The sequence below is a fragment of the Glycine max genome, chromosome 3 (genome assembly GCF_000004515.6).
Source record: "Glycine max cultivar Williams 82 chromosome 3, Glycine_max_v4.0, whole genome shotgun sequence".
In the NCBI taxonomy this organism is placed as follows: Eukaryota; Viridiplantae; Streptophyta; class Magnoliopsida; order Fabales; family Fabaceae; genus Glycine; species Glycine max.
The window spans coordinates 26,453,006-26,525,094 of NC_016090.4; the positions used below are offsets into that span (position 1 = coordinate 26,453,006).

The 72,089-nt window shown below is 31.6% G+C and overlaps 3 protein-coding genes and 1 pseudogene across 10 annotated transcripts; all 4 read right to left on the reverse strand.

Annotated features, from left to right (window-relative positions):
• Nucleotides 1–24,119: 24,119 nt before the first annotated feature.
• Nucleotides 24,120–34,674, reverse strand: LOC100792842 (serine/threonine-protein kinase MHK). 7 transcript variants are annotated; one of them, XM_006576570.4, is made up of 19 exons: nucleotides 34,443–34,661; nucleotides 32,945–33,059; nucleotides 32,723–32,802; nucleotides 32,548–32,626; nucleotides 30,994–31,062; nucleotides 30,774–30,863; nucleotides 30,134–30,272; nucleotides 29,906–30,008; nucleotides 29,760–29,812; nucleotides 28,959–29,025; nucleotides 28,039–28,150; nucleotides 27,869–27,934; nucleotides 27,684–27,752; nucleotides 27,454–27,514; nucleotides 27,253–27,357; nucleotides 26,805–26,839; nucleotides 26,648–26,693; nucleotides 25,936–26,011; nucleotides 24,120–24,489 (listed from the first exon to the last, which is right to left on the reverse strand). In XM_006576570.4, exons 3-19 carry the CDS (start codon nucleotides 32,728–32,730, stop codon nucleotides 24,360–24,362), a joined length of 1,308 nt encoding a protein of 435 aa, XP_006576633.1. In that variant the 5' UTR covers nucleotides 32,731–32,802; nucleotides 32,945–33,059; nucleotides 34,443–34,661; the 3' UTR covers nucleotides 24,120–24,359. The 7 variants fall into 7 exon arrangements, with proteins under 7 accessions (XP_006576633.1, XP_040869906.1, XP_040869904.1 ...); XM_041013972.1 differs by having other exon boundaries at nucleotides 30,819–30,863; nucleotides 34,443–34,659; XM_041013970.1 differs by lacking the exon at nucleotides 34,443–34,661 and adding an exon at nucleotides 33,455–33,721.
• Nucleotides 34,675–45,883: 11,209 nt separating this feature from the next.
• LOC100793365 (UV-B-induced protein At3g17800, chloroplastic) lies at nucleotides 45,884–50,666 on the reverse strand. Its single transcript, XM_003520940.4, has 2 exons — nucleotides 50,012–50,666; nucleotides 45,884–46,868 (listed from the first exon to the last, which is right to left on the reverse strand). The coding sequence occupies exons 1-2, from the start codon at nucleotides 50,407–50,409 to the stop codon at nucleotides 46,085–46,087; spliced, it is 1,182 nt and encodes a 393-aa protein (XP_003520988.1). The 5' UTR covers nucleotides 50,410–50,666; the 3' UTR covers nucleotides 45,884–46,084.
• A 1,272-nt stretch (nucleotides 50,667–51,938) lies between these two features.
• Nucleotides 51,939–72,089, reverse strand: part of LOC100819433 (probable glucan endo-1,3-beta-glucosidase A6) — a 23,575-nt pseudogene continuing 3,424 nt past the window's right edge.
• Nucleotides 66,592–71,225, reverse strand: LOC102666687 (uncharacterized). 2 transcript variants are annotated; one of them, XM_041013973.1, is made up of 5 exons: nucleotides 70,979–71,225; nucleotides 68,977–69,318; nucleotides 68,231–68,890; nucleotides 67,785–68,120; nucleotides 66,592–67,048 (listed from the first exon to the last, which is right to left on the reverse strand). In XM_041013973.1, the coding sequence occupies exons 1-3, from the start codon at nucleotides 71,081–71,083 to the stop codon at nucleotides 68,498–68,500; spliced, it is 840 nt and encodes a 279-aa protein (XP_040869907.1). In that variant the 5' UTR covers nucleotides 71,084–71,225; the 3' UTR covers nucleotides 66,592–67,048; nucleotides 67,785–68,120; nucleotides 68,231–68,497. The 2 variants fall into 2 exon arrangements, with proteins under 2 accessions (XP_040869907.1, XP_006576635.1); XM_006576572.4 differs by having other exon boundaries at nucleotides 66,592–68,120.

Below are 72,089 nucleotides of genomic sequence, written 5' to 3' on the forward strand. Positions count from 1 at the left end.
TATAAACGCGGGTTGTTTTGGTTTTATTAGGTAAAGTAGCTGATGAAATTGATGAGGGCTATTTCTGGAAACTCCTTTTTTCTTATCTGAAACCAAATTAGGTAATGTCCATCTCATTTTGTTATTGACAATTTTGTGTTGATTGCTTAGTTGCCTAAGATTTATAGGCTTGGCTTAAGTTTTGGATTTTATACTTAAACCACGTTAGAAGCCATTATTAGGGGTTGTGTTGTAAAACCAGGTCCTTGGCCAGTCTAGTTAAACATGCTAACTCATTTTCAGTCAAACTCTTAACCCAGTAGATGGATTACACTAGATATTTCAAAATCCCATTAAAAGCAAATGCCAAATTTTATATTTATTGGTTCTGATTCATTCATGTCAAAACTATAAGTCATGATCTCATTTTTCTTCTAGGAGATTTGAATATCAGTATTGCTATCCAATTAAAATATGTTGAAAATAGAAACAAGCATGGGAAAGACAAGGGTATGTGATTTATATCAGTTTCTTAAGATGATTACCTAGATGCAGTATTTAAAAGCTGGTTTATTTGTCTTTTTGTCCCATTCTTCAGCTAGCCTTCATAGCCAAATGAAATAAGTAAACCATATAGAATGATGCATAGTGGAAAATGATTTACTCAATCAGAAAACATGTACAAATTTAAGCATTGGAATTCCACAATTTTGAGTTATGTAGGTGGCAATTGGAGTATTGGTATTTGGCAGTGACTGGTGGAAATGGCAATTGGTTAGATGGCAGAGTTACCTAGAGCTAACTGATTCCCTTTGCTTCAGTCTCAGTAGTGGAAGAACTAGTTGATCAGTGACCACTCCCAGCAGCAACAGCAGGTATAAATTGATTGATCCAGCCAGCCAAAAGCATAATTGTCTTCTTTTTTTTGTTTTCTTTAACCAAACAAGACTGAGAAAAAGACATGATACAAATCCATTCTTGTTTCAGCAAAGTGGAATGTAGATAATCTATAATTAGCGAAATATTATAGAGAGAGCATGACCGAAAGATTGATTATGCAAAAGCTTCCAAGATTTTGTTATACAAAGAAAGACACAATTCCTTATAAAATAACAATTGGGGGTACAAAGTACAATTTAGGCTTTGTTTTTTCTAGTACATAAGCTCAAGTAAGATAAGGCCTGGAAATTGAAACATTAAAAGAAATGTGTAGGGGAAAGGACAATGCCAAGTGTAGCGAAGGAGTACCCAAAATTGGTAAACATCAATACTCAAGGCAGTATGGTAATTGTAATGTTTGTAATTGTTTAATGTCTTTCTTAGCATTTGACTTTGTACTTTGTCAAAATAGGTCACGAAGGAAATGTTGTTGGAGGCATCCCACATTCAGTTCTTCCAAAATAATTATTCTCACATGGCAGCATTGGATTACTTTGGAGTTAGATAGAGATATTTCTCTTCCCACATACGATGGAAAAATGGCCTAAGTGGTTGAGGGCCACCGCAGGTATAGTTCTGCACGTAATTACATTAATTTGTAAACTTTTAACTACTTTTGCACCTCCTTCTTGGATAATCTGGTATACTTTTGTTTGTATGAGTAACCACATCAAACTGGTTTTTTATATTTGTTTGGGAGTGTTGCCATGTGTGTTTTGTTAAAATAGCAATTGCCCTTCATGTTGAAACAATTTTTGTATTTGCATCTTCCGAGAAATCAGCTTGTTGTTATTGTTGATTAGACATGCTATTAATACTAACGGCAATTTCAACCTGAGTTTATTAAGCCACTATATGTCTATTTACATGTGCAACTTCCACAAAAGCAATTTACTTAGATAAAGAGAAGTTGGCTAGTTGTGTGATATGATGCAATGCCATTATTCCGTCTCACTGAAAGGTGCATAATGCAATGTTCCACTTTGCTATGAGATGGTTATCTAAGGACATAGTGTTCAATTTTAATTTCTTCATTATAATTATAAAAAAAAAAATAGGTAGAATAAGGGGTCTTGACCCTCCTGTTGTGTTTACACCTTAGTTTTCTATTTTTTTTTACTCATTCTCCTAATTGGGAGAGGTCTCTTCTTGACAAACGTACCTGAAAATCCAAATCTTCTTCTCATGTCAAATTGTAAACTTCACCATGGTACTCAATAGGAATAACATCAGGGGCACAACCATTAGGAAATCTGAATCTCCTAAACCCTATAATAAAAACATTTGGAAATCTAAATATCCTTTTTTTGGTTGATCTAGGGGTCTCATTATCCTTCTTTCTTGTACATCTGTAATGTGTACATCTCTTGATTTTCTTAATTACTTTTTTCCCCTTATTGTTAGGATTTTTCTTATTTAGTTCTCTCAAAAAATTTAACAGTTATTTGTGTTTCATTACCCAAAACCTCATCATCATGACTAGAGTAGGCATGAAAACCTGGATTTTTTTTATGTTTATATTTTATCTAAATGGACTGGCAAAGGGTTTAGTTGAAGATAGAAACCAATGGTGTCTTTTGATTTATGCAGCTAGCCTCACCTAGTGAAAAATACTTCATGGCTGCTTCATCATAAAAGATACAAGCTTTAGATACACAACTCAACTCTTAAAACAAAAAGAATAGAACTTCCCTTCTATCAATGTTAATGTAGTTCATGTCATCTCTAGACCTATATTATCCTCAGAATGTCCTCATTCTTGATCACTTAGATTTGTTATTTGTGTTTATATCTATCATAGGGAAAATGAGGCATCACTTGCGGTCCTACCTGATTTGTTGATGGAGCTTGATAGTATGGATGAGGTATGTCTTACTATTACTATAATCCTCTAAATTTAACATGGTGGGAGGAGTCAATATTTGTTCCTTTTAGTGTAGTACATGAGATGCTATATGCAACTAATACATTATTCCTTTTTCAAGTCAATATATGTAAAGTGAGTAGAAGTGACAATTAATGTACCAGTGAGTTTCATTTTGATGCCATGCAGAGTTTAAATTCAATATGTCAGTAGTCCTTTTTGCATTTTGGTTCATAGCGCCCCTATGCCACTCTAGCTTCTCATAAATCATGTTGGCTATTAATCTGAAAGCCCCATTTCTTTTAGGAAACAACACTACTTACTCTCATTGAAGGTGTTCTTGCTGTAAACATTTTTTATTGGGGATCTCGTGCATATGTGGATCTCTATCATAAAGGAACTATTATTGAAATTTACTGAATGAGTCGCAACAAAATGCAAAGACCTTGGCGAGTAGGTGTAGTTCAACATATTCATGATGAGGGTATTGATCTCGTGCATGGTTGATAGTTGAATACTAAGCTAATTTTTTGCCATTCAGGTGGATGATTTTGATGCCTTTAAACAAAGAATGTTAGGAATTGGGGACAAGAAACCACCCCCATATAGAAGAGATTTACTTTTTGTGGACAATGCAGGTGCTGACACAATTTGGATTTTGTTTAAAAAAAATATATATTTAAGGATAGAAATTATTATGACCAATTAACTTAACCTTTCTTTAGGTTGTGTGACAAAAGTTACCAGTTAAATATAATTATGTTAATTGTTAATATAATTAAGTTACCTGTTAAATCTAATTATGTTTATTGTTAATTGTTAATACAATTAAGTTACAATATTTTAACAACTGTTAAATGACTATTTGTATTCATAATCATTATTTATTATTTTGTTGCTTAAGATTAATATAAATTTAAATTAAGTCAAATGATAATGTATACTACACAAATTTATATACTTTCAGCTTATTAGTAGATTTTACTTTATTTATTATTATATTATATTATGTTTAATTATCATTATGTATTAGTCTCATCAGGTTACATTTCAAATACTGGTTCATAATGATTTATCATTATCTTGCTTATTATATAATATTAAATTAAGTAAAACCATAATTTATAACTCAAAAATTATATTTACTTATCATAATAATTAGTTGACAATAATAATTTATAAATTCTGACCTTATATTAATTACGTTTATTTTTAATTTGTAATACAATAATCAACATTTTTAATAGTAAAAAAAAATTATCTACGTCGTTGCTTACGACAACAACGACGTAGTTGGACATGCATTCAACGGCGGTGGTTGCGGGTGCAATGACATAGTAAAGGGTACGTTTCAACGTCGTTGCTAAGGTCGACAACATCTTTGAACGTTATATATTTCTACGTCGTGTCATCAAAGCCCGACCTTAATAGCATACGTTTCAACATCACTGTTGACGTCGACAACGTCTTCAAAGGCGAAGCTTCAACTACGGCCATGACGGCAGCCCCATCGCAAGAATCATGTCCTTCTAAAACGGTGATTAGTGACCGTCATAGATTGGTCGGAGGTCTACAATGACATCGCATTTAAAGACGATCGTGCATTATCGTTGAACGCCGACAAAGACCGACGTAGAACGGCTTTTTTCTAACAGTGATCGTTAATGATATTTTATAAATTATTACATCCATTTTAAAGAAATTATTTTTAATATAATTTAACACTTCTAATGAAATATGAAATTTATTTTAATTAGTATTTATTTCAGGATCTTTAATTCTAGAATAATAAAATCGAAACTATCAATATCAATTTTAACCTCAAAATTGTGTCATATTAATAGAACACTTATTAAATGCTCTACAAAATATATATTTTTAAATTACATAATTTTACTAATGAATTAATTAAAAAATATTAAATTTAATCCTCTAATAATTTAACTTAAAAGAAAAAAGAATATATATATATATATATATATATATATATATATATATATATATATATATATATAATATGTTGTTTGAAAATAGTTTTCCCTGTTTTTATTACGTTGAATATATTTTTTGAAAGATAATTACTTTGTTCCTTGACAGCTTTGATATGAACAAGGTGCTTGAATTTGGAGCCTTATTAGCGTTAGAAGGATAGATAAAATTATTTCTTGTTACTATCTAAACTTTATATTTTTCTGGTCAATGTACTCTCTATACATACAAACACAGACACAGAGTATTATCTGATATGTCGAGATTGTAACATAGCATTCACTTTATGTCCAATAAGTGGAAATGAAATGATGACTTCTAACTAAGTTGATGATTACTAAACATGTATGTCATATTCTCATTATGTGCTCTAGTTGATGTAAATGGACACTTGTTATTTGGAACTCCAAATTTTGTTGTTGTAGTTAGACATTTAATATTTTTTATAATGTGATGTAAATGTGATATTGTAATGAAAATAATATTTTTAAATATTTTAATTTAAATTAATATATTTTTTATAAATTAGTTTGATTGGTTCATTGTAAAAACAGTCAAAATATTAAAAAAAATTAAAAAAAGTAATATCAGTTGATCTAAAATCGATGTAAAAAGTGTCCTTAGAACATCATTTTTATCAAAATTGATGTTGCAAAGGCACTTTCTAAATCGGTTTTGGCAAAAACCGATGTCGTAAGGACATTCAACATCGGTTTTACCAAAAAATGATGTTGTAAATGCACTTTATGCATCAGTTTTTTTTAACCGATGTAGAAACTGCTTCAAAATATACAATCCAACTTCGGTTTTTCCAGAATCAATGGTTTTGATCAAAATCAATGTTGTTTTTACAATTTTGACTTCTTGTATATTTCTTACTATACAACATCAATTTTCATAAAAATCAATATTATGTAATGTATGTTAACATCGGTTTTCAATAAGCCGATGTTAACATTGATGATATTAATATTGGTAGTTTCAACATCGATTAAAAATTAATGTTAAAAGTAAAAAAAAAAACAACCAATGCTAAAAAACCCTATTTTTTAGTAGTATTGCTTCTATTTGAGAATGAGAAAAGCAATATATATATATATATATATATATATATATATATATATATATATATATATATATATATATATATCATTAATTAGATCTTACATGAATGGCTAAGGCTTTCTCCTATATATAATTTTCAAATAAAAATAAATCACTTTACGTGTGTGTATCTTCCTTTTAGAATAAGATGAGATATTTATATATGTGCATTTCCTTGTATCATTGGGTCGATCTTATATGTTAGGACAGGTTAAAAAAGAAAATAAAAAATACATCTTAAAAGGTGAAGATAAGTGAATGATTGCCTTGTATTTGTAATGATGAAAACTTTTTTATTTTTAATTCGTACGGAGAAAAAATGTGTATGCTTATGTCTAAATTAAAGGCGAGGTTCATTTGAGTATGTCTTTGAACACCGGAATAAAAATGTTTACAGGAAACTTCATCGCAAATTATATGAGAAAATTAAGTATAAATTGAAAAAAGGTAACTGATCTTTCAGGGATTAAGTTTAGTTAGCCACATTATTGATGGTTTATATTTTGTAACTCAAAAATTATGAATTATAATAAATAAATAAAAACATGTATTTTTTATTCTTTTTGAGTTACTTTTTTGAAGAGGGTGTTAATTTATTGTATAGGGTCTAATGAAACAAATAAGTATATAGAAGACATGGTAGAGGAGACGCTTGGTGATCTTTTTAAGAAGTATATACTTCAAGAGATTAGCAATCAGAATCCAACTGCAAAATCCAATAAAAAAGTTCCTACGGGGACAAAGTTCAAGCAAATTCAGTGAATAAGTTGACTTGATCATAGGTCAATACAAATAAATCTATTGATGTACCATAACTTAATACAACCAACATGAAAATGGCATTAAATCAAATGAATCAATTTCTAAGGAGACACAAATTAAAGAAACATTTATTGTGTTTTGATGAAGAATTTTAAAATTTTAGGAAATTTCAAATTTTTCAAATTTGAATATTTTGATTTAAGTTTCATTTATATTTAAAATATTTTGTTTGAATAAATTAATTGAAATTCTTAATTTAATTAGGGTAATTTTATTTTTATGGTATGAAAAAAAAATTAAAATTAATTTTGATAGAGAATATATATATATATATATATATATATATAGAGAGAGAGAGAGAGAGAGAGAGAAAAGAAGAAAAGAAGAGAAGTAGACAAAGGAGAAATTGTGAAGGGAGGAAAAGAGTTGATAGGGAAAAAAAAGTTAACTAAATTTTTACTTCCTAAAGTTTTTTAAATTTCAGGTTTTAATCCATAAACAAAAGTTTTATTGGTGTTAATTCTTGAACTTTCACTTCATAAATATTTTAGTCTCTACCCTTAGATACTGTTGTTAAATGACAAGTGATGGCAACAACTGAGTATGGCACGTATTATTTTTTATTATTTGTCAGCATAAATTTAATTTTTATTTATGATTAAATGTTAAACAAATGAAAAAACATAAATTTGATGATAAAAAAATACAACTCATTAATACCAAAGAAAAATTAAATTTCGTTATTGTTATGACGGTAACGTTCTCCTTCCTCACTCTCCTCATATTTTTCTTCTTTCTTCCTTTCACGTTCTCCTTTGCTCTCTCTACTCACATTCTCCTTCGTTCTTCTTTCTTCTTGGCATCGTTCCTCTCTCTCCTCCTCACATTTTTTCTTCTTCTTCCTTCTTCTTTCTTCTTTCTTCTCGGCATCGTTCCTCTCTCTCCTTCTCCTCCTCACATTTTTTTTCTTCTTCTTTATTCTTTCTTCTTTCTTCTCTCTCCTCATCGCCCCTTGGCGCAACCCACCCCTTTTGCCTTCGCTATGACCCCCCCTTCCGGACCTCTACGCGACCCTCTCCCTTCCATCGATATGTCAAAATTTTTGGTTTGTTTTTTTTTTGTTGGTTTGTTTTTTTTTCTTCTTCATCATCTCCTTTTGTTGAGCTGTTCTTCCTACCGTGTTTTGCAAATTGTTACTGTTGATAAAAAAATTGAAAATATTGCAAATCTTCACAGTTTTTTCCCAAGAACTAAATCTACACAGTGGAGATCTTGAGGGGTGCTTTTTTGCTTGATTTGGGGAAGATAAGATCTTTAGGTTAAGATCTATCCCCAAGATCCAACATTAAAGATGCTCTTAGGGGCATGTTTTGTGCCTGTTAAAAATCGATAGAAATTGCTACACTCCTTAACATAATGAAATTCCTTCAAACCAATACATTGCTCCAAAGGGATTTATTTGCTTGAACCCAAATATTAACAACCAAAAATAATTCTCAAAAAGCCAAATCTGAGATGGAAACTGTTTGGTTGGCTAAGGAAAATGGTGATGATTTGACCTCTTTTCCTTCTTCTTCTAGTGGCACCATTAATATCATAGCCTTCCCTTTGTATGCGACCTTCGTGTTGGTAGCCTTAACAATCTCATCGAATGAAAACTTGTGTTCTTGTTGTTGGGTTGTTTGAGGTGTCGAGGGACAATAATGGACTTGTCGTTGCAGGAAAGAAACTTGTGTGATGTCCCCAATTTTCGATGGAAGATTCCTTGTTGGTGGAGTGGGAAAGAAGATAAGGGTAAATTTGTGTGTTAACCTTAGCATTGGGTAGTTGAAGGGCACTTTCACAATGACGATCTCAATGCGTGGGATAGCAAGTCAAGTAACTCGTGGTGGTAAAGTGCCCTTCAATGTCTCAATTTTTAAATCAATGGTACAAGTTTGTTCTTTACTGTTTTCCTTTTTTTATTTTCCTTTTCTCTGTCATTTTTCGATTTATCCTTCTTCTTCTTCATCATAATTGCCACCTAAGGTAAGTCTCTGTCAAGGTATATTGAAGACTTGAAGCGATCTGTTGGAAGCACACGAAGGACAAGGTCCATTGCTGACACTTCTGGTGGTGTTTCTTGAAGATGCGCCATGTTTAGGTGTGTGTTGTTTGATGTGTCAGAGGACATTGTTACCTCGCACAAGTTCTCATTTGAGATGAAGTCACTGGACGCCAAAAACCTGTAGTTGCATTAGGAACATCCTATTGTGCATGGGGTGTGCAAAAAAATCAATTCAAACCTAACCGATTTTCACCCGAACTAATTTGAAGAAAAAAAAAGAACTATACTAATGTAAAAAAGTGATTTGATGAATCAAATTGTTTTTATAAAATTAATTCGATTAATCGAATTTGAACTAATTTTCACCCTAATCATATTTTTAGAAAAAATAAGTAATTTGAAAATCAACTCAGAATCCTATCTATTCTTAAAATCATTTTAAAATTGATTCAAAATCAGTTGACAATCAATTTTTTAAAATCAATTCGAACAGTTTGATTTTTTGGATTTAAAACGAATTGGTTAAACTGGTTCAGCATCAAAGAGGGAGAGGCTCGATTTCATACTGTGGAAGCCGCTGATTGTGGTGACTTTGACATACAACTGCACTTTTCAGGCGTATTTCTTGAACTAGTTGGGTCACGTGCTACTGTTGGTGTACCGCTAGTGGTGGACATGAACACTGCTGCCATTGATGGAGATGGTGGTAGTACGGGAGAAGACGAGAAATGAGGGTAATTAAGGAAAGGATGGGAAAAATTGAAGAAAAAAAATAACAACAAAAATATGTCATCCATTCGATTAAAATTAAGCATCCATCAGTGAAAAATATATTTCCCACTGTGTGTGACTTGACTTGTTGTACCACATAAGTCGTCTCTAAACAACATACTTCACCATAAAACAATTGAAATTCTCTATAAAAAAAATCAATTACTCACTTAAATTTATCACCCAAACACAAGCTAAAGGCAAAGGATGAATTTGTTGATAAAGTTTCTTGTTTAGAAATACGTACCACAACTAAAAAAATATAAAAATATCAATAACAGATTCAGAACTGATTAGAAGACCATGTCAATGTCCCTTGGATATTCATCTACATGAAACATATTCACATGTAAATTGTTGGACATTTTAGTGTAATTGATCTCTTTATTATGTTAAAATAAGAGTGCACGCTTGTTTTAATGTAATAACGAGATGTTCGGTTTAAGCAAATTTTGGAAGTTACATGGAAGTTACTAAAACTTTCATCAACGGTTGGAAGTTACTAAAACTTCCATCAATGGTTGGAAGTTACATGGAAGTTACTAAAACTTCCATCAACCGCCAAAAATCACCTGTTCTTTGATCATAAATAATCATTCTGGTTCAGAAAGCATAACGGGTGACAAAACATACAAGACCAAACAAAACTCTTGAATTATAATCTTCTGATTTTATCCGATTGAACAATTTTGGTTGAACCCCGAAATTTGATTCAATTAAAAAGTGTTATACACGACTTCAGATTTATCCAGTATTATCTCAATTTTCAAATTAACAAACATAAATGTAAGGTCTGACAGGTCTTCTTTGTTTGGATGAAGTTAATGCCTAAAGACTAATTGGTTTTTGCTCTTACTATAGGAGATGCTTTGGTTTATTGAACCAACGACAACAACTTACAGAACATGATATTTCTTATATACTCCTTGCAATAATGTAATACTATTAGAATGTGTACATACTAGGGAAAAGCCTTTACTAGAAACGAATACTACTTTAACTGACTTGGATTAGGAATATACTGCAACATATGTTCATTTACATGATGTACAATGTCCGAAAAAAAGAGGCCCAAAGTACTCAAGAGGGTTTCATGTCAAAGAAATCATTTTTCACTTATCCAAAAATAAGAGATATTGCATGGGAACCATTGTTTACTCCGCCACAGAAGGCATTCCCCTGTTATGCTTATTTTACTTCTGAATATAAGAAAATAAGTATAATAAACACTTTAATATCTTTTTGATATTGTATTAGGGAATTAAGAGAAGTTTTGAAGAAAGAACTACGTCAGCATCGTCAACTGATTTTGAATTTAAATTAACAAGTTCATTATTTTTTTCACTAGTTACTTTTTGAATATAGTAGACTATAGATACTAAATAGACAAGTCTATTTTATAAAGAGCCAAGCTTTCAAATAAGTTCCTATAGATACTCTTGGTTATTTTTTGCATTCAGGATAAAGTTAAAATCATTTGGAAACCAACTGCCGAAAAAGAACCAACACCCCAAGCTAATGTACAAGAGATAAGGTCGATTTTTCATATTTCAATTTGAAAATTTTAGTTTACTATGAATTGAGATCAATAAACTAGTGGTTTTCTTTCTTTAACAGCCAAAATTTAATCCAGCAGATGAAGAATCATCTTTAAGTTCAACAGAAGATGAACACGAAGTCCAAGGTAAAAATGTTCAAAACTTAAGATTTGCTCAAGACAAAAAATTTGAATCCTTATATTAGCTCAAGGAATTGAAAAAGCTACTTGGGACAGTTCAAGAATAATTTACAGAATGTTGTCTTTCAATTTTAATCTAGGTAATAAAGGATTGAACTCCTCAACCCATGCACTCAGTAAAAAAACTCCTCCCAAAGAGGCAAGCAAAGATCAGAACTCAACTGAGTCCTCTCTTGAGAAAGATCATATCAATGTTGAAAGCAACAAAATCAACAACATCAAAGGTGTTTCAAAGTACACCCCTAAGGACATTGACGATTGCCTGAAAAATCTTGATGATGATCCATTCGCACTGTTGGGCTTCATGTCAAGAGATGTTTCAATGTCATCTAAGCAGTCGGAAACCAGTGTTCAACAGTCTTCGACGACTGAAACATTAGCCTCTGCATTGGATGAACTTCGAAAACTTGCATTCTCTCAATCAATGCTGGAGAATATTGGTAAGGTTGAGTACAGGTAGAAGGTTGAAGCAGCTATTAAGAAACTTGATAAGTTTTCTAAGGATATTGATCAAGACTTAGATAAGAGAATCAAATCTTTTGTTGGGATTTTTGAAAAAGCAGCAGAAGTTTGCCAAGAGCAGTCTTCGACTGTTGAATTGATTAAGAAATCTGATGCAGAGAAGGAGGAGGATTTGGAGAAGTTGCAAAGCCAAAAATTGAAGACATTGAGAAGCGTCAAAAAGAGGGGAAGGAAGCAATTAAGAAACTCCAGGAGGTCAAGCCGAAACATGATGCTGATTTTGAAGCCTTGAAAGAACCTTACAAGAAGATGAAGCCCAATCCTCCTTTTTCTATTTTCTAGTGACCCATGAACTCCAACATCAGCTTTTCAGCATTACATGCATGCTTGCACGTACAAGTCTCAAATACCAACCTTCGTATGTGAAATCTGTTAGATAACTGGCTTTAGACTTTAGCCTCAATTGTTGTTACATGTGACTAATAGCTTTTACATGTGTCTTACTAGTCTAAGTCATAGTTTGAGTTATAAACAAACTATGACTGATGTATATAAACGGGTACAATGAGTTACAAGTTAAGTCATTGTTGTACGTTTCTAATTCAATCTACTGGTGTGAAATTCCCGTAGATTTTTTCCTTAGTTGGATTCCAAGTCCAATCCAAAGAGCTTTCCAACGGTTGATAAGCTACTCCTATGTGGAATTGTGGTAAAGGAAGAAATAAATGGCTAAAAACAATAAAAAGACTTAAAGAAGTAGGTGAGATAAGACAAATTAGCCAAACAATGCATATAATAGGTAGGAAAATGACTTGGTTTTGTGTGATGTCTATGTCTCTATTACAATGTTATAGCTCATATTTATAATGATCCACTAACAATTACAATAGTTAAAACACTATTAATAATCCTTAAAATCTAGAATATCGTGACTATTGATAAATCATATTTTGAGTCATATTTTATGTGGATTTTTGTCATTTTCTTAGCAGAAGTCACGTTTAATTTTGACACTAGTTTTATCTTGCAGAACAACCACTCAATTAAGTTAAAAAAGTTGAAAAGTACACAATTTTATGAAGATTTGATGATATTCTTACTTGATAACAGTCATGATACATTTTGATGTAGCTCTATTTGAAACTTGTAGGTCTTGGATCTTCTTCATCAATGGATTCCTTTGATTCTTGAGGTCTGATTGCAGGGGAATGGAGAAGGAGAAAGATGAATGGAGATGCAACTTCAAGTAGAAGATGAGTCTAGAAGAAGCTCACCACCATAGGAAGCCATGAATAAGAGTTCGAAGGTAAAAGAAGATGAATGAAGGGAGAGGAAGAGAAGAGCACGAAATTTAGTGCCTCTAAAGAAGCCTGAACTTTGAAGTTTAATCCTCAAATGATCAAAGTTGAAAAAATGCACATACATGACCTCTATTTATAGCCTAAGTGTCACACAAAATTGGAGGGAAATTTGAATTTCTATTCAAATTTTACTTTAATTTGAAATTGAATTTATGGAGCCAAAATTTCACTAATTATGATTAATGAATTTTAGCTATGGCTCAGCCCACTAATCCAAGATCAAGTCAAAGATTCTCCACTAAGTGTGCTTAGGTGTCATGAGGCATGTAAAGCATGAAGGACATGCACAAAGTGTGACTATATGATGTGGCAATGGGGTGTAGCAAGCAAATGCTCACCTCCCCCTCTAAAATTTAATTGGATTGGGCTTCTCTCAATTCAATTCAATTTATTTTCCAACACACACATCAAATATTCACTTAATGCATGTGAAATTACAAAACTACCCCTAATACAAAAACTTGTCTAGGTGCCCTAAAATACAAGGGCTAAAAAATCTTACATTTCTAGGGTACCCTACCTACATTATGCAGCCCTAAATACAAGACCCAAAAATAATGAAACCTTAATCTAATATGTACAAAGATAAGTGGGCTCATACTTAGCCTATGGGTCTAAAATCTACCCTAAGGCTCATGAGAACCCTAGGGTTTTCTCTTGTATCTCTGGACCACTCTTCTTGGAATCTTCTATCCAATGCCCTTGGGGGGTAGGATTGCATCACATTTACCACGGTTGTAGTCAGCTTCAACATGGTCATGGTCAATTTCATAAGGAGGATTGTAATCAGATTACAATGCCCCAAGGCCTTAGTGTCATAAATGTCAACCACGACATCTTACCTTATATTTCCATTTTTAATATTGTGATATATGTGTTGTATTTGTTCTAAATATGAGTTCAATTATTCCATCACAACACACTAAGATGAGTCCTCGAAAGAAGGTTGGAAATATTTGTTAGGTATGAATTTGTATACATGATAAAATATGTTAAATCATTTATAGATTTATTTACGACTCAATGTGTTGATTGCTATTTTGAATTAGTTTTCCCAACATGAGGGAGAGATAGTAAGCAGATGGAAAAAAAAGAGATTAATTTAAATGAATTATCATTATTTTGATCCTCTTACAAAACAATGTAAACCAAAAGTTTAAAAATAATTCATTTATAAAGTTTAGTCGAAAGGAATGGTTAAATCATATGTATCAAATGTTAATGCTCAAATAAATTTTGATGTCTTTATTCGACAGTATAATATTGCAAAATAAGTCTTAGATACACATGAAGCATGATAGACCCATTGGTTCCAAAGATAAAAATAACCAATTAAGAAAAAGAGCTAAAAGTAACATGGCCAAATTGAGATTATAAGGATGCTAAAAGACCCCTCGGGCATAATTATATATTTTGGTTCCTGAAGAACTCAAGTACCTGAAATTAGTGAAAATAAAGAAATATCATATTATGTCATGAATGAAATACAATGGAACCGAAATAAAGTCAATGTTGGCAATGTTTTTGCATATAATGTAGTGCTAAATGTAATAATGATAATGTGGATCAAGAACCTAAGTCTATAAAGGATTTTAGACAAATAAATGATTGGTCAGAATAAAAAGACTTAATTGGGGAAAATTACACTCGCTTCCCAATGTGAATGATTTTTGGACCTAAAGATGTAAAACACAATTAGGTTTTTGGACATTCTCAAATAATGGACATACAAGGGGGAGTGTTATGAATGATCTAATTATGGTTATCCATATTATATATGTTATTAAGGTTTAGGATTTTTCTGTATTTAAGTTTATCTTTTGTAATCTCCCATATATCTTTTGTACCTATAAATAAGTTACTCTTACTAGAAAGAATACACACAATTATCATTCTCTCTCAATTATTTTCTTTTCTTCTTTATCTCTATTATTCTCCTCATGAGTCATATTATATTTAACACATTATTATCAATTTGATCCCCAGATTATTTTAAATTGTTCAATTTGGTCCCAAATTTTAAAAGGTTCAATTTTTGTTGGATCAAAGCTTGAAGCCCTTAGTTTTAATTTTGTTTTGATAATTTTGCAATGTCATACATGTTTAATAGATGTGACATTTGTCTTGGGTGTTTTAGACTAGGCATGTGTGTTATATAGTTTAAGTCTTTTTCATGCTTAGTAAGGATCATATGTGAAGTGGATGAATTGTTTTTTCCTCTAAATTTCCTAAGTAATAGCAATAGAACTTACTTCTGCTTGATATTTAGTTGAAACCATTGAATTAATCGATTGCCTAGCTTGGTAATCGAGTATCAAAGCCAATTTTAGAAGAAGGAAGGATCTGTAGCTTAGGATAATCGATTATCTCACTTCTAGAAACATGAAAAGCTCCATGTGTGATTCTATAATCGATTACCTCAAGTGATAATCGATTATCCCAGAAAGCACAGAAGCATGAGAAACATTCAAACTGAAACAAATTAATCAATTATCCTTTCTTATAATTGATTATCTAGTTTCTGGAAATGCAGAACAAATGGGATTTTGACTTATTAATTGATTTCCTACTTTCAAAATCGATTAAATATGTTTTAACTGTTAAAATTTATAAATACCCTCTGTGTTCTTTTCATTACTCTTGACACATTCTATCTTTGAAAAAAATATTTCAAGAGAGTCTTCTAAAGGCACTACATTTTGTTTGAAGATTGAAGTTGATCAAAAAATCATTCATTCATCCATCATGATCAAAAAATGATTCAATCCTTTTCTTAAATTCTTTTAGGTTGTTATTCTTTGTTAGAGTTACCAAGAGTTTCAGAGAATTGACAGGGTTTCAATTCTGAGTCTCTCTCTTGTAGGTTTCAAGGGAAAGATTGGAGTTTCTTTTAGGGAATTGTGTGTGTATAGTGTTTTATTTGATTCTCTAATAGTGGAAGTTCTAAGAAGTATTAGAGCAACTAGATGTAGGTCCTGTATGGATGGACTGAACCAATATAAACTTTTGGGTGATTCTCTTTCTCTCAAACCCTTAGTCTTATGATTCATCTTGGTATTGGAATCGATTTTAAAGGGCCATAAAAACTCTATTTTTCACATTATCTTGTTTTCATAATTTTCTTGGTTATGATAATATTTTTGACAAAACTTTGATTGATTAAAAGGGGTCGTTTAAATTGAATTAAAGAACAAATTGGTAAAGATTTTGAAAGAATCTATTCGACCCCCCTCCCCCCCACTTTTTCCAGATTCTCGACTAACCCAACAATTTGGTCCCCAAATTTTTAAAAGGTTCAATTTGATTCTCAAATTATTAAAAATGAATCAAGTTGGCCCCCAAACTTGTAAGAACTTGATGACCAAATTGAATCATTTAAAATAATTTACGGACAAATTGATTCATTTTTTAAAAACTTGAGGATCAAATTGAACCTTTTTAAAAATTTGGAGACCAAATTGATTTATTTTTAAGAATTTGATGATCAAATTGAACTTTTTAAAAATTTAGGGACCAAATTGAATAATTTAAAATAATTTGGGGACCAAATTGATAATTAAGTCTTTTAAAAATTAGGGTAAATAGTCACTTTTGTCCCTGAATGTGTAATTTGCTGACAAATGCGTCCCTGAAAGATAAAAATACAAAATCTAGTCCCCGAAAGTGTAAAAAGTGCGACAAATATATTCAGTCGTTAACTTCCGTCTGTCACCATTAATAAGTATTTTTATCGCACTTTTTACACTTTTGGGGACTAAATTTTGTGTTTTCATCCTTCAAGGATGCATTTGTCAGCGGAGTTGAAAGACGAAAAATCAACAAAATATTATATGACAAATATGTTCCTATGCTGGCAATCAGAGATGACTGCGTTGGCAATCACTTTTTACACTTTCGGGGACTAAATTTTGTATTTTCATCTTTCAGAGACGCATTTGTCAGCGAATTACACATTTAAGGACAAAAGTGGTTATTTACCCTAAAAATTATTTCCAAAATTGAGACATGAAAAATTAGGTGCATATGTTTGGGTTTTTTATTTTTTTTTTCTTTAATGGCTCAATTTATACAAAGAGAACATTAGAGAAGAGTGTAACGAGATTTATCTTGATTCAGTCACCAACCATTTGTGACCTACATCCAATCATCAAGGATAGCTTAAGATTTTCTCTTACTAAGATCTTTTTTTTTCTTTGGTCAAAGATCATAGATATTGTCCAATCCATTAGATCAAAGATTAATTTTGCTCGCAGTACATAATTGTTGTTGGTACAAGAGAATTTTATACATGGAGTGCATCGAATATATATTCTCTCGTTAAATAGATTATTTCCCTACATGTGAATGCAACATTGCAACGAAACCTTACTCTACGGTCTTAATATTGAGTTTTTCTTTCACTAATCTAACTATTACATCATTTGAATATTTACAATAAGAAATTTTTAACATTTTTTATATAAATCTTGATAGTTCTTGTAATTATTATAATATTTGAGATCTTTATTTAATTCATACTCCACTAAAGTATTAAATTATATCAAAAGGTAACATTCTTTTTCGAATACATACATTTAAAATATTATTGGCAATTTGTAACTATAGTTATTTTTAATAATAGTCTTTGAAAAAAAGATAAATTTACTCAAATCTTATGTAATATTAACCATATTGAATGAATTTGTCATTTTGTATATTGAGGGTCAAATATTAAAAATATTTAGTTATAAAAATTAAATTTAATAAAAAAAATATAATCTATAAAAAAATGTAAATGTTTTCTATTACCTCAAAATTTGTAGATATGAATCAATAAAAGTTGGTCCGATAGTTAAGGAAGAGACTCATCTCATAAAAGCATGGACTTATTCTTAATAGCGATGAGCCAATTTTGTTGGTAGATAATTCATAAATCCCGTGATAAATTAGTGAATTTTATTTTAGATCTCAAATAAATTTTGTTAATTTGTTATTAATCTCTATCAAGCTTTTTTAAATGGACTAATCTATAAGCAAAATTTATTAGGAATCGAAAATAAAATTTACTAATTCATTAGAGACAAAATACAAAATTTACTAATTTATTAAAAACTACAACCAAATATCAAGAATAAAAACACATTTTATCCTTTAATTATTTATACGCCTCATATTCCCATAATCCCATCGTGCTTGGTGTTGTTACTAATTGGTAACTATCGATGATCAACTATAGCTACACACAATGTCTTATTTAGCACCTTGTAAAGCGTATGTAGTTTAATTTCCTTCTCATTATATTTTAAAAAATCTTTTACAGCAATTCTACATTGCTTATCAATTAATTCTTCTTCCAAAATCTATTAACTTTAAATTATCTTCAAGACAGCTTAGAAAGAGATTTTTTTCTTCTTTTAGATTTAAATGTTTTAATTCTTCAATTTTGGGGATCTATCATTTTTAGTTCCACAAATAAAAAATTATATTTTTCAATCCCTTTTTCCCATTGTCTAAATTCATAGGATGCTAAAAGATATATATATATATATATATATATATATATATATATATATATATATATATATATAAGGAGCAATAGGAATGATTTTTAACCATAAGGACTAAATTAGCAATAATATAAAGATTGTTGGACATTTTAGTGTAATTGATCTCTTTATTGTGTTAAAATAAGAGTGCACGCTTGTTTTAATGTAATAACGAGATGTTCGGTTTAGGCAAAGGTTGGAAGTTACATGGAAGTTACTAAAACTTCCATCAACGGTTGGAAGTTACATGGAAGTTACTAAAACTTCCATCAACGGCAATTTTTAAAAATAAATAACTTCCATCAACCGCCAATAACCACCTGTTCTTTGATTATAAATAATCATCCTGGTTCAGAAAGCATAACATGTGAAAAACTCACAAGACCAAAACAAAACTCTTGAATTATAATCTTCTGATTTTATCCGATTGAACAATTTTGGTTGAACCCCGAAATTTGATTCAATCTGAAAGTGTTTATACACGACTTCAGATTTATCCAAGTATTATCTCGATTTTCAAATTAACCAACAAAAGATTGAATCAAATCTTTCGAGATGACGAACGATAGTTCGAAGATGACAAGCAAGTTTGCGAAGTTGGACAAGTTTGAAGGGCAGGATTTCAGAAGATGGCAGAAGAAGATGCACTTTCTCTTGACAACATTGAATGTGGTGTATGTGCTGAGTACACCGATGCCGGTGTATATGGAAGGCGAAACTCTGGATCAAACAAGGAAGCGTTCGAAATGGGAGAACGACGATTACATTTGTCGTGGACACATTCTGAACGGTATGTCTGACTCTCTCTTTGATATTTATCAAAATGTTGAGTCTGCTAAGGAATTATGGGACTCTCTTGAATCCAAGTATATGGCAGAAGATGCCTCAAGTAACAAATTCTTAGTTAGTAATTTCTTTAATTACAAAATGATTGATTCGAGGCCTGTTATGGAGCAATATAATGAACTGCTGCGGATTTTGGGTCAGTTTACTCAACATGATTTGAAAATGGATGAATCCATTGCAGTTTCATCTATAATTGATAAACTGCCTTCTTCTTGGAAAGACTTCAAGCATACCTTGAAACATATGAAGGAAGAGTTGACTCTGGTTCAACTCGGCAGTCATTTCATGATTGAGGAGTCGCTGAGGGCTCAGGAAATTGACAAAGTCAATGATAAAACCGTAGCAGGTTCCTTTTCCGTTAATATGGTAGAGGAAAGTGGAACAGTTAAGCAAAATTACAATGCTAAAGGTAACAAACGAAAATTTCAAGGAAATAAGAACAAAGGTCCAAACAAACAGACAAAATTATCATGTTGGAAGTGTGGGAAACCTGGTCATTTAAAGATGGATTGCCGGGTGTTCAAAGGAAAGAACAAGGCTGGTCCAAGTGGGTCTAATGATCCTGAAAAGCAACAAGGTCAGATTGTAGTGAATAATTTTAATTTGAATACGAATTCGAATTATGTATCACTAATATCTGATGCATTCTATGTGCAGGATGATGACGTTGCTTGGTGGTTTGATTCGGGAGCAACAAGCCATGTGTGCAAAGATCATCGTTGGTTCAAGGAATTTAGACCAATCGATGATGGCTCTATTGTGAAGATGGGCAATGTTGCAACTGAACCAATCCTAGGATTAGGTTGTGTTAATTTAGTTTTTACTTCCGGAAAAAGTTTGTATTTGGATAATGTCTTATTTGTACCTGGTATTCGTAAGAACTTATTGTCTGGTATGGTTTTAAATAATTGTGGTTTCAAGCAAGTACTTGAAAGTGACAAGTACATCTTGTCAAGACATGGTTCGTTTGTTGGATTTGGTTATCGTTGTAATGGAATGTTTAAATTAAACATTGATGTTCCTTTTGTTCATGAATCTGTTTGTATGGCCTCGTGTAGTTCTATAACTAATATGACAAAATCAGAAATTTGGCATGCTAGATTAGGACATGTTCATTACAAAAGATTAAAAGATATGTCAAAAACAAGTATGATTCCTCCTTTTGATATGAACATTGAAAAATGCAAAACTTGCATGTTGACCAAGATCACTAGGAAACCTTTTAAGGATGTTAAAAGTGAGACTAAAGTCTTAGACCTTATTCATAGTGATTTGTGTGATTTGCATGCTACTCCATCATTAGGTCATAAAAAATATCTTGTTACTTTTATTGATGATGCATCAAGGTATTGTTATGTATATTTATTAAATACAAAAGATGAAGCTCTTGATAAATTTAAAATTTATAAGAAAGAGGTAGAACTTCATCAAAATGGGCTAATCAAAACTCTTCGTACGGATAGGGGAGGTGAGTATTATGATCCGGTTTATTTTCAATCTACTGGAATAATACATCAAACTACAGCTCCCTATACACCACAACAAAATGGTGTAGCCGAAAGGAAGAATAGAACCTTGAAAGAAATGGTGAATTCCATGTTATCCTATTCGGGTTTAAGTGAAGGATTTTGGGGTGAGGCTATGTTGACAGCCTGTTACTTGTTGAACCGAATTCCTAACAAAAGGAATAAGGTTACCCCATATGAACTTTGGCACAAAAAGACACCAAATTTGAGTTATCTCAAAATTTGGGGATGTAGGGCTGTAGTCAGGCTTACAGAACCTAAAAGGAAAACCATAGGTGAAAGAGGTATAGATTGCATATTTATTGGATATGCTGAACATTCTAAAGCATATAGATTTTATGTGCTAGAATCTAATGATTCTGTTGCTGTGAACTCGGTTATAGAGTCACGGGATGCTATCTTTGATGAACAAAGGTTTACATCTATACCTAGGCCAAAGGACATGAATTCCATGTCGAAAGTCTCAGTTAATATTGAGGATATACCTTCAACTAGTACTGAAACTAGAAAGAGTACGAGAGTAAGAAAGGCTAAGTCATTTGGTGATGACTTTCAACTCTATTTGGTTGAAGGGTCAAGGAATGATATTCAATTTCAATATCAATATTGCCTTAATGTTGAGGAAGACCCAAAGACTTTTAGTGAAGCAATGGCTTCAAGGGATGCTGTATTTTGGAAAGAAGCAATCCAAAGTGAGATGGATTCCATCATGCAAAATAATACCTGGAAATTGGTTGACTTACCTCCTGGATGTAAGCCATTAGGATGTAAGATGATCTTTAGGAGAAAGATGAAAGTGGATGGTACTGTTGACAAGTACAAAGCCAGATTGGTTATCCAAGGCTTTAGGCAAAAGGAGGGTATTGATTTTTTCGATACATATGCTCCTGTTGCTAGGATATCCACTATTAGACTGTTGTTAGCACTTGCTGCTATCCACAATCTGATGATTCACCAAATGGATGTGAAAACTGCATTCTTAAATGGTGAATTGGATGAAGAGATATACATGAAACAACCTGAAGGGTTTGTTATGCCAGGAAATGAAAATAAGGTGTGTAAACTGATAAAATCTCTTTATGGCTTGAAACAAGCGCCTAAGCAATGGCATAAAAAATTTGATGAGGTTGTGTTGTCTAGTGGTTTTGTTATAAACCAAGCAGATAAATGTCTATACAGCAAGTTTGATACTCATGGCAAAGGAGTTATCATTTGTCTGTATGTAGATGACATGTTGATCTTTGGTACCAACCAAGATCAAGTTGATGAAACTAAGGCATTTTTGTCTTCTAAGTTTGATATGAAAGATATGGGGGAGGCGGATGTGATCTTAGGAATAAAGATCAAACGTGGAAACAATGGTATTTCCATCTCTCAATCACATTATATTGAGAAGATATTGGAGAAATTTAATTTTAAAGATTGTTCTCCGGTAAGTACTCCCATTGATCCTAACCTGAAGCTATTACCTAATAAAGGTGTAGCAGTGTCTCAACTTGAATACTCAAGGGCGATAGGATCACTCATGTATGCAATGATTAGTACTAGGCCTGATATAGCTTATGCTGTTGCTAAACTCAGTAGGTTTACAAGTAATCCTAGTTCTCATCATTGGCAAGCTATGAATAGAGTATTCAAGTACTTAAAGGGAACCATTGACTATGGTTTGACATATACTGGATTTCCTTCGGTTATTGAAGGTTACTCTGATGCAAGTTGGATAACCAATATGGAGGATTATTCATCCACAAGTGGTTGGGTATTCCTCCTTGGAGGAGGTGCTATCTCTTGGGCATCCAAGAAACAGACCTGCATTACAAATTCAACAATGGAATCTGAATTTGTAGCTTTAGCAGCAGCTGGTAAAGAAGCTGAGTGGCTAAGAAATCTAATCTATGAGATTCCATTGTGGCCCAAACCTATACCTCCCATGTCTATCAGGTGTGATAGTCAGGCAACTTTGGCTAAGGCATATAGTCAAGTGTATAATGGGAAGTCTAGACACTTGGGTGTTAGACACAACATGGTTCGGGAGTTAATCATGCATGGTGTGATATCAGTGGAGTTTGTGAGAACTCAACATAATTTGGCCGATCATTTAACCAAAGGGTTAAGTAGAGATCTCGTAAAAAGGTCGGCTGTGGGATTAGGATTAAAGTCCATCTGAAATCTCTTATGTTAAGATACCCAATTCCCATCTAATATGACATTAGGTGCTGAATTCAATGTGGAAAGCTTAACATGTAGAGATTGGAACACATCATCGAAAGTATCCCAAAAGGTATGTGTTCGGTTCTGCAAGTTAAGGAGGTTGAAGTATAACTTCTTAATGGTTCTTTTGAAAAATTGCATTTGCAGGTGCAAGAAAGAAAAGGACTACCTATATAAGCATGAAGTTTAGCCGCTTCAAGAAGCTGGGACTTGGCTTTGATATGCTTATGAAGGATAGGGACACAGGCTAGTAAAACTAGTGTCGAGCAAGAGTAATGTTATAAACTATTGTGCAGATTATCTTCATGTATTCATTATGAATAGAAAGGGTTCAATCCTTAGTGACACCCTGATATTCGAATATTTGAAACGTATAATTTGCTAAGATGAAATTCAATCGTCACGATATTTCATCTATGCAGTAGTTTGTGGTATGTTATGACTTTGGTGATTTGATCGGTAATTACACTAAAATGGGGGAGGTTTGTTGGACATTTTAGTGTAATTGATCTCTTTATTGTGTTAAAATAAGAGTGCACACTTGTTTTAATGTAATAACGAGATGTTCGGTTTAGGCAAAGGTTGGAAGTTACATGGAAGTTATTAAAACTTCCATCAACGGTTGGAAGTTACATGAAAGTTACTAAAACTTCCATCAACGGCAATTTTTAAAAATAAATAACTTCCATCAACCGCCAATAACCACCTGTTCTTTGATTATAAATAATCATCCTGGTTCAGAAAGCATAACATGTGAAAAACTCACAAGACCAAAACAAAACTCTTGAATTATAATCTTCTGATTTTATCCGATTGAACAATTTTGGTTGAACCCCGAAATTTGATTCAATCTGAAAGTGTTTATACACGACTTCAGATTTATCCAAGTATTATCTCGATTTTCAAATTAACCAATAAAGATGTATTCAAGAAACAAGCACTTCAGAAAAAGAAACTGCTTTTTTTTTCCTTCAAATGGTAACCAAAACAAGGCCTTTGACATCTATCCGGTTTTCTTGTTCTCTATTTGAGTTCTGGAAATACCAGGTTTGAATCTCAATGTTACAGTTAAGGAATGGAACCAAGTATCCTTATAAAATTTGCTCGGTAATTACATTATATTTCATGATAATAGAGAGAACTGTACAAAATATTAATTAAAATAAATATAAAAGTGTTATATGCATTATGAAGATTCAATAATATCATAGTGCTGCAGTTCAAAGTAGAGTGATTCAAAGGCAGTGGCCGCGCTGGAAGGGAGAAGAGAGAGCCAAAAATGGTGAGGTTAAGATGTTAGGCTGCAAAGGCTGAAAAGAAAATCCCACAGACTGTGGAACTCCAATTGGCGGATGTTGAACTGGACTGTAAAGAGGACAAGCCATGAACACAACACAGGTTAGAAAACATAGTAGTAAAAATTTAATTTAATCAAAATATAAAATACAGCATTTTTATATTTTTGTGTGTTATATGCATACTTCAACCATTCGTGACCGACATATATTAACGTAGTTAGAAAAAAAAAAAAAACTTAACATAGTTTTTGTTAAAAAAAACAAACTTAACGTAGTTAGTAATTAATAGATCAATACCTCTTTATCTAAAAATAAAATAAAATAAAAAAACAGATGAATAACACTTTAATTTTTATTTAGCTGTTTCGGTATATTCAATATTTTAAATGTATAACAACGACTTATGTGGACTCAGTTAAGATAAAGGAGACTAAAAAAAGTCAACTAATATAATAATAAAGTAATTGCTAATTAAGAAAGAGTCAAATATCAGCAGTCTACTTTCAAGAGGAAAAATCTCTATTTCTAATATTACTAGTAATTTTTTAATTTTATTTTTGAGAAAATAATAAAAATATTTTTCAGGCTTTTTAAATCATATTTTTGCGGCTGAAAGCACAAGTGCTACAGACCAGGCATGATGTTCAAAAAAGCATCTGTGAATAATAATAATAATAATAATAATACACAATACTGTAAAATAAACAAAGTGGTGCAACAAAATAAAACTTTGTTGCAGATCTTCTTTTAATGTTAAAAACTTCTATGTTAAAACAAAGAAATTTTGTATTGGTGTTCTCCATCAATTGTGGATTTGACTCCTAAATTATGACTAAAATAACTAATTGCAGGCATTATTTCAATATATTAATTTGACTAAAAAATTCAATATATTAATAATTTATAATGCATGTACACATAATATCAACTATTAATTTTTTCATAAACTAAAATTACTTATCCATTAATGATTTATATTACTTTATTACTCACTTTAAAGAAGTCATATTACTCTATTGGTACGCATCAAAAAAATGTTACTCTGTTGGTTCTGTTTTCTGGTGGGCCAAAGATAATAAATAGATTTGCCCCATCCGGGTGTTTCCAAGAAATTAAGAATGAAACGTAAAATAAACAAAGTGGTGCAACAAAATAAAATTATCTTTCACATGAAATGCATCATGCATTATTTCCCTATTCTTTCACAGGGATTTAGATCTCGAGCTGCACTAGTTGATTCGCCAAAATAACAGTAGTTTAGTCCAGAGGTTTAACCAAATTAATGAAGCTTAAAAGTCCAAGACAACTTATCACAAACTTATCTCTTATTCATTTTTAAAAGTAGTAAATTAGCCCTAGCTCTGCTTTACCTTTTGATAAATAACTGTTAATATTTATTCCTCAAAAGCATTAATAATTTAATAAGATTACAATTAAAAACAAGCAATGAGAAAGATGATGAAACAACCTACTAGATTTATGGGATGAGAAAAGGCAAAGAGCATATGCATACCTGAATGACAATGACAACGAAGTCTCTGCTGAGTTATGAATTCCATTTTGATCAGGAGATAATAATGTCCAAAATACTATATCAAAAATAAACATAACTCATCATCATCAAGTAAAAAAAAAGGAACATTAGACGAAAAAATTTAAATGAGAAGTAATGTCTTATCCTAGAAATAATAATTATGGTCAGCAAACAGTTCCACTAAGCATTTTTTCACTCGACTCAAAATTGGCCAATTGCATGCCAATTAGCTGCCAAAAAGTTAAAATCTTAATCAAATAGCTAACACTGTTGTTTCCTAGCAGCAAATTTATTTACAAAGTTTCCTGACTTTCCTCAAGTTTAAAATCATATCTTTTTAATTTATCCCTGTTATAAATTCATTATTAATAATAAAAACATACTCTATTCTCTTTAATTTATTTTTATCTATTAATTTTATTTGAATTTAAAATACCCATGCAATGTACAGGAAACTTGCTATTGTAAACAGAAAGATTTCTTCTCGATATTGGAAAGTTATTCTTTTTCCTTTAACATAGTTCATTTATTGGAACACAGCCGGAGAGAACAGAATGAAGCTTTCCTAAAATATAAATCAAGACTAATCTAACTTTAACCTTTCCAAAGTTAAAGGCTATCTCTTCTCTGTATAAACATAAAGCCTTTGAAAGATTGTTATGCAAATAGAAGGTAAGAAACTAATAATCACCTGACTGGTCTGAATGATCATTGAAATCTGAGCAAAATAGCACATTCTGTATATTCATATAGAATTAAGTCAAAAATAGAGGTAAACAGATGTTGAATTGGGTTTCAAAACAAAAAACTAGAATCATGCGGCAGGAATTACAGCACCATACACCAACCTCTCTGACACCCTGAGATACATTTTGGACCACATCTGCAGGAAATGATAATAATTAAATGGTCACCAACGTGTACTATTAATAAAAGAAGAAGAAAATGAAAAAAAAAGGTTTTGAAATGTGAAAGAAAGCCAAAGAGTTAAAAACAATTAATAAGTGAAGAATAATAAATGGAAAGGCTTAAACATTTCAAACAACTAACATCATTCAGAAAACAGAACATATATTCAACACATCAAATTGAAAATCATTTGCAACAAATTGTAACTGACAACAAATGCAGGTCAGGGGGACGGGCTTCCAGGAAATGTTAGAATACTTTCTCAGGAGAGAATATAAAAATTTTAAATTCCCGAAAAACCTTGAGAAAAAAAAAAAGCTACAGCAATTCAAACAATCAAATTAAACACCTTCTATAGTTATAAATAAATATTTAAGGTTAATGTACCTGAGTTTGAAACACTAGGCTTTACACCTAAAGTCAAGCCAAGAAAACAATCATCGGGATCAGGGCCAAAATCCTGCAGTTTCAGCTCAAGATTTGGCTTTGCCCCTGTAAGTAGTGAAGGAAGAAAAAAATGAAGCTATCTGACAAACTGGAATGTTTAATATAAGGCTGCAAGACAGAAAGAAAATGAAAATTCCATACTCTTGCTACTCAGCTTCAGCTCAAGTGGATCACTGGGCGGACAAGGAACCCATGCATCCACCTGTACAGTATATATGTTAGTAAATTAGGAGGATGTGGTACCATATATAAATGGGGGGGGCAACCCTCACCCCATGAGCTAGCTTTTGGGGTTGAGTTAGGCCCAAACCCACATTCTAAGAGAAGACATTAAGTGAAGAACAGGCTTCAAACTTCAAAGAGAAAGTTACATGGAAAAATGGATGTTGCAATGACTGATCTGCATCTGGCCTTCTTGATGGGTCCCAATGTAACAGTTGCTACGGATTTTACGAAGCAGTGGATATTAGAAGATTGCACTATTTAGTATTTACAATGTCTGCATGTGTGTGTGTATGCATAGAGAGAGAAAGAGGTTCAATTGATTAAAGCATACTGTGATCAAGTCTATAGCTTCCAAACTAGCATTCGGAATAATATTAGAAAGCTTCACAGGCGGAACCTGCACCAGCATCAGGGGGATTAAAGAATAGATTAAATAAAATGATGACAGTATTAAGAATTAAGAATAGTACACAACCAAAGTCCTGTTACGCGAACACTTACAACTTCATGAGCAACTATGTCCAATAACTGAGAGTTGCTTGCCCCTATGGTGAAAGCAGTGGAATCTGGCATACCAAGAATGCCGTATATTTTGTACAGTTGATCTATTTCACTGTCAATGGAGAAAAGGAATTTTATTTTATCAGCGAGAAAAGGAATTTTATAAGATGTAACAGAAAGCACAACGGATCATTTTTAGGAATAAGCATATCCCACTTGAATCAATATCAAGTACAATACAGTGGACAAAAGTCTGATCAATATATGTGATATGATATGAAAAAGGAAAAGATCACAATGTTTGATTTGAACTATTAATAGCAACCACTTGACTATCAATGTCTCATAGGCTAATTCACATCTAAACGAAGAAGTGCATTTAAGAGACACGAACATTTTGCTTTTAAAATAAAAAGAAATTCGTAGAGCAAAGAATAAAGAATAAACAAATACATCAGTACAGAAATGCCTCTCTATTATAAAATCACAAATTTTACCTTTGGTAGCAAATTTCTTAATGTCATCCATATTCAAATGCAAACAGTATAGCAAATAGTTATTTTGTTGATGGAAAAATGTTCATTAAACATCTAAAGGTACAAAAAAATGCATTCAACAGATCAAAACTAAATCTATAACTATTATAAAGGGAATAATCTCATTTGGTATCATCTTTCTTCTAGTCATTTTTACCCTCAACTATTATAAACCACTACAACATTTATTTTAACTTCCAAGAGCAGTTACATCTTTAAAAAACAAGTTACATCAAACTACATATATAGGTAACTTCCAAGTTTAGGCATGGAGTGCCTTTTTCACACTAGTATATAAATAACAAAAGCACAATTAGTCGTCATCATCACATCAGTCCTTTTACATTTAGAGACCAAAAACTAAAATACAGGACTGAAATATACCTTTCACCAGGAAATATGGGGGTCAAAGTAAAAAGCTCAGCTAATATAGCACCAACTGCCCACATGTCTGCAAATAATTTCTATTTGTTATTTCACCACCTTAAGAAGAAAGCAAGCATAATATCATCTGAGTTACACCATAAATAAGGGCAAACAAGTTTCACCATAGAGAATGCTCACATCCATGTAATTTCTCTCCCCTTAATTCCTATTGGTTAAGTTGTGTTGAATCAGTATTGATGTAAATATGTTATCATAATGTTCAGAGGATAAAGTCAGTGCAACTTCAGACAACACTAAAATTGAAAGGAATAGTAATGTTGCAATATTTGATTCCAATTATTTATGATAGCTAATCTCCCAAAATATGCCAAGTGTTAGAACCATCTCTTTACCCCATGAGATACAGAGATACCACACATCAATTTAACTGAAGGAAAAAAAATGTCAAGTGGGCATTAGCTCAAACTTCTTCACACTGTAAAATAAAGCAGTAAAAGGGAATGACAAGGTAATTTATCCACAAATAAGTCATCATTGACATTACTCTAGTCTAGAGAGTATATAGGCTTGACTAATCATCCTCCGCTAATAGTGTCTGGGTTTGCTTTTAGGAGACCCCATGCAAAAACCAGATTGAGGAGGCAGAAACTACAAATTTTAACTTTTGCCTCCAAAGCCATTCCATGATAGCTCCCAAAAAACAAACACCAGCTCACTATCTATACTAGAAACAAAATATAACTAAAATAAGTGAATAGTAGAAACAAAAAAAAAAATTAAAAGCAGACTTATGCATACCAACAGCAGGAGTATAACAAGGGGCTCGCAACAAAACTTCTGGAGCTCGATACCTGAATTCCAAAAAAAATGCAATAAATTTAATTGTGTCCATATAGAAATTTATGCACACATGTGAAAATAAAAAAGATAGAAGTACGACTCACCACCGTGTGGAAACATATTGAGTATATGGAGGCATCGATGATACTTCTCTAGCCAGTCCAAAATCAGCAATTTTCAAAACATCATTTGTTACCAGCATATTCTCTGTATAGCAGAAAACATTCCCAAAAGATCAAGATCCACATGACCTTTTAGACAGACTGGACTGGAAAGTATAAACACAACATAACATCATAAATTCGCTAAATGAAATCATATATATGCCTCACCAGGTTTTAAATCCCGATGAAAGAATCCTTTCTTGTGCATGTGACTAAGTCCTTGTAGCACTTGCCTCATAAAGCACCGTATCTCTTCCTCTGAAAAGGGCTTTTCTCTCTCCTTTATTAATTGATAAAGATTACAATCCTGAAGAGATGAAATCTAGTGTCACTGTCAAGGAATATCTGATAAAGCAAGGGTCAATACAGAACATTCAACCTTAATTATGGATACTGAAGAGTTTTTGATAAATTACGTTGTAGTGAATAATTTTTCCAGCAAATATGGATGTAGCACTGAGAATCGTGTAACAGTACCACATTTTGTGGTGAACATTAACCTACAGGCATAGACCTAGCCCTGTGCTTCTTTCTAGGCTGTTGAAATGGGTTTAGTTAAAGGAAACAAGCCAAGATATTAGTGTGTTGTTTAGATAGTTTCTGTACCATTTTTTGTCTTGAATTCTAGTACAATATCATTTGCTATTAATTGTATTTCCTCTTGTTCTCTCTATCAGTAATTTTATTCTTTTAACTTTTACAGGATAAAGCCACAACATATTACTATTCAATTTTAAGATTTAAAAGTCATTCAACAATCGACATATTTACACTATAAAACATAAATGAAGAATAAGAGTTTCTTTACCATGTATTCAAAAATGAAAAATAGTTCATTATTTTCTCTAACAACCTCTTTCAACTTTATGATATTTGGGTGATTCATTTTACGGAGGATCTGCAGAAGGAACACAATACACATCAGCAAAGAGAAGACAAATTAAAATTTAAACAAAATCTTATTACAGTTCCAGGAATGTGAAAACCAGCTATAACTACCATAAACAAACAAGTACTGTAGCACATACCATAACTTCTCTTAAATTTGTGTATTCTTCCCAGAAACAAAACTTTCTTTTCAACCTTTTGACCGCGACCTGATAGACATAATCAGGAAAATAACATCAGAAGATATTACAAAATGTAACATCAAAAAGTGCAGGTTTAAATCTCAATGTACAAAACAATAACAACAAAGCCTTATCCCACTAGTTGAGGTTGGCTACATGGATCACACAACGCCATTTGGCACAGAAAAAAACCAAAGTTTCAGGAATAGCACCTCAATGTACAAAAGCACCATCTAAATTAGTATGGTAATAGCACCTCTTGAGGGAGCATCATAGAAAACGAAAGGAACATTTAGAATTGAAGCAAAAACATGTATCCATTTTGACCTTCAATGTACAATGTATACATGAATGTTTAACATTGTTATCAAATTCTATCACAGAATACCTTGGACACACCTCACTTTAAACCTGTTTAAACATTTACTATGAATTTGGTTATGACAATACATGGAAGGGTCCACTTGTATCACTATTGTTATTAGATCTACTTTTAAAAATCATCCAGGATAGTAGGATACTATTACATAAATTAGATAGTATATAATTGGGTGTTAATTATCTTTACGATCTGCATATAAAAAATGTGCAGTTGTACACCAGTACTATTGCACTTGAAAATAAACATATTCGAAAGTGAAACTCACAAAAAACCTGTGATACAACCAGAAAGAGGGTTATTTGATGTAAAAAAGTCAAACTTCCAAATACAAGCATTGCACATTTCCGAAGGATCTTCCCTTATTTCATCTAACCACAGCCTCTAAACTTAATCTGATCAGCAATCAATACTCCATGATTTTCAGGGGGCATATGCCCAGATAATCCAACATGTAAAGCAAATTCCAAGGAGGTTCCACCCATACCATAACAAGTGTGCATACAAGAAATAGAAGAGGCAATAAACAGAGAGTTTAACATGGTTCAATCAGGCAGCAAACTATGCAGAGAAAAATTACTACAAACAATGAAAATTACAAGAAGTGATCATTCAATACTCAAATCCTCAATCAACATTAAGATCAGTAGTTAGAATGAGGATCAAGTGTGTGCTTGTATTAATAACCAACTCTCCTAAAGGCTTAAGCTATTGGTGCAAACACTTGAATAGTTTTCTTAGTCACACATGCACCACCATACAAGAGCCATTTAAGCTTAAACTACGAAAATAAACCTCAACATTTTCTTCTTACAAAATATGAAAATTGTGCATCCCATTTTTTTTAATTTTATTAGAGAAACAAATAGATTGAAGTACGAAACATTGGAGGATAAGAAATCTCCAACAAAGATTATTTTTTGCTGAATACTCCAACAAAGATAATACCCCAAAAAAAAAAGCTAAGGAAAAAAGATAAAACAGGGACAAGGAAGGGGAACTTCTAAAATCTGTTTACTGTAGTACAAATATAACTACAATAATGGATAATTAAACAAGAATATTAAAAGAACATGAGTAGATGAACATGCTGAAGTTGAAAGAATAGTTTATAGGGAGCAAGAGTTGCTCACAATCTCATATGTTCTCATATCACGGGCTTTATACACATGACCGCAAGAACCATCCCCAAGCTCTCTCAAAATTTTATATCTAAAAAGAAAAGGACAGACAAGAAATAAATTATTTTACTGAGAAAATTGAGAGCCCAGAAACAATGCATAAGTGAATCTATGAAAAGAAACAAACCTTTCCATTATTAGAATTACAACACTACAGCCAATAACACTTTAGAGAGACTGCAACAGATTCCATTAAGAGGTGGCTAACTGTCAACACAGTGTTGGCACTTAGTTTGTAGACGTGGGTTAGAGTTAAAATGTAGCATGAAGCATTTAGTATCATCAATAATCCACTTTTCATTGTAGAAGAGATCTACAAAAAAGGAGAGGTCCATCAACATGTTGCAACCTTCAGAAAACCCAGTTGGCTGGGCGATGTCTTGATCATATTACACAGAAATCCATTTTGACTTTGACTATATCGACTTCAAACTGAGCCCATATATTGGAGAACAAGTGATAAGCTGCAATAAAAAGTATAAGCGTTAGTGCTTTTGAAAATTACAATAATTAGTTAGCCCCCTTCAACATCAAGTGAACAATATGTGCACTTACAATGCGCAATAATATGAAAATGCAGTATTATATTATTGGCTTAACTACCTTTTTAGTCCTTACAATTTAGAGTTATATTGCTTTTCTTCCTAGTAAAAAAAATAAATAAAAAAAATAACTTAGTCCTTGCAAATTATCTTTGCCTTGTTTTTTTGTCCTTAGAACAGTTTAGATAGCGCTTGAGCAATGCTTAAAAGACGAAAAACAAAACAAACATAAGACTAAAATGAAAACAAAAACAAATTACTAAGGATGAAAAACAAAAAAAAATGCTAAATTGCAAGGACGAAAAAAGTATTTAAACCTATACTATTTCACTGTGCAAACTCAACAGTAAAAATGTCACTTAATAATCAGACAATTGGAAGGTTTGTCTTTCAATCCTATACTGGGGGACCCTAAGCCCCAAAGACTTTGTGGAATTTGCTCCTCCAAATCCAATCTACCCAGCAATCAAATATAACGCTGATCAGAAAACAAACAACACAATGATAACCATGTGTAGTTGCATAAGAATTTTAACGTATCCAATACCATCTACTTTTATATAATATATTATATTATAAGTTTATACCCAAGAATCAGTTAAAAAAAAAAAAAAAAGTTTATAACCAAGAATTCAGCTCATACCCGTCGGCAATCATGAGCCACAATTAACAAGTGAATCAGACCAAGGAATCAATTTCAGAGGAAAAAAAATAAACAAAAAAACAAAAGAAAAAAAATGTAAACGCATTGTGTTTGGCTTAAAGTATGGAAAACAATTTCTTTTTCTTTTTTCAAAAGTTCTATAATGAAGCCAAAGAAGAAAAAAAAAATATTTCCACAAATAAGCGAATTCAAACAAGCGCTATAAACAAAAAGACAAAATATATATGTATGTATATATAAAAAAGACGAAGAAGAAGTTATCTTCTCCATAAAAAGTTTTTCCCTTAAAATTATAACAAATATTGTATATCAAGAAAACGCACGCTCAATACAACCTGTTCAGAAGCAATTCTAAAACAGAATTTCCGATATATTTCATTATGATAAATCCATAAAGTCATAAACTATTGCCTCAACTCAAACCAGTGAAGAAAAAAAATTATCTTCATTTTCCATTCTTCAGTCTCTTATGAAACAAACCGATCGCAAAAGAAAAAACAAAACGCAATTCAAGCTGCATTTGAGTTTGCGTAGCAGCTACGAACCAGAGGCAACGAAAGCAACATGAGGAATCGAAAATAGACGAAACAGAACGAAGAAAAAATCGAGAAAAAAAAAAGCTTAAAGGACGAAGAACGCACCGTGTGTGAGAATTGGATAGAATCAGAGCGGAATCAACAGATACGCAAGCACAGATCGGCAATGTGAACGAACTTTCTCGGAAAAGAAACGAGAAAACTGAATTTGTAGGGAGAGAGAGAGAGAGAGAGAGGAGAGAGAAAAGTTTAGAGACAGAAAATTCGGATTTGCGAAGGAGCCATATGAGAGAGGGGAAGGATTCCAAAGAAGAAAAAGGAAGGAGAAGAAACCAAAGAAATAAATAATAAATAAATATATTATCTTTTATTAAAAATTAAAAATCTTGGTTTCATTGAAGTTTTTTTAAAATTAAAAAAAAAAAAATATATATATATATATATATATATATATATATATATATTAAGGAAAACACAACATTTTATCTCAAAAAAATAAAAGGAAAACACATCTTTTTGTAGTTACACATAAAAAAATTATAATGAAATTTACATATCATTTCAAAAAACACATACTAATTTTTTTGTGAAATTTCAATTTGTTTGTTGATTAGATATTCATTGTTTAACATAAATATTAGAGGCAAAATTATGCAATAGCGTAAAATTTACTTTGATATTCAGTCACAAAATAATATAAAGGATTTAATTCTATTAATTCATATACATAAGTTATTATAAACTTTTTAATACGTGTATTTGACTATTACGAATAATAAAAATAAAAAATTGATATATATAATAAATTTGTTGATTTTATAATATTTTTTATATAATATTTATTATTGAATCATAATATAAAATATATTACATATTATTAGATTAATACATTATGCGTAGGAATTAAAGATATAATAAGGAATTTAAAATAATTCGAACACTAACTCAAACAATTAAATTAAACTCCTTAACTTTTACTATAATAACATTCTTTTATTAAATATTTTTTATCAATAAATATTAATTATTACTTTTTATTTTTTAGTTTTATTAGAATATTAACATGACCAATTTAAATCCACAAATTCATCCTCTAGTTATTCCCTTGTTTCAACTATAAGTTAATCTTATAACTTTAATTAAAGATTAAATACTAAACTAACATATGGAACAAAGTTACACAAATTCATGAAATGACTTTAATAAAAAAAAATAAGAATGTAATTGAGAAAAAATATTAAACAGTAATTAAAATATCGGAGAGAAGAAATATTCTAAGCTTTTTTTTATAATTATTTTATTCCTTTTAATAGAGATTGCTTGGCTGTTAGTGGGGTGGGGGCTGTGGTCCCCACATTGATATGAAAATGTTTTTTCGAGTTTACGGTTTTGCCATCCAACGACTTCTATAATAACAGAAATATGCAGTTGCCGATTTTGTCCCCCACTTTAACTACTCAAAAGACGGCTATGCCCTCAATAGCTGGTTGTGAGACAACTTTACCCCTCCAATTGGGTGGATAAGGATAAGGGATTCAAAAGTCATTAAGAATAATTTTCAGGTTTTGATGTCATTTCGCACAATATTCCCGAGCATATGCTGTTTCAGATCCGTGGGATGGATTTGGCCGAAGACTAGTTCTAGATGGTTGATGACATATATAAATTATCTTATTTATTAAGTTATCTTAAATTATCTTATTTATGAAACGAAAAAACAACAATATTTTTTACGGAATTTTTTTTATATTTTTAATGTAGTAATTATTAGTACATTTACTTTATTTTTAACATTTATTTTATTAAATATTAATTTATTTATAGAAGATTAAAATTAATAAGATAAATATAGCATTTCTCGTAGAGGTGTTTGGTATAAAGAAAATTTTTAATTTTTTGAAAATCTTAATTGAAAATGTTAATTTCCTGTGCTTGATTTGACTTTTAAAAAATAACATTCACACAAATAATGTTTTTTAGGAATTTTTTGGCCAAATTTTCTATAAAAATATTTCCATAAAAAGGTGAAAATCTAAGTTTTTCTAGTCAAAAATAAGTTTAATGATAATAAAAATATCTTATTATTCTAATTAAATTATTTAATAAAATAAATAACTAAAAATTATAATAAATATATTATTTTACTTTTGTATTCATGGAAACTTAATACCCATTGCTCGTCAATGCGTTTTAACTCACATTAAGCACAAATCTTTTAGGGTATCCATGATCAATGGGTATATTCCCATGCCAATGATAAATTAAGTCACCCAATTACTAGATGTAGTCAAACAAGATTTATTATTTAGGTTCAATTTAGTTCTTCAATTTTTTTAATTCAATTTGATCCTCTAATTTTTAAAATTAATTTAATTTGATCTTTTAGTCTAAATTATAAAAAATCATACTTCATGACCGTTTACAATTATCATTAAGTAGTTTTAAACGGCCACAAGATGCATATTTTTCAAAAAAAAAATGAATAGATTTTAAAAATTAGATGATCAAATTGAATAAAAAAAAACTAGAGCACTAAATTGAATAAAAAAAATAGAAGATCAAATTGAACATAAATAATAAATTAGAGGACCAAAAAACTAATTTAACTTTTCTTATACCCATTGAGCATTGTCTATATAGTTATCAATGTGTTTCTTTGTTAAGCTGTATAAATTGAAGACAAATTTCAAGAGAGTTTACAATAACTCACATCATACTCAACTAATTAGGTTAGATCCCCTTAATTATTATCTTTATCTAAGGAATTGAGTACGGTGGTACCAAAGATTTTATAATACTCACACACCCTACTCAATCAATTGAAATAAATCTCCTTGATCTCCTTAATTATCTATGTCTAGAATAAAAGGATTTATCCAAATCATCTCAATTAGCAGCGCAAAAATTAAGTGCATTAATTTATGAACAATAAAACCAAAAGACCATTAATAAGAAAAAGGAGAAATTAAAAAAATATATCAAGGTACAAGATTAGGAACCAAAGAATCCTATAGTAAAGGTTTTAGAAATCAGTTAGAACCATTACCAAAATTCCTAAAGTAAAAGATATCCTCAATATAAAAATATTTCATTCTATCTTGAATATAAGAAGGAGAAAAATACATTCCACCTTAGTCTTAGATATAAACAAAAATCAATTAATTTTATTTTATTGTTAATAATGAAAATTACACTTACACCTTGAAAGGAATATATTTTCATAACCAACTAAGTAATTTTCACTAAATGATTCCATCGACAAATAAATGTTTAAATATGAGACATAGAATCTATTCTCGATTGTAAGTTCTTTTTAATCAAACAAACAAATTTATAATTTTCAACATATAAGAGAATTGTCTAATACTTAATACATATAATAATAGTAATTTTGATAAAGGTATCCATAGATAATTATAGTAGTATCGTATAACGGTTTGTCAGATATTTTTAAATATATTTTATGATAGTGCTTTTCGATTAAAAAGTTAATTTCAATAATCATTATACTTCAATAATAATTTCAATAGTAACCAAAAATAGAGATTGGAAAAGTAAAAGTTTCGAGAAGAAATAATTGAAAAAAGTAAAGGGTCTAGAAAGATATAGTAAAGTAAAAAGACATTAATTCATAAAAGATGGGAATGAATACATATAGAATGACCTCTTAAACCAATAGACAATTTCGATGTGAGGCGTTGTCGATATTTAAGGAGTTAAGTGATACAATTCAATCCACTGAAAATTAACGGTCAAAGGTCTTATTTATTAACTTCTAGTACTAACGGACAAATTTTATGATTTCGACGTGTGTATAACCATAGTCCTAAATTCACATATCTAATGTTATTTGATCTCTTCATGTAACTTCTTTTATAATTGCTTTAACTTATCTTGCAAAATTCAAAATAGCTTTGCTTCTGAGCGCTTTTAAACTCCCCACGTGCTTGAATAAATTCATTTGAAAACATCAATCGTTATCAAAATAAATTGCCTTCGATGACGCATTTAATTTCTCGAATCTTGTTTCATATATTAATCACTTTCAAATGCATTCTTCTATTTTTTTTCTCGAAACAAGTTCATCGAAACCATATATAAGTTCCATAACTTAGGCAAATTTTACATACCAAAGATAACAAATGCCCCCCAAAAATAGTTTCTTCAAATATTACCTTTTTGAGAACATAATATTTTTGTAGCAATTGCTTGGATTTTACTATAATATCTTACCTAATTAAAGCATTGCACATCAAATTGCATTTTAACTTACTACGTGATGGGAATGCTTACTTCCATTGTTGTTGGTCTATATGTTTTTAAGTACTTTCCATTTATTAAACCAACATAATTGTTTGTATTTACTTCTTGAATCACATAAGCATTTCCCGAAAAAACTTTTTCGATAACATATGGTTCAACCCAATTTAGTGACCATTTATCAATAACTTTTGATTTCTTATCCATTGGTAAGATAGCTTTCCAAAACCAAATCTCCAATTCGAAAAGATTTTTTCCTTACTTTTTTATTATAGTGTTTAGCAACTTTTTCTTTTTGACAAATAATGTTTTCTAGAGCAATTAGACGTTCTTCATCCAAGGTATTTGATAAACGTCAAATTTACAAGATTTTCATATGCATTTTGTGACATTTATTTGACATTTTAGTTAACTTTAGGCATTGTTTTCAATCAAATTAGTTTTAAATTCAGTTTTACTTTGTCTTAGGTAGAATTTTTTGTTTTAGTTATCTTTAATGAATTTTTTTATAGTTTTTCAGCAAAAAAAAAAAGTCATTCTAACCAAAGCTCCAAAGGCCCAAAATCAACAAAAAGTTATTGAAGAAGAATTGCAAAAATTGAAGATAAAAGTTAGGAAAATCAAGAGCAAGATATTTTTCAAGGATAAATTAGCTGAAGAAGAAAATACTTACGTGAATTAGTTATAGATATTATTTGTTTGCAATTTCTTGTGATTATCTCCTAAATTAAACCCAACTACAATTTTATAAATAAGAGGCTAGACATTCATTGTAGTGTAGAAGTTTTGAACAATTCTTAGAATTATATTTTAGACTTCCACCTACTAGATGCTTCTATTATTCTATTAGACACTCTAGGTTTTATTGTATTATTTTTATGAGTGCAATTCCTTCCACCTAAGAAAGTAAAGGATGAACCTTGTTTCACTTTAATTCTATCAATTCAATACTTCATCTTGAGTTCTTTACTTGTTTTCGTACTTAATGCTTTTATTTGATTGATCATCTTATAGATGAATTTAGGAATTAACTTGTGCTTTGGTGAGTATTGAAACCCAAACATGAATCAAGTACTTAATTGAGATTATCTCTAGGGATAAAATAATCTTGGTTAAGCCTCACTGATTCTCAACCATTAATGTTGATTGCTTGTGTCGGTATGTCCAAGGGATTGGATATTGAGCAAGTAGTTTAGAATTTGCGACCATATGAGAACTGGGGTAAAATATATCATTGAATTGAGGATGATTGGTTTCATCTAAATTAGTATCATCAAGGGTAGGATCAAGAGAAACAATTTCATGATCAATTTCATCTACATTAGTATTATCAGAGATAGGATTAGAAGGTACCTCTAAAGAGTCAAGCCGAACCTGTGGAGAAGATTGAGCCAATTGGTTATGATCAGAAGACACTGCATTATCCAAAAAAGAATTGTCCATCTTTGGGATTGGCTCACTTCCTACAGAATGATCCTCACACGATAATTTATTTTCACAATATAATTTTATATTTGAGATATCAAACATACTAATATCATGATTATGCACTTCACTTTCATTTCTTCCCTGAAGTGTAGAATCAACATAAAAAAAAAATTATGCTCATTAAATGTTGTTGGATCAAGTGGCCTCGGAATAATTAAGAGGGGGGGTTGAATTAATTATCAATGTGCCTTGACTAATTAAAACTTATCCTTCTTAATGTTACTAGATTTAATTAGGCTTTTACTACCAAGTTAAGAAAGTAAAGAACAGTAATTGAAACTTAACCAAAAGTAAAAGCGATAATTAAAAGTGCACAGCGGAAATTAAAAGTGTAGGGAAGAAGAAGACAAACACAAGAGTTTTATATTGATTCGGCAACAACCCGTGCCTACATCTAGTCCCCAAACGACCTGCGGTCCTTGAGATTTCTTTTCAACCTTGTAAAAACCTTTACAAGCAAAGATCCACAAGGGATATACCCTCCCTTGTTCTCTTTGAACAACCAAGTAGATGTACCCTCCACTTGAACTGATCCACAAGAGATGTATCATCTCTTGTTCTCAGTTACAGCAACCCAAGTAGATGAACCTTTTACTTGTACTACAAAGGATGTACCCTCCAATGTGTTAAGACAAAGTTCTCAGGTGGTTAGTCCTTTGAAACTTTGTAAAGGGGAAACAAAAGATATCTCAGGCGGTTAGTCCTTTGAAATCTTTTGTTTAAGGGAAAGGGAAGAATCAAAAGAATTCTCAGACTGTGTCTTATTAAATTCTTTGAAAAGGGAGAAGGGAGACACAAAAGAATTCAGGTGATTAGTCCTTTGTTTTTTTGGAAAAGGGAGAAAAGAGACACAAAAAGAATTCAAGCGATTAGTCCTTGTTGAATTCTTTTTGGCAAAGGAAGAAGAGAATGAAAATATATAACACACTTTTGTTTTCTGTGAAAGAACAAGGTTTGGAAACCAGAAAACTTAAAAAAACTTTTGGCAAAGGAAGAAGAGGAAGAAGAAGTTTCAAAAAGATGTTCAAAAGTTGTGTGAAAAAGTTGTAAAGGTTTGCAATCTAATAATTGTTCAAAAGTTATTAAAATGCAAATCAAGGTCTTATTTTTATAGACTCTTCATGTCTGGTCAATGAAAACCATTTGAAGAGTTATAACCTTTAGAAAAACTTGAAAACCATTAGAAGAGTTACATCTTTTGATTTTTGTTCAAAACTTGCCACTAGTAATCGATTACCAAATCCATGTAATCGATTACACAAAAATTTTTATGAAAGAATGTGACTCTTCACAATTGATTTTGAATTTCAACGTTCAGATACACTGGTAATCGATTACCAATATATTGTAATCGATTACACTATTTAAAAATCAATTGGAATGTTGCAAATTCAGCTAAAAGCTTTTGAAGTCAAATTTTGCCACTGGTAATCGATTACTAGAGAGTAAAAACTCTAGTAACTTAGAAAATTTTGAGAAAAACTTTTTTGAAAAACAAAACTGTGCTATGTTTGTTTTTTTTTTAAATCTTTTCAATACTTCCCTTGTGAAGTCTTCTTGATTTCTTTTCTTGAACCTTGAATTCATCTTCTCTTGAATCTTGAAATCAAACTTCTCTTGATTCTTGAATCTTGTTCTTGAAATCATTCTCTTGTATTCTCTTGGGCTTTTTGTCATCATCTTTGTTATCATCAAAACTACTTGAATCAATCTTGATTCATCATCATGAAACTTGCTTCTACAAATGTCACATCCATAGAGATATAAAATTTCTTTGATGGTGGATGGTAAGCACGATAACCTTTTTGAGTTGATCCATACCCAACTAAAACACATTTGATAGCTTGTTCTTCAAGCTTTGTACGTTGATGTGGGTGAAAGTGAGCAAACATAACACATCCAAAAACATGAGGTGGTAAATAAACCATGGAAGGAAGGATACAATGATCAGATAACACATCTAGAGGCCTTCTAAAGTTAAGCACACTAGAAGGGGTTCGATTAATCAAATAAACTGCAAATCTCACAGCCTCACCCCATAAATGAGATGGGACATTGCCATCTATCAAAAGTGATCTTGTCACCTCTAATATATGTCTATTTTTCCTCTCAGCCACTCCATTTTGTTATGGTGAATAAGGACATGTGGTTTGATGCAAGATTTCATTGGAGTTCATGAACTCTATTAATTCAGTCTTAAAATATTCCCCTTCATTGTCTGATCTAATGACCTTAATATATGTGTTAAATTGTGTAGCTATCATATGATGAAAGGAACGAAACACATCACACACATCACTTTTATGTTTAAGCAAATACACCCAGGTTACTCAAGTACAATCATAAACAAAACTGATAAATCATTTTTTCCCATTATGCATAGATTGTGGGGCATGACCCTAAACATCTGTGTGAATTAATGAAAAAGGAAAATCAGTTTTTTCTATTGCTTAAAGGAAACACAGCATGATGGCTTTTTGCCTTTACATAAGTTTCACAAAGAAAATTAGAAATATTGCATTTATGAAATAGCGATGGAAACAATTTTTTTAGATAACTAAAAGAGGGATGTCCCAATCGTCTATGCCATAGCCATATTTCCTTTTTGTTTTTATCTTGTATGTGTTCATTCGTAAGACAAGCCAATGCTCCTTTATGGGTTTGTTGTGAGACATTTTCCATATAATATAGTCCTTCACTCTCTCTACCGCTACCAATCTTCTCCTGGGAATGGATGGTCTAAAAAAGACAATGGGTTGGATAAAATGAGGCAAAACAAGAATGTGATTTGGTTAATTTGCTAACAGAGAGAAGATTACAGTTTAATGTAGGAACAAATAAAACATCAGGAATCGATAATGAGGGTGATAGGCATATAGTACCTACACCTTCAATAGGTGATGAGACCCCATTGGCATTAATAATAAAAGTTTTAGAACAATTAGGAGAAAACTAGTAAGTTTATGAGGATCGCAACTCATATGATTAGTAGCACTTGAATTAATTATCCACTCACTACCACTAGTAACAACAGACAGATTAAGAGCAGAGTTAGATATACTTGACTTGGTCACAAATGCAGCAGCAGTAGAAATATGACTCTTGGAAGTAGCGTCTACCTTGGTATTTGGAGTAGTTTTGCCTTTTGGATGCCAATCCGGATAGCCTGGAGTTTAAAACATGTCTCCACGACATGATTATCCCCATTGTAGTGGGTACACTTGCGGATTCCTTTCTTAGAATACTTCTTAATAGTAAAGGAAGTCCCCATAGTAGACTCACTATCAAGCATAGCCTCTTGGTGGTTTGCCTCCGCACAAACAATTGCATAAACTAATTGATTTTTATCAAAAGGAGCCATCAGAAATATTCAAAGAAATAAAGAAGCACTGATTCTTATACTGGAGAGGATGTCAGTGTTCGACTCTAATACCATATAGAAAGGTTTAAAAAAATAAGTCTCATGCATTTTATTATACAAGGATCCTATAATTTCTCATCTATTAAAGGAATGACAACTGCACAGATAGGAGAAAGAATTAGTAAATAAAGCAATCTAATTAAGAATGTATGAATTTCCTTGCACAATGTAAATATAATGGAAATACCAGAATTAATCTCTCATAGCCACTTAATGAAATTTAAAAACTCTTAGCACATACTTTACACATCAACCTTTCAAGACATGACCATGCGCTCAATGAGTAAAGAGAGATAAACGAGAGAGAAGGAACATATGATTTTCTCTTGTATTACTATTTTATATTAATCAATTCAGTGAGTTCAACAGATTTTTTTATCATAATTCTAATTTCTTAAAAACAACCATATACATTCCGTTTACATGCGCATTGCGCAGCTTAATATCTAGTTTATAACTAAAACTAAAACTTCATAATTTATAACTAGACTCGGTAAAAAGAAAATTATAACTAGATACATGTTCATATGAATTAGAAACTATTTTAACTTTTTTTAGTTACAATTAAGTATTAACTGTGTCTCTATGAAAAAAGATTAAAACTGAGATTTGCCATTTTTCGGGTGCTAAGCCCTTTTGTTAGAACCAACTCCTCCTATAGTAAAACTGAAGTATCTGATGTCTGAGACTGAGAGTTCCTCTAATAGCGGTGGCAAATCTTTCAAACCCTCCTCAAATGAAGTCTTTAATTTCTCTGTTAGAACTGCAAACACATACACAGTAACAACTATTGATCCTGTGATAGTGTGATGCCATCTTTAAGATCAAACACTGCAAAGACTAACAAAACTTTTGCCTCTATTATCAGCTGATCAATGAGGTTTTTGCCTCTATTATCAGCTTATCAATGAGGTCTACCGATGTCGTATAGTCCATGTAACATGTAACAGACCTTACCAAGTAAGATAAAGTTTCATTGTTATTAAATTATTAGCTGAACAATAAGGTCCAAACACAACTTTAAGTGAATATTATTAGAAGAACCAACATTGCCGAAAACTTGATGGGGGAGATTTGGCCAAGAAAAACAAAAGCAAATTGAAGGTTTACTATAGCATAGAATTAGAATTTTCAAGAATTTAAAAGGTTCAAATTTAGTCTCTACAATTTTAATGTAACAAATATTATATTATTTTTGTAGCAATAAGTGGTAGCGATTTGTGTCCCTTAACCAAGTGATCTAGGATATAAATCTTGATTGGTCCTTGAGTATGAAATAAATCGTCTTGAAAAGAAGAATGTTCACCTTGTGCATTTTCATGATCTCCGATAAAAATTAGTCATCGCTTTCAACAAGAACTACTTGGTACCAATACCATGATTAGGAAAAAAAAATTATTGTCATTTGGTTACAGAAGTTTAAAGCAACAAGTTCATGGATTAGTTATGTATCAAACGTCATCTTGGGAAATTTGCAAGGATTAATTAAAAGTAAAATATAATGAAAAATAAAAAATACCTACTAAACTATTGATGAAACACTTCAGTAAAGACTTGTTTCACATATGCTTTGAAGCAATTCTACCTTACATGTAGTGCTTGGGAATATCTATGTTTATTCTCTAATGCTGTGTAGTTTACGCCTTGAGTTTGAGTCATGAGAAGCAAATAGAGTAAATCTTCAATTTAATCCTCAAACAAGTTTTTAATAGAAAACTCTGGAAAAAAAAAAAAGGAAGTAAACCAAGTCCTTATTATTTGAAGTGATGAAAATACTGACTAGTTTCACCAACGTGACATGTAGAAGGAAAGAAGGGAACATTAATTAAAGTTTAAAAGAAAGTTTAGTGCAAGAAATATCATATTAGCACCATCATTGTTTTGAATGTTGAACTCTCAAGCTTCACTAAATCATCGCTGGAGGCACACGTTATTAAAGGAGTGCAAATATAAACAGCTTAGACTTGAAGATGCATAAATTTTGCAGTGATACATCATATGCAACCTGGGGGCATAACATTCATGTAGTTTTGTAGTTTCCATCCGGACAAAGCTTAAATGCAGTTCTTTAAATGCTTTTGATATCACTCTTCAATCAAAATTAGAGTTTCACCTACATAATCTACATAGGTAATAAAGGTTTGCATTAAAGATCAACATATATCACTAAAGTGAAACTCTAATTGATTGAAAAATAATACGAAAAACACTTAAGAAACTACATCTATGTTTTGTCTTTTTCATCCTACCTTGACCCATGTTAGTCTTTAAACAAGTTCTTATTCTATGCAAATGAGGAATTACAAAATTCTTTGGTGACAAAGTAAAAACCTGGAAAAAAGATATAGATCCATATACAGTGAACAACTTTGTACTATTTAAAAATATCTATAATCTATCAACTTAAACAAAGTCCAAGCACAAGACCTTTACATTATATATAGAGTAAAGATATGCCATATATACAATATAAACATAACCCGACACTTAAAAGCTAAAACCAAAACTCACTATATATACAAGGAGAATTCGCTCAACAACTTAGGAATTTATATGGCAACTAGTGCCTTTATACTACTCAGTCATCCTTAAGGTTATATACATTGTCAATGTAATCTTCTATCTCCCACAGGAAAGATCCAAAAGCAACAGCTTCCAAGACTAGTCTCTTCAAGCTAGAAAATGAAGTCAAAATAACATCATCATTCTCAACTGAACCCGATTCCTCGTTATTAAAAAGAGCACAACTATAACTCCCAACCAAATTCACCGCCTCCTTAGACCTCAATCTGGCACATCTCTGCAATGATCCGGGGTGAAAGCTCATAACATAACATTTTAAGTCCTCAAGTTCCTCTTCCGGCCTGATTAACCCTTGCCCTAAGGATGACATGTTACTCAAGTGGCCAAAGATGGCATCTTTGAATCCATAAGAACACATAAGGGAAGTCTTATGACCAAGGTGAAGATCATGATTAGCCAACGATAGATTTCGTTCTAGGTGGTACCTCAATGAAACTGACTTCAAAAAGTAACCATATAAAATGGAGGCAACATAAACTCGGGCAAGTAAGAATTGTCTAACATGGGTTGTTGCCCAACACTCAGTTACACTAGATTTTGCTCTCAAGCCAGTTACAGTAGTTATGTGTTCCCTTATCATATCCAAAACTTCCAAGCTATGAATAGACTCTAGTTCCCAGTCCTTAGAAGGCAATATCTCTAGCCTGCCATTATAAAGGCAACTAGAAAGCTTTGGAACCATAGGGACCCTTATCTCAGAAAACTTGTAAAAAATCAGCAAGTAGATAACATCTTCTACAGCAATTTGACATTGGTTCTCTTTTACTAGTGCAATCCTCCTGGCATTCAGAAAAGGATTAAGTCAACATCTTTTCAATGAATATCTACAATTGTATTATGTAACTACCAAGGAATTTAAGACGAAAGTTTATCTTTTCTGTTTATTTCATTCCAGGGTATGACTTGATGTCAGGCAATACCCCAATTCATTTAATCATGCAGATACTGCTTCAGATCTGAAAAGTCCATGAATATTTAACTCCAATTAAAAAAATGTAAAAAATACTACAGGATAACTTGGGTCAAAGTGGGCAAAGGAAATGCCTATATTCAAAAGGAAGCTAAAATTAAATCATCTCAAATCTAATAAAAGCTTGTATATTCTATTTGAGGGCTTCATAGGAGATAAAAAATTTACTCTTAGCTATGCTATCCTCCAATTAAGAAGTAAGAAGTTTTATCAGCAGATAAGGAGACACCAAGAAATCCTGATTATTCATACTCCAAGTTTGAAGGTACAATCCAGAGATGAGGATGCAAAACTAATAGTTCTCCACCAAATGTTAGGGGATGCAAAACAATCAATCAAGAACAGAGAAAGTTTGGTTTAGCTTTAGACCAGGAACGCTGACCAACAAATGCAACTTGTCGTATGATACAGTCCCCAATTTTCACCTCCAAACCATCAATAATTCACATCTTATTGAACTTACATTCCATAGGCTTTGTCTTACTCCTACCTAATCAAAAAACCATTGATACCAAAGCTTCTTCTCTCCACAATTCTCCGCAATTAAGTTTATAATTTAGTCCTTCTCTTGATTCATTAACTATCACTATATCATTTGCAAAAAGAGTTAAATGAGGCACTGGCTCTTGGATGTGCAATTTGAGAATGTCAAATACCAAGTTAAAAAATTATGGAGCAGAAGTCAACCTTTGGTGTAAACCTATTCTCATAGATTAAAAGTTAGATAGAATGCTGATCATCAGAGTTATGGGATTTGGAGACAATCATAATAAAATAATTGAAGGCCTGTAAGGAAATGGCTAATTCTGTTATCACTAGAAACTGACCAAACAAATAATCACAATGGTGGATTCAGCACAGTTTATAATAGAGTGAATGAACTCAGAAGTTCCAAATCGCTCAGGGTTTTGAATATTTTATACTACCTCCGATCCTATTTATAAGAAACAAGTTGTACTGCATTTTACACTACAACTTGTTTCTTATAAATAGAACCGGGGGTAGTATAATACATAAGAAAATAATAAGGCAAATCAACATGACAAAGATCAATATATCATTGACATGCTCTTTTAAAGCTTTTAAATTTTGCTAAGAAATGTTGATCAAAATTACCTTGTTGATTACCCTTCTAATGCGAAATGTAAATGTTTTATGGTTCCATAAAAGTTACTTATACAAGCTTGCTTTGCAAAATATATACTTCATTCAGTGGAAGGATGAGAAATACTAACTCTTTACTCTTACAAGTTAGAACGTACAAGAATGCAATCAGATGTTTGTAGAAATATTCGTTGTACCTTCTACATCCTACAATACACTATCTCTAATTCAATATAACTAGAGAAAATCATTATACCCATCTCTGAATTGATAAGGACTATGGAGTTAAGATAGCTATGAAACATTTTAATTATATTATTCCTAGAATTTCCAGTGTCACCTTGCAAAATAAAGGGGGAAAAATGAAAAAGGCCACTCTACGAACCCCATCTGCAGATCATACGTGCCAAATTATGGTTACTTGAAATGACAGATCCAGTTTCCAGTCCTCTGCCTCAACCCTGGAGCCAGAAGCTATTCACTACTTAAATGATTAGCAATATTTATGGAATGAGTACAATCATAAAAAATAGTAAATTCTGTCTGAATTTTCTGAGAAACATAAACTCCTGATCCAGATTAGACCCACCCCATTGATCAAATCTTGATAGGATTAATATAAACTTGTTTTTAAGCCTTTTACTTTCCTGTAGAACAAATTTTAGGGGCCCTTGATGACTACTAATTGTGTCCTTTTATCATGGACAGGTTCAAATGTTCAGCTACGAAGGTCAAAATATGTAAGCCAAAATTTTCTCACCAAACTGCATTATATGCTATGGCCTATATGATTGGAGATTTGGAGTGACATGCTTGCATCCTCAAGAGCATCACTCAGCCATAAAAAATTTATACAGGATGAGATCTTCATTTTTGGAGTCTTCTTTAGTGTTCTGTTTATGAATGTTTTAAGAGGGTTTCCATATCAAATAAGCTGCCTTCTAGATTCTTTCTTTGTTCACCATTCTGTCCTGTTTCCTCTGTTGTGGAAAATATCTCATGTTTTGTTTAGTTATATTTTCTCTCTCACACTCCAAACAAGTGTCTTTATCTAACAAAAGAACATGGATCACCACAAAACAACCAAATCAAGCTTGTTAAGGTTCACAACATGGTTTGTTCTCATTCCTTACATTCGCTGTATCTGTACAAACAAACAAATAAACATCTAACCTCTACCAGTTTAGAAAATCGAGTTCAACCTTCTTCACCTTTGATATAAAATCAGGAACTTTACCAAAAAAATGGTTGATCCACCCAAATAAATCAGAAAAATAATAACCCATTTAACACACTTCAACAACCACATACATTTACTAATAAAACCCCGATGCAAAATATATAATTTTAGACACAGGATCACCAAAATTTCCTCATTGAAGTCACATATTTCATAAAGGCACAGATCAAGATTTTTAAAAAAGGGTCCGCAATTTAGGTTTTTAGCCGCAATATAAAGGTTTTTGCGGTTTCATTTATCCGCAGTTTCTCACAATATCAAGGAACGCGATGAAACCACGACTGCAATTTTGGCTGCATCGTCAGGGTTTTTGGGGTCTCTGCCACATCATCGGCCACATTTATCAGCAATTTCTTGCAATATCAAGGATCACAATGAAACCACAATCACGACCACAATTTAAAACCTTAGCATAGATCAAATCTCAAGTAAACAACAACACATAACAATATACAAACACAAACAGTTTGATCAACATTTTAACATACAAAGATCCTCCTCCAACCACAACCCAAATGAAACTCAAACCTCACAAAACACATCAAAACAAATTTAATCAACAGAAAAACCAAAGGGGTATACAAAAAAGAAATTATCATTCCACGAACCTGTGAAGCAAGGCCTCATCAGAAGCAGAACCAAGCACCATGCGAGCATGTGCCGCATCACGATCCTCAGCCAAGAGCTTCAGCTCCTCCCCAACAGCAAGATGGAACATCTGAGGGTGGTTCTGAAGAACACCAATGAGGAACTTCCCCACCATGGAACGTGGCTCCAAAGGAGAGTTTAGGCTACTAAACTCACATGGGCTTGCTCCAGCACTTGCTCTGATAAAGGGTCTTCGCCTATGGAATAACAAACAAGAAGAAGAAGAAGAAGCAACACGAACACCACCACCACCACCACCAAGATCAGGTCTTGTGAAGAATCTGAAGTGGGGTTTGTGAGAAATTGAAGGGAGAGTGAGGAGTGTGTGGTGATGGTAGTGGAAGATGCAGTTTTCCATCAAACAACAACAAAGGAGAGAGTGAAACTGTGAATAGTTTGTTGATTGAAGAAGCAATAAGGTTGGAGAGATTTTTTTGAGAGTGATAGAAGAGTAGTTGGTGATACTATTACTGTGTGATGTGTTGTTGGTGTTGGGTTTGGTTATGTTTTTTTTTGTTTTGTATGCTACGGATAGGGTTCTGAGACTTTTGAGGTAAGGAAGGGTCAGAGAGAGGGGTTTTGGTTTCTGTGTGCACTGCTGGTTATTGTTGATAAGTGATAAGTACGTTTTCTAGTGGGACAGTGGTTATTTATGGTCCCAGACAAGTCACTGATCATTGGTTATAATACGCTACTACGACTTATTGATTGTGTACAAATAATGAGTTTAATGGCCAACTGGTTAACATAAGTGCCACTGAATTATTTTTTTTATTTTTTAACAGTCACAGTGATTTATATTTCTTAATTTTTTTAAAGAAATTTATATTTTTTTAATTAAGTAATTTAAGGTTTGTTTCTTAAAAAAAGTAATTTAAGGTTTGAATCAACAATTTAAAATATGAAATAAATTAAGTTAAGACAGAAATATTTATCTTTATTTGTATTCATAATTTTTTACAAGATTAATCATAGTTTTTAGTGATAAATATTTCACATGAATATAAAAATATTTAAATATATTTTTTGTTTTATAATTTAACATTTTTATTTTCATTTCTATAAAGTATATTTTTATTTTAATTATTGTAAAATGTGTGTTATTTTGTTTTTCGTTCTTAAAATGTTTTAAATAGTATTTTGAACGGTAAATATTTTACACAATAAAAAAATATTATCTAAAATATTTTAAAGAAGAAAATTAGAATAAATATATTTTGTAAAGACTAAAAAACATTGCAGAGACAAAATGAAAAAAATAAATGCTAAAATGCAAGGATGAGAAAGGTATTTAACCTATAAAAAATAATGAGTTTAATAATTATAGTATAATTTAATTTTGCTTCATTAGGTTTTTTCTTTTGCTAAATTGTCTTGTCAAAGAGCCTAAGGCACCAATGGATTAATCCTCATAAAGAGAGTTTACATCTTCCAATATGAAGTTTACATAAAACTTAGGAATAACACTAAAAACAAGCATCATAATTTAAAGATAAACCATGCTTTGAAAAAGAAATCAGCCAACATGTTGGCTTCTCTAATAATGTATTTATACATTGTTAGATTTCCCGTTCACTTTGAGAATCTCAATTAGAATATCTTTGAATTGGTTGCTAAAACATCATCTTTATCCATCAGTTGAATGACTTCTAGACATTCGGATTCAACAATCAAATTTTGCACATCCGGGTTTATAGTCATGGTCAATTCATAAAAGATGACTCATAACTCAACTTCTAATATGGAACAATGGTCAAGTCTTCTTGAAAAAACTTGAATGAAAATGTTTTCAGAGTTGCAAATAATAGCTCCATAAGATGCCACCACTGCACCTTGGAGATATTATTCATCACAATTAAGTTTAAAGAATCCCTGGCTAGGCCTCTTTCACTTTCCAGGCTTATCACGATCAATTATAATATCATCACTGAGAAGAAAAAATTGGACTTCCTTACTTCTCTGAATATCATGAAGAAGAGCCCAGACATTAACAGCAATCCCCTTCGTGGATACCCATTTTTGTTGGAAAACCATCTCATTTCTCCTCCACCAAATTTTGTCTAACACAACATCGAAAAACAACATTCAAGGGTGAACTATCAGTAGATAAGGTGTTTCGCAAGTTTCTACTCAGCCAATCAAGAACATCATTTTGGAAGAAATCTGAATTATCACACATATTAAAATGACACCAAACCTGTGTTGCCCACTTGCAATCACGCAGGGCATGTAACAAGTTCTCTAAATGATTGTTGCATAACATGTAACAAGGTCTCTAAATGATGAACTCTTAGCTCATTTGTTGGCAAAATACATTGGGCAATTTTTCATAAAGTAATATTTTATACGCTCTGGACCACTCCAATTCTAAATTTGCTTAAAAATTTGGTTATCTGTCACGTTATGACCATTAGATAAAGAGAGATAAGCCTCTAGAGTGGAGAATTGACCATCATCAAAATGAGACTACCCCAAGTAATCATCTGCATTGGAGCTGCAAGGAGGCTTCAAAACCTTGATTTTATGAACAAAGTTTGCGCACAAAATTTCAGACAATCTTCCCACATCCCAAGCACATGCTGCATTAACGAAAAAGCATATTGGAATATTCTCTCAAGAATTAGTTTGATTATTCCAATATTGATTAAGTTTGTCACACCGATGAACTCAAATGTCTTCCCAAAAGCGTATTTTATTGCCATTGCCAACTCTCCTAATTAAATTTGGCATTAGATTCTCCCAATTTTTAACAATTCCACGCCACATATTGATTTTTGGCCTTCTATCCTTAATAGTGGGCAAAATATCAACACTTCGAATGATTTTCATCTACAATTTGTCACAGTCCATCCACAAATTCCAGCCCACCTTCATCAGCAAAGCCTGATTCATGACACTTGTTTTTCACAATTTGAGGTGCAAAACGACTCTCATTTTTTCCCGTGAACTTTCTTAAATTGCGACGTATCACCCTAAACAAAATTACAATATTGTTCTTCAATCTTGTCACAAACCAAAGTAGGTATTGCACCCTTGTGATAATAAATGAAGTTAGATTCAATTTTTTACTTTTTAAATACTGTTTCCTTCTTATAGTGTTTCTTTAATCCAGATTGCACCTAGAATATTCCCACAGCCAATAGGACTAATATATTGCTATGTCAAATTGTCAATTATGTCAAACAGTTGTTTTTCAAGCTAATATGTTTTTCCTGGAATCCAAAGTTTATATTTTCATCCAATTAAGAGGCAAAGGAGAGTTAAGGTAGAGGATCCTCAGTCAAATACACGTGTACAGTGCTGTTGTGTTATACTACATGTCAAGGAATTTGATCGAACGCACTTTTTATGAAATTTGCAAGCGATCTTCACCTGAAAAGATTATTATTATTTTTATAAAAATAGTATTCATTTATTATATAATATAGCAGAGCAGAGCATCTACGAAAAAATAAAAAATCTACTTTCGTCTTGTTCATCACGTTCACATATTATCTTTCTTTTTGTATTTTTTTTCTCTGCTTCAAACATATTATAAAGGGAAGATTATTTTTAATGACACTCATACATTAGACGAATATATAAATATATGTAAAATATAAATAAAATTATAAACATTATAAAATTTAGTTTAACTGATAAAATATTGTTTTAATAATAATTTATTAGTATTTTAATATTTAATATAATTAAAATAAAATTTTATTTAGTTGGATAAATGATTAAAAAAAGGTATTTGATTTGATATAAATATTTATAAAACAAAATAGCATAAAATAAAATAATACGAGAGTATATAATTTGTAAGAATGATTTCATTCAAACTATTTTAAATAATATCTACATAAAAAAATATTTTAAATAATATGTAATTAATTAATAACATAAAATTACAAAACTCTATTTTACACCGATGGTTTTAAAGAATATAACTATGCAACCAATAAGCGTATTCCTCATCTTAAAAATACCCTAGGAAGGGGGACTGTATCTAGAAACTTCAGAGCATTTGTTTATTGACTTTATTTTTGATAAACTTTAAGTATAAATATTTTAAAATTGTTAACTAATTATATTTCCATAAAAAAAACTAACTATATATTATTTTAGATATAATTTTTAAGTAATTATTACAAAATTTTATAATTTTATTATATATGGTAATTTATGATTATATACTAATATAGAAGATATTTATAATGTAAATACATTTTAATTAAATTCTTGTTTTTATTTTACTTTTATGAACATAAAGGATTTGTTAAAGAAAGTGCATTTTAGAGAATAAACGGTAATAATAATTATTAATTTATATTATAATTAACTTCAATTTATAACGATTTTCAACTACTGTTTTCCTAATTAACTATTATGAGTATATTTTATTCTCAAAAATGCATCTTCTCACTCTAGTATAACAAAATCCTAATATAAAAAGATATTTATTATATAATGAAATATCAATGCAAAATATCTACTCTCACTTGTTCATCATAGTCCATAAAATAAGAATAGCATCACCATGTAGTATTTTTCTATAAGGCTATTTTTTTTATTGGTCAGTCCTTTAAAATAAAATCAAATAATTGAGACAGATATAATAATTATTTTAAAATTTATATGCAGCATTAAAAAAATATTTTTTGATCTATATATCTTTTTTAAAAATTAACTATCTACAAATAATATAAAAATTTATTGACATTCATTTGTGATATTTCTGAATATTACAAAGAACTTCATCTAATTATTTATTCTTGCCCTATCAACGGGTAATTGATGGTTTCTCTATTTTGTCCACACAAAAAGTCATCTTCTTAGCCGGAAGGAGTACCTTGGATATGACAAGGCACTACGAGTGGGGATATACGACAATCATCCATAACCATGCCAAAGTAGGAGTCAATTCCGGAGCAGATTTCGAATACATACTGCTTTAAGTCTAATTTCGCCCATAACTTATGTGTATCTTTTTTTCCATTGATTATATGCATATCAATATTAAAAACTTCACATATACATCAATTAATTATATGTATAATTAATATAAAAAATAATCATTATAGATTCAGATTTATCAAACTTATGTTCAGACCAAAATGTAATATTTAAATTTTATGAAGACGAAAATTATACAGAAAATTTTATAAAACAAATTTTGATTATTTTCATATTTATAATAACAAAATAATATTTTAGCCTAAATAACATAAGAAAAAATTTAATTGATTTTCATAAACAAAATACCACTAAATTATCGATTTACTTTTTATAAAACTACATTAATTATTTAAGAGTTTTGTCATTCATAATTATTTTTCTTCAACGAGATTACTTTTAGTAAAAGATAGAGTTTACTATCCGCGCACTAAAATGTTATCCAATTATATATCATTATTTGAATTACTTTGAGATAATTATTTTAAAAGTCAACATATTTACGATACATGATAAATTATGATTGAATAACTGTGTGAAACTTTTCATGGAACTTTTTATGGTACATATCCTTTTTTGGTATGTAATTTATATCAAAATATGCTTAATATCAATTTAATTTTAGAAAAGATAAGACATTAGATCAATCCTTTGAAATTTTTTATTAATATCAATGTTTTTCAAAGATTTGAGATTAAATTAGTCCAGTAAAATTATAAAATAACAAAAATAATGTGTAAACTAATTTAAAATTTTATCAATTTGATCCATTAATTGTGACATCATTTCAAATTATTTTTATGTTATTTTAAATCTTTTAAAAAAGTAATTTGATGTTGTAAAGCTTTTTTTTTAAATAAATGGCACACCAGGGAGGCACCCTCAAACAATTAGTTGAAAAGTTATGTGAAAATTGAAAAATTAACTTATTAAAATATAAATGTTTGACAAAACTAGTTATTCAAGTAGTTGAAAAGTATAAAATGATAAAAAAAATAATAAAACCATGATTTATTTTAAAAAAATAAAAAAAATTTGATAAATATATTAAAGATAAAAAATAAATAAAATATAATAAACTAGTATTTTTAAAAATATTACTTTAAGTAATGTTTAAAAAATGTTAAAAACTAATTAAAAAAACTTATATACAAAACAATCAAACAAGTTTTTCAACTAATAAAAAAAATTAGAAATTAGCTTAAAATATAATTAAGAAACTATTAAGAGAACTTATTTATTTAATGGTCAAACAAACTTTTCATCTAAAAATCTAATTGAAATATCTTGCTAGAAAAACTAGAAGTTGGCTAAAAATAAACTTCTCTCACTATTTGAAACTTTAAAATGTCATCTAAATTATAATTAGCTAAATTAATTTGTTTTCACAACTATAATTCTACACGATTTCTTTAGCATTTTGTACAATACTAAATTTTTTGACTTACAAAAGGCTACAAGGAGACAATAGTACAAAAATACATAGCTTGGCTTTCACTCTTTGCACAATTGTAAATGTAAAAAATCATGTATACATATCTTTTAAAGTTTTTTCTTTCTCAAAACTAAAATAAACCTCTCATACGAATGTGAACAATGTGTTTGATTTTCAGTTGCGTATACAAAAGTATTATTATGGGTGGATGGAGACATCAGACAACTTATGAATTATGATGGGTATTCAATTCAACTAAACGATTCATTCATCTAACAGTTCTTCCTTGGTGGGTAAGGAGGAACATACACTCATGAAAGGAAACACAACAGTAAATTAATGACTATGAAAAGGACTCCAAACTCCTGAACCCCTGGTGTATTTATTGTTCATTTGGTTGTCACACGCATCTTCAAAGAGTCACACTTGGGAACTTGCAAGATCCATAACCTATAAAAAAAATAAAATAAAAAGTATGGGCCTTAAATAAAAATAAAGGAGAAATGATGGATAATGAGTAGTACGAAATGAATTCAGCAATTCTAAATCACTTCATGATTAGGACTTTTCCTTTTTCCTTTTAAATGTTGAAAACAAGTTGGAGGACTTTGCTTACGTACAAGAAATAGATGTCCTCAAAATAAAATATAAAAATAACTGCTTTTAAATTTAGATTTTAAATTTAATTTAATAGAAAACTTCACTTTACATTTCTTGAATTAATTAATTAGTTTTAAAACAATTCAAAGTTTTAAGTAATAATGGAGTATTAAACTTTACTTTATTAGTATACAAGATGGTGAAATATGAAAGATCATTTATTTCTTTCAGAATGACGTAAATTCATAAGCAAAAATATTATAAAAAATTTCTTACTATGAACTTAATATGCATTCCATCTACAAAGAGATTTTTTTTATACAAAAAAGCTTTAAAAATTAGGGAAAAGTTGTATCTGAATATTATTAAAAGATATTTCTTCTTTTAACAAGTTAATTTGATTAATCTTATTTTTTATAAGATTTATATTTCTGGAAATTGGTTTAATAGAAAAATTAAATATAATTTTTTTTCTTAAATAATTTGTGGTTATTCCTTCATTAGATATTTGGATGGAAAACAGGACTCTAATGAAGGGCGTTCCTAATATTACTTCATTCTTAAGGTTTTTTACCAGAAGAAAGTTTGTGTTAATCTTAAGACCTTGGTTTTCAATGATTACATTTGATAGCTTAAAATTAATTTTTAATGTTGAGCCGTTTGCCGTACTTAATTTTTCCTGAGATTTTCTCAAAAAATTTTGTAGAAATTAATCCTTCTAAAATGCAGTTTGAATCCTGTGTCAAATAAGACCATTGTTTCTAAAACGAAATCATTAATAATTATTTTTATGTTTATGTAAATTTTTTGGATTTTAATCTTTTATATATAAATATATATATATATATATTTATATATATAAACTTTATTATCCCCTAAAAAGATATACGTTTAATTCGTCAAGATTATGAATGTAGAGCCTATATAAAAAAAAAAAAAAAGATTATACGAACGTGGAATTCTTTGGTCTTATAATTATTTTAAAAAATAATTGTGTATTAACTTAGTCCATGACTAAATGATTTCCTGAATATATTAACTCAAACATATTTAAAAGATAAAAAATATTTCGCATTTGTAGTTTTAATAGAAAAAATAATTAATTTTTTACTTCAAAGTATGTTGTATATTTTTTCATAGTTTAAAAAACATCCATTATTAGTATAAAAACTTTTATACTATTAACTAAAAATTAATATTCTTCTTTTAAAATAATTATTATAAAAACAAATAAATTTATCATATCGATGATGTGTAATTATACAATAATATAAAAAAAATATTTGCACTATTCGTGCATAGATTGTGCCAATTTATTTAAATTAAAAAAATTATGATGTAAAATAAAATAATTTAGTAATTTTTTAGAATTATTTAAAAAAATGTAATTGATGTTTATTTATAATTATACCTTTTAAAAAAAAAACTGATTTTATGAGAAGATATTCAAAACAACTTCTGATTTTAAATTCTTTTCAACGTCTGATTATTTTGGTAAGCTCAAACAAACATACACATATTTTTAAAGAGATTGTCTTAAAAAAATTGTTCTTCTATAAAAATTGTGACAAACAACTTCATATGATAAGGATGCCATCACCGCTGTCGTATTCGCCCCTCTGCCTTTCCCTTATAATCCACTGTCGACGGAATTGGTGCAAGCTCTGACTCGGCGTCTCGTCGGAGAGATCAATGTCATAAATCCTCGACCCATTCGGGTACAACAACCCTACTCTGAACCCAAACCCGGTTTAAGATTCTCATTATAAAGAGAAAATATAAAAGACGGATGAACCAAACCCGGTTGAGCCGAGGTTCCCAAAATCGGCTTTTTAGTAAGTTTCTTAACTATATTTCTATTATACGTGGCAGCATTATGAACGTTTGCGCCAACTTGATTCAAGTCTCCCCCATTGGGCCAACCCTTTTTCGCAATGAAGATCCGAATAGACTAACCCGTTAACAAGTCCGTTTTCATTATGTTTTTGGACTCAAAGAGAGCGTAGCAATGTGGGTTGGTTCTGAAGCCCACGAGAAAAAAGGGTACATGTCTAGGAAGGGACATGCTACGTGCACCCAGCAATATTGTTGGGGCACCCAGCAAACAGTGAATGGACGAAATTGCCCTTCTGCAATGCCTTTATCCGGAAGAACCTATTTCCAGAAAAATTTCGGAAGACGTCATTCCGGAAAACTCCCGGAAGAACCTTCTTCCAGAAGAACTCCGGAATACGTTCCGGAAGGACGTGTTCCGGAAGTTTTTCCAGAAGAAGGGTCTTCCGGAATACCACCTCATTCTTTCGGAAGAAGGTTCTTCCAGAAGTGATTTTGTCAATGATTTTTTTTAAATGCAATATTTTTCTAATAATTTCATTTCTAATAAATAAATTATGTTATAAAATAAATAATATTATTATACATAAATTATTAGTAAACATAATTATGACTAATATTTGTAATTCCTTTTTTACGCGCATGTAAATTTAAATAATAATTTGTGTGACAATTTAGTATAATTTGAATCATAAAAATTAATTAATTCGTATATTTTATAAAAAATATAAAATATTTATTATGATAATATTTAATTTGTATTACAAAACTTAATATATAATAAAAAAATAATTTTTATTTTATAACAACGTGAAGTAAAAATAAATTTCATTTTATAATAATAACTAAAAATAAAATAATATTTAATGCATATTTAATGACGATTTTGTCCCTGTGTTGTTTTCTTTAAATTTACTGCGCTGCTTTTCCGTTTTACACCTTTTTGATTTCACCTTCATCCCCGTGTTCTTGGTATTGCTATCCTTTTCCGTAAAAAGCTTTTGAAGATTTGGTGGTCCCGTGAAGTAGTTGTTCCGTATTGTAAGATTTGGTGGTCCCGTGAAGTAGCTGTTCCGTATTTGAAGTTGTGTTAGTCGTTGCTGTTTCTATTTCGTCGGAGGTACGCATTTATCGATTTTTTTTTTTTTTTGCGTTTTCTGGGTAGATGTTTAGAGAAGATGAACAGTAAAATGGTAAAAAACTTTTCCCGGAAGAACTGTAAACTACCGGAGGAAGTTGTTCCGAAAGAACAGTTGTTGAATTCCGAAACAACTTATTCCGGAAGTTGTTTCCGGAAGAAGTTGTTCCGGAATCAGAATAATGAATTTCCGGAAGAAGTACTTCCGGAAGTGTTTTCCGGAACAACTTCTTCTGGAAGTTGCCACATCAACTTCCGGAAGAATTTCTTCCGGAATGTTAGTTTGTTAATTTTTTTATTCTATTTTAAATTATATTCGATATATATATATATATATATATATATATATATATATATATATATATATATATATATATATATATATATATATATATATATGAATATTATCATTTATAATATCTGTATTTTCAATTGTGGATAATTGGTTTAATTAGGTATAATGATTTTGGTATAATATTAAATGATTTGGGTAAAATAATTGTATTTTGTTGTAGTAGAAAAATGTTTTATTAGTTATTTATTATAGTGTTAAGTTTAGTTTAAGTAAATAATGTAGTTATAAATTTAGAATGTATTTGTATTAGTTGTTAATATGTTTGTTAGTTAATATGTAGTAAATTTTTGGATGTGGTTATATGATAATTTGAATGTACTTGTGTATGATGCATATGTCCTTAAGATGGACGAAGATCAATGGACGTATGACTATACGATGTCACAAGAAGTTCATATGGATTATGATTATGATAATGAAGAAGAATGTGGTGTGAATGAACCACATGTTGATTGTTCAAATGCTTTTAATACGTCTCAGGTAATCATGTTAATTAGTTTGAGTCATTTGGTTGAATTGATGCTTTTTATAAAAATTAATATGTTGGGGTTGCGTTGTAGGTATTTGGTACTCGAGATGATGTTTTGCAGTGGGCTCAAACAGTTGCCCATGAAAATGGATTTGTAGCAGTGATTATGAGGTCTGACACAGATACCGGTAGCAGATGAAGAAGTTCATTTGTCTTAATTGGGTGTGAAAGGAGTGGTATGTACAAGTGTAGGAATAAAGATTTCGTTAGAAAAGACACTGGGAGTAGGAAATGTGGTTGTCCTTTCAGGCTTCGTGGGAAACCAGTGCATGGAGGGAAAGGTTGGATGGTGAAGTTGATCTGTGAGATTCACAATCATGAATTGACCAAGTCCTTAGTTAGACATCCATACGCTGGGCGATTGACTAAGGATGAAAAGAAAATTATTGCTGATATGACAAAGTTGATGGTGAAACCAAAAAACATCTTGCTAACGTTGAAGGAACACAATGCCAACAATTGCACCACGATAAAGAAAATTTACAATGCGAGAAGTGCATATCGTTCTTAAATAAGAGGAGCTGATACCGAAATGCAACATCTGATGAAGCTTCTCGAACGTGATCAATACATTCATTGGCATAGATTGAAGGATGAAGTTGTGGTGCGTGATCTGTTTTGGTGTCACCCAGATGCAGTAAAGTTATGCAATGCATGTCATCTGGTGTTTTTTATAGACAGTAGACAGTACCTACAAAACAAACAGCTACAGACTCCCACTACTTGACTTTGTTGGGGTGACACCAATGACGATGACATTCTCTGCTGGGTTTACATATCTGAAGGCTGAGAGTGTTAATAATATTGTATGGGCTTTGGAACGATTTCGAGGTCTATTTTTAAGAAACAATCGCCTCCCTGTTGTTATTGTCACTGACAAAGACCTAGCACTGATGAATGCAGTGAAAACTGTGTTCCCAAAATGTACAAATTTGTTGTGCAGGTTTCATATCAATAAGAATGTGAAGACGAAGTGCAAATCTTTAATTGGTCAAAAAAATGCCTAGGACTATGTAATGGATAACTGGGGTACTTTGGTTGATTGTCCGTCCGAACACCAGTTCGTTGAGTCACTTTAGAAGTTTCAAATTGCTTGTTCGCCTTGGCCGATGTTCGTTGACTATGTTAACGACACATGAATTATCCCCCACAAGGAAAAATTTATTACAGCATGGACGAATAAGGTCATGCACCTAGGCAACACAACAACAAACAAGTATTGAGAACTGATTTTATTTGTTAGTAAGGATTATTAATAAATGGTATTTAATTGTTGTATATTTTTCATGTTTGTTGTGTATTTTAAATGTAGGGTTGAATCAGCTCATTGAGCTCTAAAAAGAGTACTACAAAATAGCCTTGGAGACCTGTGTAGTGTTTGGGATGCCATGAACAACATGATCACGCTGCAACACGTTGAAATTAAAGCATTCTTTGAAACCAGTACGCATGTGGTTGGACATGTATTTAAAAAAACCTTATACAAGAGGCTTCTTGGGATGATTTCAAGGGGCACTTTAAATGAGATTGCTTCTGAGGTTGATCGTCTACGTTATCTCGGCAACAATCCCTCTTATTGTGGTTGTGTGATGAGAAGCACGCACGATCTTCCTTGTGCATGTGAGCTTTCCAGGTATACTGCTGGCAGCATCCCAGTGGAGTCAGTCCATATTTTCTGGAGGAGACTTTGCTTTTCAGACCAAGAGTTATGTGAGGCGGAAGTCAGCATCAAGGAAGAGATTGAGACCATATCTAAAAGGTTTGAAGAACTTGATGTGTCTAGCAAAGTAACTCTAAAGAGTAAACTTCGAGAAATTGCATACCCGGATCAAAACTCTATGTGCCCTCCTTCGTCAAAGGTCAACACTAAAGGTGCACCGAAGAAACCAATGAAAAGAAGTCAAAGATCCACAAAGCGTGATCCGTCTTACTGGGAGTATGTTGATGTTTTTCATTCTGTTCAAAGCAGCAACTCTTCAGTCAAATGTAGTGCATCATGTTCTGAACCGCCTCAGCCAACAAGGATCATCCCAATGTTGGATCAATTTGCGCCATTCATTCAAGGTTTCATTCGTGACGTTGTGGATGTGAAAGCGGACGGTAACTGTGGATATCGGTCCATTGCCGCTTTATTAGGTATGGGGGAAGATTTGTGGCCGTTAGTGCATAACGAATTGATTAAAGAACTTGGCAGGTGGTCGCATAAGTACATGAACCTCTTCGGTGGCACAGAGAGATTTGAACAATTAAAGTTGTCCCTAGTTGTTGATGGGTTTTCCAAGGTATGTTTTTAGGTTATTTTTTTTAATGACAAACTTTAAATTACTTACATGTGTATGTTTGCTTGATTCAGGTTAGTGTGGACAAGTGGATGGATATAACAGAAATGGGATATGTGATTGCATCACGGTATAACGTAATCCTTGTATCGTTGTCCCGACAACAAAGCATGATATTTTTTCCTCTTAGAAGTCAACCACCACCTGATTCTTCTGGGCTCCGCATGATATGTGTTGGTCACGTGTTTGGAAATCATTTTGTTCAGGTACATTGAATATAGTTAGTATAACAATTATGCAATGACTTCCCCGGTTCATTTGAGTCGGTCACTGCATGATATAATTTTTGTTCATGTACAACAAGTTTATTTGAAAGACCATTGTCCCTTACCGCCTCCAGCGTTGTTGTGGTCAAGCAATTGTTATTCTCAGGCAAAGCAGTGGACAACTCCATATATTAGTAGAATGCAACAATACACAAGCTTGATGTCATTCAAAAGACACTATGTCGACCTAAATGAAGACTAAACATGCATTGTTTATGTAATTGTATTCATTATGCGATATAATTTGTTGTAAGCCATTAATAACCAATTAATATTATTAAGTACTCGTTTCGTTAAGCAAAAAAATAGTTGGTCCAACAAAAATCATTTACGCGTGTACGATACATCATTGTCATAATTGACAACACATAATGACATGCATGCGTATTAAAGTTTGAGCGCGACACCACATTGACTGACTTGACTACATATTCTGAAGAAAACATAAACACGAAACATGTTCACGCGTGTCTATTTTTTTATAAACAAAGTGAAGTAATCTGTTGGTGAGAACCATGTATATATGTATATATATGAGACACGGCTAATAAATCACATATTATCTTGCTTTCACATAGTCTCCCAATTGATACACAAAGTATGACATTTATAGGAGAAACTAGCAGTCAGACGATTGTCAACTCAAGGTTGGGTTTCATTTTTCCAAATGGATCGATTATTCACAATGATACTGGGGTTTACTTCCAAACTTCGACTCCGGTGCCCATTCGAGTACCAAACAACTGTGATTTTGCAAGCCTAAAAATCAGAATACACAATATCCTTTAGCTATCCGACAAATAATTTTTGGATGAAATTCACTACCGGAAGCCATTCACCCATACAGGTAACCAAATTCGCTTTCAGTGTATGAAATTAATAAATGATGACGATGTCAACACAATGTTAATGTGTAATGATCAATTTTCGTGTGTTGGTCCGATTGAGTTATTATGCACCGTTGGAAGAACGCCAGATGGAGTAATAAACTTACTTCAACGCACTATGCCCCGTACTAATGACGCGATCCTATATTACAACGGGAAATGGAACATGCCACCGCAGAACAAATTTGTTGGATGCGCGTTCACAGGAAAAAATCCTAAGAAATTTCAAATTCCTCCAACATGTACCATCGATGAACTGAAGGATTTAATAAAGCAAGTTGCACCTAAAGGGATTCCCCCTCTTGGAATTCACGAATCACAAACGGTAAGAGGATTGTTTTTCCGCCAACCAGGTCGCTTTGAGTATTTAGATAAGCTTATAAAATATGAAATTAATGAGCTGAAGACCAACGAAGAACTGCTGAAGGTGTTAGTACAATCTAACTACTGGAAAAAATATGGACCAATAGAAATTTTAGCTGTCTTTACTAAATATGTTGTGAAATTCGAAGACGAGGTGACTGCGACATCGCTAAACAACTGAATGCAATGTTTATTTTTTTGCTTTTTCGTTGATGTAACCTTTATCTGTTTACGGTGTGTTTAAATCCCATAATAAAGTTCAATGTGTTATTTCAATGGTCCAAAGATAATTTATTTTAATTTTTTGACCTTCAAACCTTACGCATACTTAGAAGGATCTGATTCCTATTTTTTTGGATTTTCTGCCTCTTACTTTAGGTGTTATTTGATGGAACCAGGGAACGGAAATAATTTTTTTGGGTTTTTTGACGTCCAAACATAAGAAATAGCGCCCTTCCAATGTCTAACGCCACTTGCACACTCTCCAAAAAAAACCCCAAACATGGGTACTTAAACATAAAAAAAGGGCTTGATTCCTATTTTTTTGGATTTTCTGCCTCTTTTTTTAGGTGTTATTTGATGGAACCAGGGAACGACAATAATTTTTTTTGGGTTCTTTGACGTCCAAACATGAGAAATAGTGCCCCTCCAATGTCTTACGCCACTCGCACACCCTCCAAAAAAAACCCCAAACATGGGTGCTTAAACATAAAAAGAGGGTCTGATTCCTATTTTTTTGGATTTCTGCCTCTAATTTTAGGTGTTATTTGATGGAACCAGAGAACGGAAATAATTTTTTTGGGTTCTTTGACGTCAAAGCATGAGAAATAGAACCCCTCCAATGTCTTACGCCACTCGCACACCCTCCAAAAAAAACCCCAAACATGGGTACTTAAACATAAAAAAAGGGTCTCATTCCTATTTTTTTGAATTTTCTGCCTCTTTTTTTAGGTGTTATTTGATGGAACCAGGGAACGGAAATAATTTTTTTGGGTTCTTTGATTTCCAAACATGAGAAATAGCGCCCCTCCAATGTCTTACACCACTCGCACACCCTCCAAAAAAAACCCCCAAATATGGGTACTTAAACATAAAAAAGGGTCTGATTCCTATTTTTTTGGATTTTCTGCCTCTTTTTTAGGTGTTATTTGATGGAACCAGGGAAGGAAAATAATTTTTTTGGGTTTTTTGACGTCCAAACATGAGAAATAGTGCCCCTCCAATGTCTTACGCCACTCGCACACCCTCCAAAAAAAACCCCAAACATGGGTACTTAAAAATAAAAAAAGGGTCTGATTCCTATTTTTTGGAATTTTCTACCCTTTTTTTAGGTGTTATTTGATGGAACCAGGGAACGACAATAATTTTTTTGGGTTCTTTGACGTCCAAACATGAGAAATAACACCCCTCCAATGTCTTACACCACTCGCACACCCTCCAAAAAAAACCCCAAACATGAGTACTTAAACATAAAAAAAGGGTCTGATTCCTAGTTTTTGGATTTTCTGCCTCTTTTTTTAGGTGTTATTTGATGGAACCAGGGAACGACAATAACTTTTTTGGGTTCTTTGACGTCCAAACATGAGAAATAGTGCCCCTCCAATGTCTTACGCCACTCGCACACCCTCCAAAAAAGACCCCAAACATGGGTACTTAAACATAAAAAAAAGGTCTGCTTCCTATTTTTTCTGCCTCTTTTAAAAAAAATTAAATTTTAATGTCATTCTTACGAACGAAACTCATGATTTTAGCTTCACTTTTTTTTATATAAAAAATTCAAAACAGTCGAAAACTTCGCTTAAGGACTAGGATCGGAATCAGAATCGATACGTCAGTTAATATCATAAAATAATAAACTGTGCAAAACAAGTCAACTATATTAAACTAAAAAGTGTAACAAATACAAAAAATTAAGTCAACTACAAAACTAAACATAAAAACAATAATCAATGCTCTGTGCGCCGTCTCTGTCGAGCCCTGACACTTCCATCTATACTGGCACCCCCTCTGGCGATTGTGAGGCAATCCTGCATAATATCATGTAACTTTGTGCCTACAGTGAACATCCTAAGGTTGAGCACACGCTCCAACCTCTCTACGATCGCCTCATAGTCGTCGTAATCATCATGTGACAGTCATTAAAAACATTTATTATAAAATTTAAAATAAATAACAACTCATCAAACATTAAACGTGCAAATAATCTTACCACTGCATGTGGAGGGGGGTCAAATGCCACTAGAACCTGTGGGATGGGCGGCTGCAAGTACTCCTCAGGGTCTGCGGCAGGTGCATGTCTGGGCTGGTCACGTGCCTGGGTTGGTATCATGAATGGGTGAGATATTCGGAAAAACCACTCCATGTAATCCGCAGATACCTGCCCAGTAGGGATGGGAAAAGGCCAGGCCAGGCCAGGCTTTGAAAGGCCTGAGCCTAGCCTACGATGAATCTTTGAGGCCTGAGCCTGACCTATAGCTTATCAAAGGCTTTTATTTTGGCTCGGCTTGGCCTTTTTAAAAGCCTGGCCTGACCTGATAGCCTTTTTAAAATCCTTCTTTATAATAAATATTTAATATTTTATGGAGTATGAACGTAATAGGAAAGTTAACAAAAAAAAAGGAAAGTCAATCAAAATAATAAGAAATATAAAAGGACACATGACTCAACCTAAATTGTAATTAAAGTCCTTGATTATAGGAATAAAAGTATGGAGCAGTAATGTGTAATCAAAGTCTGATAGTTTAAAAAAAAATTAATTGTATCCAAAAAATAATATTATATATTGATACCCAAAAAATAATATGTGTGTGTGTGTGTAATTAAAGTCCTTGATTATAGGAATAAAAGTATGGAGCAGTATATATTGATACCCAAAAAATAATGTGTGTGTGTGTGTGTGTCTTTTAATTAAATAGGTCAGTTCAGGCCAGACTTTATGTAGGCCAGGTCGTAGGCCCCTATAGGCCAGCCTGGTCTATTCCCACCCCTACTGCCCAGGCACTACACAAAGCTCACCCATAGTTAGTACGTGGTCCGCAAAATGCATCCACCTGTCATCTATATCATCATATGACAATGAAGCGCTAACAGGCGGCGGAGGGATGCTCTGAATGTAACCAAACTGCCGTAACACCCTCTCCGATCGAGCTGTGACCACCATAGGACCCCATATCAGTTGACCCTAGAATGATGAAATCAGCTCAAAGCCCCTAACCCCTCCATGCTCAGTGTAAGGCAACCAGCACACATCTGTGACCGTCAAAGCATCACAACGTGCCCGGTACGGTGCTCCTGTAATTCCCTTCATATGCGCCTTTGACGTCAGCCACCAGGAAGCACGTGGGGACGTCTCCTAGTATGCATCATCTGTGACACACTGATGCACACTAGGAAAGTGTTCATAGATCCAACAATACAAAAAAAAGGAGGTTAACATAACATAAAAACATGTTTAAATCATAATCCAACGTAACATATTTAAAAACACAAAATTTACCTGTAATAAAGTTAGGTACCCTGCAATCTGTCGTGTAGTGGTCCTAGAAGCTTCATCAAACTGGTCATACATATGAACTAGCGCGACAACTCCCCAGGCATAACCACCACTCTAACCCAGGTCGCGAAAAGCCTCTAGGTGCACCACATGAACATAAGTTGCACTCTTGTTAGCAAAAAGAGTGCAACCAACCAGGTGCAGCAGATAAGCACAAGCAGCTACAATCCACCACCGGGCCTCACATCTCATCTCATAGATGTCTCAAACTCATCCCAGTCGTACGTATGCCCTACGTGATCGTGCTGTCTCGACTCTAGCCTCCTCAGCAAACACCTTAAGCAACTCAGTCAACAAAAATATCACCTCGTCCACAGAAAGAGCATGAAAGCTGTGGAACGCGCCACTGATAGGCAAATGAAGGAGTGATGACACATCATCCAATGTGATCGTCAACTCTCCTACTGGAAGGTGGAAAGTGCTGGTCTCGCTGTGCCACCTCTCCACAAATGCGGATATAAGTCCAGGATCGCCGATAACAACTGAACACCTGATCAATGGACTTAATCCTGTGGCACCAACCAGTCCTTCAATCTCAGGCACTGGCCTCCCAATTAATGTCACCTTCCTCCCATGCGACACCAACTTCAACTCAGGACGTTCCTGATTTGAAGTACAAATTATACAATTATAAAAAAAAATAATGACAAACAAATCAACAATGACAAATAATTAACAAATTAAAATACCTGTCTACTCCAAATGGCATGTGCAACATGGTCCGCAAATGATGTCAGCACTGATGGGTCACGTGGCCCACCTGGGAATCCCTCAGCATCATCAGCATGTAACCCCTCAGCACCATCATCACCCTGTACGTCTGCAGTCATCTCAGGTGCATCCTCAGCAATATCAGGGACATCCTCAGTCATGTCAGGAACATCCTCAGTCATCTGATGAACCCGTTGCCTACGGGCTGATACAGTGGGCCTATGCCTCTCGGGAACATCAACTGCATCATGTTCATCCTGTCTATCTCTGCTTATAATTGTACCTATAGCACGACCTAAACCTCGTGTTCTAACCATGATCTGCAAATCATGTGGAACACGTATTTTTTTCGGTCAAAACATACACAACTTTCGTTATAAAAATAAAACAAGTTTATTTATAAAAAAATAAGACTAATTTAAATAAAATTATTTGAAAACACACACAACATAATTTAAAAAAAAAATAAACAATTTCATTTATATAAAAAACACAACTAATGTAAAAATAATTAATTAGTAAACATCCACAACTTAATTTAAAAAAAATAAACAACTTCATTTATAAAAAAAAAACACAACTAATGTAAAAATAATTAATTAGTAAACATCCACAACTTAATTTTTTTAAAAAATAAACAACTTCATTTATAAAAAAAACATAACTAATGTAAAAATAATTAATTTGTAAACATCCACAACTTAATTTAAAAAAATAAACAACTTCATTTATAAAAAAACACAACTAATGTAAAAATAATTAATTAGTAAACATCCACAACTTAATTTAAAAAAAAAACTTCATTTATAAAAAAAACACAACTAATGTAAAAATAATTAATTAGTAAACATCCACAAATTAATTTATAAAAAAAACAACTTCATTTATAAAAAAAACACAACTAATGTAAAAACAATTAATTAGTAAACATCCACAACTTAATTTATAATAAAAAAACAACTTTATTTATAAACAAAAAAAACAACTAATTTAAAAACAAATAATTAGTAAACATACACAACTAAAATTATATATAAAAATAAAACAAAAATGGGAGAAAAAATTTTCAAAACATACACGACTTAATTTATATCATTTATAAAAAAATAATATTTAAAAAAGAAATTCCAAAACACACACAACTTAATTTATAAAAATAAACAACTTCATTTTTAAACAAAAAACATAACTAATTTAAAAATAAATAATTAGTAAAATACTCAACTAAAATCATATAAAAAATAAATAAAAAACCAATTAACAAAAATTTCAAAACATACGCAACTTAATTTATACAAATAACTTACTTTATTTATAAATAAAATACACTAATTTAAAAAAACAATAAAAAAAAATACACACAACTTAATTTATAACAATAAACAACTTCATTTATAAACAAAAACACAAATAATTTAAAAATAAATATTTAGTCAACATACACAATTTAAATTATAAAAAAAAAACGACTTCATTTGTCATAAAAAAGCCAAACCTCATTTTTTTTTATAAAATTTCAAAAACATACACCTACTTAATTCATAAAAATAAAATAACAACTTCATTCATTTAAAAAAAACAAAACAATATTTTTTTTAAAAACACTTCTGGAAGAAGTAATTCTTTCGGAAACTTTCCGGAAGAAGTGGCTCTTCCGAAAAGTTCTTCCGGAATACTCAAAGGTCATTCAGAAGAACTCTTCTTCTGAAAACTTTCCGAAAGAAGTAGTTCTTCCGAAAACTTTCCAGAAGAAGGTGTTCCGGAAGATTTCCGGAAGAAAGGTTCTTCCGGAAATTTTCTGAAACACCTTCTTCCGAAAGTTCCGGAAGAAGCCTTCAGGGTTCTTCCGAAAAATGCCATTGTAACCACTCTGCTTTTCCCATTTTTTTCGGCGTCTTCTACCCTAAGGTTCCACTATCCTAGGCTAAATGCTACAGCAATACTGGATATTAAAAGCAATGGGGAGTTAGGGAGACCAACCTCAAAGGCAAAATGCGTCTGATCGAAGCAAAAGAAGTAGTCGGGCTCGCGGGTCTCGCGGAGAAGAGGAAGCGCCAGGAACAGGAAGAAGAAAAGAAGCAACATGAAGGAGCGCGTGGTTCTTTCGAGAGGAGGAACGCTTTTTTAAATTTTTACATAAAAGACAAAATGACCCATTCATTAAATTGCTGGGTGCACCAGCAATAAAGGTGGGTGCACCTAGCATGTCCCGTCTAGGAAGAAGAAGGAGCGGGTTTTGTGGAGGAACCCCAACATGGGCTTTATGACGTGAAACGCTATGTCGTTTCTGAAAGTGCCGTTTGAGGGGGAAAACGACGATGCTAGAGCGTCCATTGCGAAGGGAGTTCCCACCTTCACCTTGTGCAAACTGAAGGTTTTTAGGGAGTGTGCGATTCTTTGCGTTGCAGGGACGATGTGGGACCATGTTTCGTTACCTGTGATGAGAGGAAATACCAAAAATTGTTAACGCATGGGTGAAAATGAATGAATTTTAATTATATGAACAATTTATAAAATTATAAAAAGTGTTTTTGAAAAAACAAATATTTAGGAAAATGGCTTGCCCTTTCTTAAATTCCTGTGTACAAGTTTTTAAGACAATTTTTTTTTACTGATTAGTACAATCTTTATTCTAACAAAAATTTATTATAAATTAAAAAATTTGATGAATATTATTTCTTATTTAGTGAACTTGTGGCATTATAGTTTTTTTTTAATAAACATCAAGTGATAACAAATAATAGATTTAATATATTACTGAAACTCTTTCTTTATCATATCATCATCCTATTATATTAATACAATGTAACAATAAAGTGATACGTGTGTAAATTTTTTATACATAAATTAAACTCTAACTCGTAAATCTGTAATATAATTTATATGTTAAAAAATTATTTTTTACTAATTTTAACTATAATATAATTTATATTTTAAAAATACATTATTATTTTAATTATTTATGTAAATAAAAATTTATTTTATATAATACACAAGGTTAAAATACTAGTACAAATTGAACTCTAACTAATATATTAAATTAAATTTTAGAATTACGGGTATACCTTTTTTGTTTTATATAGAGAAGTTA

Bases quoted from the DNA above. Each gene is read 5' to 3' on its own strand.
- LOC102666687 (XM_041013973.1), bottom strand. From the start codon at position 71,083: ATGTTGCTTCTTTTCTTCTTCCTGTTCCTGGCGCTTCCTCTTCTCCGC. The intron at 69,319-70,978 runs GTTGGTCTCCCT...CATGATTTGCAG, and splicing joins AGACGCATTTTGCCTTTGAG to ATCATGGTTAGAACACGAGG. The intron at 68,891-68,976 runs GTATTTTAATTT...ACTTCAAATCAG, and splicing joins ATGCCATTTGGAGTAGACAG to GAACGTCCTGAGTTGAAGTT.
- LOC100792842 (XM_003520939.5), bottom strand. The intron at 26,694-26,804 runs GTTGGTGTATGG...ATGAATATACAG, and splicing joins TATCTCAGGGTGTCAGAGAG to AATGTGCTATTTTGCTCAGA. The intron at 24,490-25,935 runs GTATGCATATGC...TCCTCTTTACAG, and splicing joins TCGTTGTCATTGTCATTCAG to TCCAGTTCAACATCCGCCAA.
- LOC100793365 (XM_003520940.4), bottom strand. From the start codon at position 50,409: ATGGAAAACTGCATCTTCCACTACCATCACCACACACTCCTCACTCTC. The intron at 46,869-50,011 runs GTTCGTGGAATG...TCTGAATGCCAG, and splicing joins GATGAGGCCTTGCTTCACAG to GAGGATTGCACTAGTAAAAG.